Source organism: Anopheles moucheti, chromosome 2 (genome assembly GCF_943734755.1).
Source record: "Anopheles moucheti chromosome 2, idAnoMoucSN_F20_07, whole genome shotgun sequence".
Taxonomy (NCBI): domain Eukaryota; kingdom Metazoa; phylum Arthropoda; class Insecta; order Diptera; family Culicidae; genus Anopheles; species Anopheles moucheti.
This window is the reverse complement of record NC_069140.1, coordinates 87,568,947-87,641,035: the sequence shown is the minus strand read 5'-3', so window position 1 is coordinate 87,641,035 and position 72,089 is coordinate 87,568,947. Positions and strand designations below refer to the sequence as shown.

Here is a 72,089-nt window from a genome sequence, read left to right as displayed (position 1 = left end):
CGCTCGCCGTTACGAACTCGACGCTTTGTCACTCTTAGAGTACTGCTCAAAGCATAATATAATCGGTGTATTTCAACAACTTGTGTCTCAATTGTACATTGGGGAAAGAATTTCTACCGATCTTTGTAGTCAGTTGTTGCAAATAGCATCAGAAAACAAAGCACATGGCATTGTAGCATATTTCTTGGAAGAAAACAACATTCTTCTTCCCCAAATGAAATCTGTTGCTGAGCTCATCTCTGCCGTTAAGTCTTGTATCAATCGCAATCAAATCAGCTCATTCAAGGGCCTTTTTCATGCACTATGCCTTCGTATCAGCACTCATATGGTAGACGATACAGACATTGTCGTAGACGATTATGCTCCAGGTGATGACAGCATACTACCGTTGGATAAAAAACACTATCCAAAAACTTGTTGTGTACAAAGTTCCACGAACGTTGGAATATTCCTGCCTAAATATGATGAGAAAGATACCCTGCATGAAGGATACCTTATCGAAGCTCTTCTTGCTACAGCAGTGCATGAGGGAAACATGCCGATGGTCAAATACATTGTGCAGAAGACCAACATGGCCATCTCCAACAGAATCATTGTGATGGTGATGAGGTTGTTACCGAAGAAGGATGATGTTTGTCATGAGCAATCGATGGATGTATTCATGTATCTTCTCGAAAGAACGATCGATCTAGAGAGCATCGACGACGAAGGACGTAATCTCCTTCATATGACAGCTCAAAATGGATGTTTCTTCATGTTGCGCTGTTTGATCGTCAAAGGGTTTGATCCAACAGTGGCTAACACAAGAAACGGTTCGAACGTGTTTCACTATGTTGCGTTCAATCAGGATGAAGATCGCACTGATAAAATATTGGAATTCTTGTTGATTAAAGGCTACATGCATTGGTTCGATGATTTGGACCGTATGGTCGACTCAGATACGGATGCGCTAAATGCAAATACAAATCAAAACACACAAAGTAAGGAAATGCTCAACAAACAACAGTATGCTCTGCTAGCGTTGTACGTCATATTCAGTAAAGAGGACTTAGCTAAGCTGTTGTCCGACCCGGAACAGCAGGAAGCTATGCAATGCTTGCGGGAAGCAGGCCAGAGTAATGCGAAGACTAGTATTATTCAACAAGTTCGCGATGGCATTCCCAAGTTTGCTCAAGTAATATTTGCGGAGTATTATGCTGCCTGTTGGATATTCGACAATCAACAACGCATGCGAAGTGAAAGCTTCTTCCGATCGTGGACATTTTGGACTGGATACAGTGGAAGCAGTAAACAATACCGAACGCGGGATTTCCTAAATCGTTTAACAACGAAAGATAGTAAGAGGTGTGATCTTCACTTGGCTGTAATCAATCAATCAGCAGAACAAGTTCATGAGTTACTCTCCAAAGATCCTTCGGTTGTATTCGAGAAGAATGTCGTTGGTCGATTACCGCTTCACTTAGCAGCGACATATCCATCCGAAGAGATAGTAAATATGCTGACAGAAAAAATGTCTCGTCAGGTAGTAAATACAAAAGATGATATTTTCCAGTGGACCGCTTTGGACTATGCATTTGTAAATCGCTACCAAGATACAGTACAACACCTGCTAACTGTTGGAGCAGTGGTGGATGAGGACAACCTGCTCCAACAGATATTATCAAACAATTTACGGAGTTTAATATGGAGTGCACATTACTATGCAGACTTTTTAAACTCTCATGACCACTCCAGGGCGATTGCGAATCGACTACAAGTTCGATCAGTAGAATATTTGCTCTACCAAAAACAACTTGACGTGTTTTCTCGCCATAAGGAACTCCAATCTTTGACAGTCTTAGAGTTCTGCTCGAAGCATAATATGATCGGTATATTCAAACATCTTGTTTCCCATTTGAGCATTCGGGAAAGAATATCAACCGAACTTTCGAGCCAGTTGTTTCAAATAGCATTGGAGAACAAAGCACATGATATTAAAGCATATTTTGTGGATGAAAACAATTGGCTTCTTCTCCAAATGAAATCTGTTGCTGAGCTCATCTCTGCCGTTAAGTCTTGTATCAATCGCAATCAAATCAGCTCATTCAAGGGCCTTTTTCATGCACTGTGCCTTCGTATCAGCACTCATATGGTAGACGATACAGACATTGTCGTAGACGATTATACTCCAGGTGATGACAGCATACCACCGTTGGATAAAAAACACTATCCAAAAACTTGTTGTGTACAAAGTTCCACGAACGTTGGAATGCCGTTGCCTGAATATGATGAGAAAGATACCCTGCATGAAGGATACCTTATCGAAGCTCTTCTTGCTGCAGCAGTGCATGAGGGAAACATGCCGATGGTCAAATACATTGTGCAGAAGACCAACATGGCCATCTCCAACAGAATCATTGTGATGGTGATGAGGTTGTTACCGAAGAAAGGTAATGTTTGTCATGAGCAATCGATGGATGTATTCAAGTATCTTCTCGAAAGAACGATCGATCTAGAGAGCATCGACGACGAAGGCCGTAATCTCCTTCTTATGACGGCTCAAAATGGTTGTTTCTTCATGTTGCGTTGCCTGATTGCCAAGGGATTTGATCCAACAGTGGCTAACACAAGAAACGGATGGAACGTGTTTCACTATGTTGCGTTCAATCAGGATGAAGATCGCACTGATAAAATATTGGAATTCTTGTTGATTAAAGGCTACATGCATTGGTTCGATGATTTGGACCGTATGGTCGACTCAGATACGGATGCGCTAAATGCAAATACAAATCAAAACACACAAAGCACGAAAAAGCTCAACAAACAACAACTTGGTCTGTTAGCCATATACGCTATACACACTCTACATGGCTTAACGATTCCGTTGTCCTATGACGAACAACAAGAAGCTTTGCAATGCATACGAGAAGTCGCTCAGGGCAATGCGACGAGTGGAATCATACGAGAAGTTAAAGATGGTGTTCCTCAATTTACTCTTCGCATTTTCGCTTATTATTTTGCAGCTTCCTGGATATACGACAATAAACATCGCATGAGAAGTGCGAGCTTTTTCCGATCGTCGAACTTTTGGCACAGTGGCTATGAAGGGCGTCGAATTCTAGATTTTCTCAACCGTTTGATACTTAAAGACAGTGATCGAAGTGAAATTCACATAGCTGTCATCAATCAATCAGAAGAACAGGTTCGTGAGTTGCTTTCCAAGGATCCTTCGATTGCACTTGTGAAGGATGCCGTTGGTCGATATCCGCTTCACTTAGCAGTGATGTATCCATCAAAAGAGATTGTAAAATTACTTTCAGCCAAAATGCCTTTTGAGTTAAAAGAAACGAAAGATGAACTTTTTCAATGGACAGTTTCCGATTACGCAATGGCACTCCCTTGGTAGGATTAGACACTACAACTAATAGACGAATAAATGTACTTCAGGAGGAGTGTGTAACACTGTAGAAATCATAACAGAACGTAAAATGCACCACCCATGCTGCATTACAAATGCAAATCGTTTAAAAATTTAAATTTCGTAAATTCTCACTTAACCATCACCATGTTCCCTATGAATGATAGCCTTATCCGCCGCAGCTACAAAACAGCCGGGTGACAATAGCCACACGCCCGTGGATCAACCAGGCCGACCAGCAATCAATCAGCAGTGCGCTTCGCTCTTCGCAGCGAACGATTCAATTAAACATGCAAATGCAATAAATTGCAATCTCCAAAAATTGTGTAACCCTTCCCGCCCATCGTTCCCGTCGTTCGCAATTTTCCGCACGATTTTCCACACCACAGTGAAAAGCGATAACGAACGTGGATAGAAAATTTGCACTCGCCCATTGTGCCAGCTGGAACGGATGGGTACCGCTTTGGTTTTGCGAATGTTATTTTCCTAGCCATGGCTCGCTGCTTCGGTTTGTCCACACACTGCCACCAGTGCTACCATTTCTTGGTGTGTGTGTTTCGGGTTCGGAGGTGTCCGTACGATCCCGCACGGATGGAGTGACATTATTTTGCAGCTGCCAGCTTCGCTGTCCGCAATATTGATTGTTATTTGAAACACGTATTTTAATTACGAACAAACAGTTGACCCAATCGTGGAACCGTCGACCGTTTGCTGGCCGGGTGAGATTGGCATACGCATTTGCTGCTGCATCCGCCCAAACCTGCAACCCCTTTGCAACCCCTTCCCTCTCCCGCACCCTGCTGGGTACCGAAGGGATGGGGTGCAAATCGGTGAATGATGATGAAAGTGCACCCAATTGCCGTTATGCGCCCGGTTCGATTTTACGAACGCTCCCCGGTGGACATCTAATTTTCGACCGTTTGGCAGAGCTTTAGAAAACACACTCTATTTGCTACTGCTGCCCGGGTTAAAAAAGGGAATGTTAGAAGGGGATGTATGTGTGATGGGGTGAGCGATTGAGCCGACATTTTTGTAACGATCCGTGGACGAAAAATCGTTCGGCACAAAATCAAATCTCGTGGCACCATGTGGCACCCACTCGCACGCGACATGTGCGATTGAACGTATTAAAACATGATCCAACATTGGTTTACCATTCCAGTGCCATTACCGTCCGGTCGCACCCACACACTGTGTGTGTGTGTGTGTGTGTGTGTGTGTGTGTGTGTGTATGTTTGTGTGTATGCCAGAAGCACATTTTTTTATCCCTTGCACATTCCTGCGTCCTTCAACGGCGTAAATGCAACGAGCCCGTACCGATCGTCCACTGCCACTGCGACGCGCGAACCGAAAAGTAATCTGGAAATTTAATGACATTCCATTTTCACTGAAGTCAATTGAATGACCGCTCACGGTGGGATGAGGTGGGAAAACAGTTTACGTCACACCAGGACGAAGAAAAAACGACCACACAAACAGAACTCAATCCGGCACCATTGAGCGGCGCGTAAAACATTCCAGCTGCTATTCGGAGCTATTGATGTGCGGAGCACGCTAATGTCTGTTTTTGGGGTGCAGTCAGCCGGTTGAGCGTCCTAATTAATAAGTCCGCGATTAGTTTGCCGAACAATTGCCGGGTTGAATGGTTCCTTTCCGGTAAATTGTATCACCTGATACAATGCCGCAATGCGTGTGGCTGTGTGTGTGTGTGTGTGTGTGTGTGTGTATGCGAGATTGCCATTTTTAAACAATATAGGTCAACCATCCGGAATGCCATTCGCGCTCATGTATCCGTTACGGGAATGTATTAGATTCTTTTTCTTTTGGCTATTTTCCACACAAAGCTTACTGCTTCAATCCATTCATGCAAACAAAACTAATTTAGTAGCGAATTTATTGCACAACTCAATGGGGATTAATTAACTTTACGCCAATGCCAATTATGCACGGAAATTTGATCATGTTGGTATAACAGAGGTGGCGATGTGTATCACCTTTCGGTCTAGCACTATATACTTTCATGGTTGTGTATAGGAATAAATTGGCAGAATAAAAAAGACACATTTTTCAAATTATTTTATTCAGGTCCTATTTTTTAAATTAAAAGTATGACAAAATTTAAAAAACCAAATATATACAACTTAAATCGCTTCTTTGAAAATAAGAATTTACGAAGGGAAAGAAATATTTATGAAAAAAAAACAAACGTTGCAACTGCAGACTGGAACTTATAAAACTAAAACAGTTAAAACAAACAGTTGACCCAATCGTGGAACCGTCGACCGTTTGCTGGCCGGGTGAGATTGGCATACGCATTTGCTGCTGCATCCGCTCAAACCTGCAACCCCTTTGCAACCCCTTCCCTCTCCCGCACCCTGCTGGGTACCGAAGGGATGGGGTGCAAATCGGTGAATGATGATGAAAGTGCACCCAATTGCCGTTATGCGCCCGGTTCGATTTTACGAACGCTCCCCGGTGGACATCTAATTTTCGACCGTTTGGCAGAGCTTTAGAAAACACACTCTATTTGCTACTGCTGCCCGGGTTAAAAAAGGGAATGTTAGAAGGGGATGTATGTGTGATGGGGTGAGCGATTGAGCCGACATTTTTGTAACGATCCGTGGACGAAAAATCGTTCGGCACAAAATCAAATCTCGTGGCACCATGTGGCACCCACTCGCACGCGACATGTGCGATTGAACGTATTAAAACATGATCCAACATTGGTTTACCATTCCAGTGCCATTACCGTCCGGTCGCACCCACACACTGTGTGTGTGTGTGTGTGTGTGTGTATGTTTGTGTGTATGCCAGAAGCACATTTTTTTATCCCTTGCACATTCCTGCGTCCTTCAACGGCGTAAATGCAACGAGCCCGTACCGATCGTCCACTGCCACTGCGACGCGCGAACCGAAAAGTAATCTGGAAATTTAATGACATTCCATTTTCACTGAAGTCAATTGAATGACCGCTCACGGTGGGATGAGGTGGGAAAACAGTTTACGTCACACCAGGACGAAGAAAAAACGACCACACAAACAGAACTCAATCCGGCACCATTGAGCGGCGCGTAAAACATTCCAGCTGCTATTCGGAGCTATTGATGTGCGGAGCACGCTAATGTCTGTTTTTGGGGTGCAGTCAGCCGGTTGAGCGTCCTAATTAATAAGTCCGCGATTAGTTTGCCGAACAATTGCCGGGTTGAATGGTTCCTTTCCGGTAAATTGTATCACCTGATACAATGCCGCAATGCGTGTGGCTGTGTGTGTGTGTGTGTGTGTGTGTGTGTATGCGAGATTGCCATTTTTAAACAATATAGGTCAACCATCCGGAATGCCATTCGCGCTCATGTATCCGTTACGGGAATGTATTAGATTCTTTTTCTTTTGGCTATTTTCCACACAAAGCTTACTGCTTCAATCCATTCATGCAAACAAAACTAATTTAGTAGCGAATTTATTGCACAACTCAATGGGGATTAATTAACTTTACGCCAATGCCAATTATGCACGGAAATTTGATCATGTTGGTATAACAGAGGTGGCGATGTGTATCACCTTTCGGTCTAGCACTATATACTTTCATGGTTGTGTATAGGAATAAATTGGCAGAATAAAAAAGACACATTTTTCAAATTATTTTATTCAGGTCCTATTTTTTAAATTAAAAGTATGACAAAATTTAAAAAACCAAATATATACAACTTAAATCGCTTCTTTGAAAATAAGAATTTACGAAGGGAAAGAAATATTTATGAAAAAAAAACAAACGTTGCAACTGCAGACTGGAACTTATAAAACTAAAACAGTTAAAACAAACAGTTGACCCAATCGTGGAACCGTCGACCGTTTGCTGGCCGGGTGAGATTGGCATACGCATTTGCTGCTGCATCCGCTCAAACCTGCAACCCCTTTGCAACCCCTTCCCTCTCCCGCACCCTGCTAGGTACCGAAGGGATGGGGTGCAAATCGGTGAATGATGATGAAAGTGCACCCAATTGCCGTTATGCGCCCGGTTCGATTTTACGAACGCTCCCCGGTGGACATCTAATTTTCGACCGTTTGCCAGAGCTTTAGAAAACACACTCTATTTGCTACTGCTGCCCGGGTTAAAAAGTAGATAAGTGATAAATAAAAGTAGATAAATAAAGGCAGGTACATACAAAATAAGAATAGAATAAAATAAAAAATAGCAATTAATTATTCAAGAGGATAAGAACATTGACAAACAGCTCATTCTACTGCAAATTGTCAAAATAGTGTTAAATTTAGTTAAATAATCAAATATATACAACAAACTATAAAAAAGAACAAAGGAACGAAAAGGATATTTGCTTTGACGCGTTAAAAATATTTAAAAAAAAACCATTCAACCGTTCAGTAAAGAACTGTAAAGTATCTTTGTACGTAACCTTACCAAAATCTGGTTGGTTGGACCAAGAGCTACAAAAATTAACACTTAGACAACTGTTGAGTGAATTATTGCGCTATAGCGGAACTGGTCTAACCGTTATTGAACTCGTCGACCAGCGAGCGTAAATAGTCGCATACCAATGTATTTGTATTTGTTAGAAATAAAGTGAAGAGGAATTGTGGTCGTTACACCAAGTAAGAAACACGCGGTTTTGACCATGAAGTTGAGAAACCCGGTGATTTACCCTACAACAACTTTCATAATTATTCACTTCACAAATATGTATGGTCGCCAAAATAATAAACGTACCGCAGTGGAAAACCCATGATGACAAAACAATAAAGTCCTGTGCGCAATTGTAGTATATACGATCAGATATTCGACAGTTAGTTGTCTGAAGAATTGAACATCAAAATAAATTCCACTACATCTGTTAGCAACGCTTGATTGTTCGCGAGCTTTTCGTCTGAAATCATGAGAAAATCATGAATTCGTCAGCTGAACCATGAGAAAATTTTATCATTTATCGTTTAATTGATGATCAATCCATCATTGCTATACAACGGACATGATTAATATGATAATTGCAAGATATTGTTTTTTCTAAAACGAAATTTAAAGCTTGTTGCATTGTTAAACGTAATACTGGATTTACATAAATGAATTGTTCAAATTACAACCGGTTTTCTTTTATCATTTTGACATTAGTTTTTAACGAAGGAAGGTTTTTTAATTCATTTAATTAATGGTACATATTTACAGTGCAATTTCTATTTCATTGAACAGATTCATATTAAAGCACTGCTTTTCCAATGTTTGTCTCGCATCTTCATACACGATGCAATTATTAATTATTGTTTTGAATTAATAATAATTTCACCAAAAACAAAATGTTGACAAACAGTTGAGTTATAATTGAAGGCAAATTTTCGCATCAAAACTACGCCGCACAGCTAATTCCGTCCTCTAACAAGATGTTGATTGTGTGCCAAGTGCAATTTCCATACCAGCATTGGTAAGGCGCTTCCATCGAAATTGCGCACCGCACTGGAACCATATCATTACCCTGGCTTAAAAGTCCATTTGCACTCCTTAACGTGCACCTTTTTCGCATACCGTGGCGTTATGAGGCAAAATAAAAACGGAAAAAAAGAAGTTGACAATACACTCCACAGGCGACGGTACAACAGACAGCCAACCAACCAATTCGCAATGCACGCAACAGCAAAAAAAAATCAAAACAACCCGTTACAACTTCAAACCCCACAAGTGGCACTTGGAAAAATGTGCCCTAAAGCCATCAACTACTTACCACAAAAACCCGACCCAGCGCGGCTGTAAGTATCCCGGACGCCGTGCAGTGGCAAGGACAGCAGGAACGGAGTGGTACAGAAATTTACACGCTTCGGCGAAACCTTTAACGAACTCACGTTTCCTTTCCCGTTCGCTTTGTCAACCGGAACCGGAATGAATGCTGTTTGCGTTCAAAAACTACCGCAAAACGTTCAATGTAACTACACTACCAGCGCACAAAGGTTTCTCAGCCCAGCGCCACGAAACTACCCGCTCGCTCCATTGTGGGGTGTCACTACCGGAGGAATGTGCAGCATCAACGACATAGGCATCACAATGTCCCGCTTTTTTTTTTTGTTCACCCTGTTGGGAAACGATGCAACATTCAACCCCAAACTTCCTGTGTTGCCGAAACACCGAAACCAACAACTGACCGCAACACCTCGACGAACCAATCCGGAACCGAAAACCGCACCGGCCAACCAAGTGTTGATTTTCCTCACCCGTTAAATTACAATTTATTTGCGAACGGGGAAAGACCGAAATTATCATACATAATGAAATATGGTAATGACTTTTCTAAATGACGACGGCAGTCTTCACTTTCGGTCCTTGCTGTCCATCGACATTACCGAGAAAGACAAAGGACGCTCACGGATAACCATCCGGCAGTTTTAAAATAAATCGCTCACCCCATTTATGATCGCTTCCCGTGTGGGAGGGGGGCGAGCATTGATTTCCCTGCGTTCCGGCAGTTTACGCTTATTACGCCGCATCTTTAACACAAAGCATTATTGTGCAATTTAATCTACCGCTTGAGCCATACAATCAAACATTCACCAAAACGGGACTTAACTGACCACATGCAGTATTTTTCAACCGCTCTCGTTCACACATACGGACAAAATGTTTTGTACGTCCGTCGAAAGGTAAAAATGTTTAATTTCCCAACAATGCCACCCATCATACGTTACTTCTGCTGCGTGTTTCTCGCCCACGAACAACAGTAAAACACAAAAAAACAACCCATTTAGAATGGAGTTTGACAGCGTAAATTACGCTTTTGGTTCATAAAATTAAAACGACTCACACTGTAACATCACGGTGCCATGCCCTGCGATGAATCATTGCCGATTCTAACATTCTGACCGGTGCACAGTAGGTGCAGCGCTGGACAAATAAGTGTAGCTTTTATTATTTTTTGTGACAAAAAAAAAGGAAAAATATCCGAAAAGACAATGTTGTTGTTGTACATTCAGGTACGTAACCGAACGTTCGAGGTCGTTTTAAAAACTGCGCTTTCTTCGGTTACACTGGTTGATGATGAAATACGCGCTAGGATACTGGCAGCTGAAGCTGAAGAAACTACTCACAATGCTCCAGTCACGACTCAAGTACTCAAGTACTCAAGTACGCCTCTGAGACATTCAAACTCACTGTTCACAACCGACAAAACACTCTTAAAAACCGTTCCAGTGGGTGATGCTCAGAAGAATTTTTGGCCCCCTCATGTGTGAAAGGACAATGGAGGATACGTATATATCGTACAGCGAATTAGACTCGTCAGGATTCGGTGCTCTGATCTTGTTATTAAAATGACACCGGACAACACAGACCTTTAAGGTCATCCACATGGACAAAGGAGGCGTGATAGGTCCAAACTAGGATGGAATGATGAGATTGATGTTGATGACCCATCCACGCAAAAAAGGTCGGCAGATTGGTTAATAACTGCACTCGTTCGTAAGCAGTATAGAGGACTTCTGCTGCAGATCAAGAAAGTGCAGTAGACGTAGTGTGGTAAGTACGATCCAGATATGGACTCATAGATACCACCTTCGTATTATACATATAGGAACGGGTATTAACAAAAAATGCAAGTACTTTCATTCCATTTGCATCCAACATCGGACAGTTCCCGGAACAGACTGACGCTATCCTCGCTAGCTCCTCCTGACAACCGTGTTGCCAGCTCTCGCCTCAACTGTCACCAACCACAGGGTGATTCATTCCCTACATACATAAACAACATGCAAGGCACATAATTAAAAGGAAGAATTTAGGTTAGAAAAAAACTGTTCAAACTGTTCTTTTAAAGTTTCCGTTGTGGTCATACCTGGAATTCTTTCCTCTAATGGCGAATATGCAGAAAATACGTACAACTAGGGAAGAAATGCAAATTATGTGGAAACATTTTATGTGTTTTATTTCATTCTTATTTATTCTTCGAATGATTGTGATGGAACTTTGAATTTGTTTTAGTACACTGGTTGTCTTTTGGTTTACAAAATTTATAATAAATAATGCCATTTGTTAATAATGCTTTTTTTTTCACCCAAAATATCCACCATCTGTTCCATTGTGCGATGCGGAATGGGATTTGTTTTTTACCAATTTTGCTTCTATTTTTTCAAGTGTTCCCCATGTCCCTATGTTAAGCTTCCCATACAGGCCTTTGGGCATTTCATACCCCTAGTTGTCTTTTCATTTGCTTCTTGTTTTGCTTTATCTCCCTTGACAAAAAGAGGGATATTTAAGGGTGCCCTCGAATGATTTAACTCTCCAGCGGACGACATTGTAATCAAGCTTGTTTTGTGGTATGTGCAAATGATATTTTCAACACTGCGTACGATTCGTTCTGCAGATTCGAAACGAGCTGGAGGGTTTGGTCTCCCTCTTTTTATTTTTATTCGTCTGTGTCCCTTCACAACTCATCATTCGAACGGATCGCGTAACGGTGTGGGGAGTGCCGAATCAGGTAGTACGAGATCGGAGTTTGTGATACGCGGATGGCCAGGACCGCGGGTGGTCCTTTTCCGCGTCCAGTGTATATGGGTGTGTGTTTGCTAATTACGGTGCACGGTAGGCACATTGTCCATCATGTTGAATTATGCGCATCTCCCACTTTGTCGTACGATAACCGTTCCGTGTGCCTTTTGCGGTAAGGTAAAATGGACTTTCATTGACCCATTCATTGCAATTGAAAAGAAGTATTTATTACTGCAGATGTTCGTAAACATATTAGCATTATGGTACCATTTTCGAGCATGGAGCATCACATTTTAATTTTCAATTAATGAAACCATTTCCATGCGGGCATCATATTGTGAAGCTATTTATTTAAAAAAAATAGTTGCTACATATCACACTCAAATAATAAGCAACCGTAAATGGAATTTTCTGTTTGAATTGAAAATTATTCCCCCGCCCATTCACATCCGAAATGCCGACCCATTCCCACAACGATCATTGTGATGCATTCGCATCCACATGGCCACCGGCCAATAAAAACAAAAAAAAAACCGATAAATTTGTGGTTCAATCACGTTTCGGCCCGGTCCGGCAACTGCCAGTGCCGCAGACATTTCTGCGATAATGAAGCTACATCAGTCTTCTGTTATTGTATTTCGCCCGTTCCCGTGCGCAATCATGCGCCTCCACCGAATGTGGCCCTGTGCGCCAACACACACCGAACTTCAGGGCAGGTGCCGCGAAGCCGCGGCAAAAAGGGAAAGTGACAAACAAATTCGATTATCGGCTGGCAACGTCCGATCGTGCGGGGCCTGATTATGTGCCCACAATTCCCAACGGTTGCCAGGAAGTGGCGTTTGCATCGGGAAACACGCATCTTACTCGGTTGCATCCGTTGTCCCACTAGCGACACTGCTATGGCTTGATAAATGATGCAATAAATTTAAGCCTCACGCTTTCGTCGATCCGATACGCTCCCACACTGCTGCAGCGGTGCATCAATGTGTTTCCCCCTTTTTTTGTGTGTACATTTTCGCGGAACTCCAAACCAGTTTGCCGCATCTGTCCATTTGTTTTCAAAAATTAAAAGAGGATCACCTGGCAAAACACTCCACTCCGGCCGGTGGGTTGATCGAATTGTCGTGTACGACACTACAGATACAAGTGCCAGTAAGTGCCATAATCTGCCGTGGCATTAATTGGTTTTATTTGCTGCTATTTGCGCCACCGATGATGATCTTTTTTTTTTCTCTCTCTATTTCACCACCAGCGGACAGTGCTCATTGGCAGACCGGTCCGTTACATCAAACCCCAGACCGATAGCTAGATGCGGATTAAGTGGGCTTGGGCACAAAAATGAGATGGGCTCTTCACACGGCGCATAAAGGGGGGGGGCTCGGCGTAGTACATATTATCGATGCGCACCATTTAATGGGTATGTGTGGGCGCATTTTTCCAAACCGGCCAGTACTCATGTGAGACCCCCTGTTTCGGGTTGCATTTGGATTATCCATTATCTATTCCGAATTGGCATGTTAAATTATGCATAGCCTCATTTTGGTGCCACAACAAATTTCATTTGATGCTCGCACTGTACACAAATACACACAAAAGTTTTTTCTGTCAAGCGGTACTGAATAATTCATACCAATGTAAACTGCAACACACCGCCGCACCTCTGTGCCATTACGGGCGCGGGTGTGCGGACTAATAATGCAAACCGATTCCCATCCATCTAACCATCATTATAACGAACGGTTTAGCAAACACTTTTACGTGAAGTACCAGGCGCCTCCATCATTAATTGCGTATTACGATCTCGATCTGCATAATACAACACTATTGTAATACGCAACATGACAGTTTGTTATAAATCTCGTGTGACACAAATATAGATCACTGTTTGTACAAACATTTATTAAAGCAAGTATATTTTATTTTCAAACGACTAAGAAACCAACCCAATCGAATGTTTTATGTTGCCCTTGTGTAGAGTCATTTGTATTATGAGTCAACTTTTAAATAAATAAATAAGCTTTATAGATTCATCTCGCCGAAAGAATCTCCATCTCCAGAGTTCCATTTCTACACAATTTTCAGTTTCATAAATCTTCAAAAGTTCACTGGTATTAAAGCGCAAAGTTAACAAACACCTATTGTTCTTCATTTCTGAACATATCCTCCTAAGAACCTCCTAAGATAAATCATTACAGAGTAATGTTGCATTGTTACCATTGGTTGTCAAAATTCCCCAGGAAGAGTTGAGTAATATTCAACGGTCGATAAAGTTAAGATAAGGAACGAGAATGTAATTTTTTAGTTTCACGATCAACTCAAACTTGAAAAATGGGAATAAATAAAAATGGAAAGCTAAAAGAATTTCTTAGTGTGTATTGCTACGTGATCTTTAGGAAATAATGAATTTCCCTAGTACAGAATCGAGCTATATGCTACGATGAATCGGAATCAAAATCACTCAAAACTAGTCGCCACTCGACCACAATCTGATACAGTTTGCGAGCAAACCCGCATCGATTGTGCTGCTAGCAGTTCCAACAAACTGCTCCCACGGTAATGCACTAACATATCAGTGCCACATATCGACCGGCCCAGCAACAAGCGACACGACGCATAAATTCAAATTACCTCCGAGGATGGATTTCGTCTCGGCATAAGTGCCAACCACGCCATATTATCTCGATGCCCCGTTGGCCCAACACCGGCAGTGCACAACCGACTGTGCCCGGTGCCAATAATTGTAATTATTTTCCAATTGGTGACATTATTAACATTCCAAAATCACTGAACTGACACGATTGCCGCCCACCGATACTGTCATCGCTGCGATAGTGGACGCACCGATAACCGGCACACGAGGGGTCGATTCGATAGCCAACGCTAGCAGCCATTGTGCCCTTGTCCGGGGCGTGCCGAATGACGACGTGATACCCATCGTATGGACATTCTTTTTATTGCAATTATTATTACCGCTCATCGAATCCGCTCGGCCAATGCATTGGTGCACCTCCCCCGAGTAGCCTCCACCATGGGACCCAATCGCTGGCAAACGTCCAATAACTTGTGTGCACTTGTTCCGTAGCATAAATTGTAAAACCCATGTCCATCGTTCCAGGCGCACCCGATCGGATATGTGTGGGCCACGGCATGCTTCCCATGTAGCGTGACCGCAAACTTTCGGTCGAATTAACAACACCAGTATGGGCACCGCGCAGTCGAAGCCACGCACGCCCTTGGCGCAATAAACTGGTGAGGCCCGTTCCTTCGCAGTTGCGTAAACTTTCGGGCCGGATGATGTGTTACGGCACGCTCCAAGTGCACCCGCATGAGTGCGAGCAAATATCATAAAGCTGAAAGTGCACCGCGTGGTGTAACGCACATAATCTTTAACCGCACTAACCGATAACTAACCCAACCCGGTCGAAGGATGGGTTTGCGCTTGGGAGAGTGTTTAAATTTGGAGCGTGAGTGTCAAGAATTTAAAGCGTTTGTGCAATGAAGTTGAAGCTTTTTTTTAATAATAATGGAACATTTAAGGAAATTTTGTTTTTCTTTTAATACAAAATTTGATAATTAACCTTTGTTTAGTAAAGTAATAATAATAATAATAATAATAATAATAATAATAATAATAATAATAATAATAATAATAATAATAATAATAATAATAATAATAATAATAATAATAATAATAATAATAATAATAATAATAATAATAATAATAATAAATAATCATCTTCACCCTCATCATAATCATCATAATCATAAAAAGTAATAACGCCTCAGTCGAAGAAGATTATTTTTAAATTTGAGTGAATCTGACTTATACTCTAATATAGAAATGAGTTTTAAAATGAATGAACTGCTTTGATTCTAAACATCATCAAGATTCATTAAACTTCTCTCTCCTTCCTTTCTTTAACATTCCCTCTCGCTCTTCTAATTCTTTTACACATATCTCCGGAATCAAGAAACTCTGAAGAAGACAGAGTCTCTGAAGGTTCACAAATCTCTAGGAAATAATTGTTTGCTACTTTCTATATTGTTATTTTCTGCAATAATACTTTTAAAACAACAATAACCAAACCGACAGTTCTAACAAGCTTCGGGTACCAGTTTCAAGGTCGTTGCCTACTCGATACTCAATTCGAAGCATTGGACCTACTTAGCCTACTATAGAATTTTAAGAGGCTGCTTGTTGCAATTGTCAATACGTGGGGAATTGAAAACAATACTAACGAAGATCTTCTGATGGGGCACATGGAAACCCCTGACAACTCCTGAATAACTCTGTCATTTGTACAAATTTGTTTGTTCGGTAAAAATTGCACATGTAGAGAACATTTTGGTGATGAATCGTCATAATTTTGTTAAGCTTTTAAAAGGCGATTTATGGCTTCATTAAATCTTCTCTGAAAATTCATATGAATGGCTTTTCTCAAACGATTCATCAAGCACTATACTATAAATTATGTATTTTGACAAATAAAATGATACAATCAAACTATCAAACTACCAAAACAATCTAACAATTTTCAAAAATCTTCTCTAAACAGTAGAGAGTTCGATGGAGGTGAAATTCTACTTGCGAACTTTCGACGCCCTTGACGACGAATTCTTTCACACTGCATACAGGTCTTGAAACCCGATATTGAGAAAAAAAACCAAATGCGAAGAATTCACTTTAAAATATCATAACCGTGAAGTCGCAACTTTTGTGATTCAGACAGCCAGACAAACAGAAGAAGCTATCTTAAACGCAGTTTTGTAGCCAAAGCGACATATGGGATACGTTCATAAAACTAACAGCAACATAACTCGCATAATTAACATTCATTTGTAGATGTAACACCAGCACATAAAAAACGAATGCGTCAATAGTTAAATTAATATAAATAAATCAGTAATTTGCTTTTCCAACAACATAATTGTTTCGAATGTCTCTTAACTCATTTAGAGAGCGTAAAATTGTCATCGTATGGCATGGTTTCAACAAGCATCCCATTTGCGATACAATTATATCCACCCCATGAGCGGCTTTCTTTCAAAAGGATAAAAAAACACTCATCAATCATACATTTATTTAAGCATAAATAGCCCTCGCGAGAATGCGGTTTTAACTTTCACGGCGTTAACCAGCCCGAGCCACATAATCTCCCAAGTTACGAGCAACAGGAGCGACCAAATATTTGATAAATATGATATTTAATGATACTTCAATAATTGATTTATTGAACCCCCGTTCCAATTAAAGTTTTAATGAGTGCCAATCGCTCAAATACATTGGCTATAAATGAATTAAATGGAGCCCACTTCTCCGCGCCATCGTTTCGCGCGCTTCACAGCCAAACCCACCAAACCCAGGGTGCCAATCAGAGTCGTCCCCAGTGGAGTGGGAAATAAATCGCCCTCGATCAAGTACTTCAGTCGCAGGAACGATGAGCGACCGATTGAAATATGATCCAATTTCGAACCGATCGAACGTAACGAACGCATTATTTAACCAACAGTCCGGCCCACGCTCGGCATTCCACGTTCGGTTTAAGTTCGATGTGACTTTGTTTATTCATCATAATTTGTCCAACCGAATGTTTGCCAAATATTGCGATTGATTTTTATTGCGCAATCAAATTGCATAACTTCATACAAAAACAAAATTGTTCTTACGCATGAGAAAGCGAAAAATCATTGTTTTGGACGTGTTAATTGGCAAACAGGAGAAATAAACACATGCGTCAAAAAACATTATAAAAACGCTCGTCTGCATGCTGCCTGATACATTTATTATTTTTTTATCCAAAATTAAAATGAAACAAAAAGCAAAAAGGTGGAGCGAATAGTGACGCCATTTCAAGCAAATAAAATTGCATAAACAATGCAACAACAAATATTCTCTGAGAAAGCTCATACAAAAATCACGCGACAGAAAGAATCAAATTTCCTCGAACCAAAATACAAAAAGGAGAACAAATAAAATAACGAAGTGGAAAAAAATGATACACAATCAAGCATTTGTAAAATATAGTTGAACTGCAAGAACTAAATAGTAGACAATGAAAGATAAAAATAGAAAACAGAACTACAACCGATAATTTCATGTAAAACACCAGATTTCAAGAAACAACCTTTACGAATTATAAAAACACACACATTAACATGATTACATAGGATACTAGCAACTGAAAATGAAAACAAATTTTGAAACACATTGCCAACACACACAAAACACCAGCAAAATGCGCAAAAAGCTTTTAATCAAATACTAAAAATAAGATTATGAAAGACCCAACAATACATACAACTGATGAAACGTGTAAAGTGGTATTACGAACTATAATAAAATAGGAAATGAAAATTTATAATCACAATTTTATCAAAAAAACCGAGAAGCAAAATCATTTAATGTTTCGATAAAAATAAAATGCGCATTTAAACCATGCACAGAAAAAAAAACAAGACGTATAAACACATGCACATGCGATACGGCACACACTAACAAAAGTGGCATTTAAAAACAATCCGCTCGATGTTGGTCGATGAACATCAAACAAAAACGCAAACTTATCCATTGCCGCACACCGGGAAAGCACTGATATTTATACAATAAATCATTCGGATGAAAATCGCGCCCCGAAAAGCAGCGAACGCCACAAATGGTGCTTCCAAAGCAAAAGCAACGACAAAAAAAAACCGGCAAGGGATCAACACATTCAAAAGAATCCAGTCGGATTTCATGTTCGCGCACGTGCTCGTCTGTGTTGCAATCCAACATTCAAACAGCAAGATTTGCGGTCGAAAGCCAACTCTCGGCTAGGCATCGGATCGGGATGGTACAATGAAAGCAGGACAAAAACACACTCTCACACACACACAGCAAATACAAAAACGAGTCCAACAACTGTCCTCCCACACTCCTCCCTTTTCCCCTTTACCCACACCCCCCCGGATGGACCGGATCATGACGACTTATGACGACCGAAAGCCAACATTTCGCTGTCAACGGATGGTCGACAATAATATCCTGGTCCACGGTGCCAGAAGCTCCCAATATCCTGTCAGCGACACCATCCATCCTTCCCGCGTAGAGCCTCCTGCACATCGGCGTTCGGAAAAAAAACATCGCGACTCAGCGCAACGATCATCCTGTCAACGGGACAGGCCGGAGCGGGTCCCGGATAAGCGTAAATAAATAAACAGGGTGAAAATGAGTAAATGAGTCAATGATGGCACATGACACGAGAAGGTACAAGGGAGCGAAAGACGGGCAGCAATAACAACTACGGAAGGAGAATAATAAAGAAACAAAAAAAAGACGAACCAGTTTATCCCAGCATCCTGCACGAGCTATTGTTATTTTTAATTTATGCTCCCGCACACGTGAACACGCGCGCACGGTGCGGTGGTGCACGTTTTTCATGCCGATGCTGCTCCTGCGAGCCCCATGTTTGCTGTGTTCAGTTGTTTGTAGCAAATGTGACACCAAAAGCTTGGATTATTACTTCACGGAAAGGGAGTAGCGGGACCGGGCAGTGATGCAGAGCAGTGCATCAGCACCATGCACCGCTTCCGTCCGTTATCCTTATTGAGCATTTTCCAACCCCACCCCAAAAAAAAACACGGGTGGAGAGAACATTACTGTCAGGATCGCCGATGGCTCATTTCACTATATCATTTTTGCGAGAAAATTGTTTTATGGCTTTTTATTACCTGCTTACGTGCTGTCATTCCGGAATAATTAGCACCGCAATTGGTGCGGGCTTTCCGGCACCACACGCACACCCACCCCCTCGCTGCACTTCCGGCTTTTTCCGGTGCAAAAAAAAACGACCAATTCCGGCCCGGTTTTTGTTCCATTTGTCCTTTTTTTTTCTTTTGCGGCTCGGATTTGTTTTTTGTTTTCTTCTTCGTCTAGCTATTCGATTCCATTGCATTCGCTCGTCTAAAATCGGTACGGTGAAATAATTAGTAGCTTTAAAATGAACTCCCACGCGCTACTTCCTGTACGCTGGGGGGTGGGGCGCGATAAATTATTCTTCCGCTTTTCCACATCTGCTGCACATCGCTGCACGCGAAAACCCATTCGCGCACACGCCGTGTATGCGCGCACAAAATGAGCCGAACGGCACAAATTAATTGTCGTTTTATTAAAAAAGTGTATTGTTTTGAATGAAGTGAAAAATAAAAAAAAGATAAAGGGCCATTCATAAAAAAAAACGGTGCAATATTGCATGAATGGGACCGCCACACTGGAATGTCGATAGAATCATTTTAATGCAATGCACGTTCACTGCTTCTATTTATTGTTGTAGCCTTTCATGATTAATGACACGCAGGTAATGAGCTGTTACATTCATATTATTTAATGTGTGCTTAATGTTGCACACAACACCAGTGGTCGGCAAATTGTATAATATTATAGGCTCTAAAAAACCGCAAACAGCGAATATAATATACCCTACATTAAGGATGAAACCCTATCTATTAAATATTCTATGGATCTCATCATTCTTACACAATTAACTTATTATACTCATGTAGTCAAATATTGATTTTCATTATCCAATATTAAAGTTCAAAGTTTTAGTTCTTACCTGATACCTAAAATCTTGTCATAAGCCATATACCTCAGTAACCAAGACGATTGTAATTTACATAGAAGACACATTAGTTCTCACTATTCTCAACGAACTTTCGTCGAATCGCGTGCCACGTGATTGAATCCTACCTGCTATAGCAGATCCAGTCTCAATAAAACGCAGTTGACACGATGTAAAAGACATACAGACGAACAAGTCCTTGTCAATTTGAAGGGGAGAATTAGTCCACCCTTGAGAATCAGTCCACTAGGTACTTGCAAATTTTAGACTAGGCAGAACTTTTTGGTCACAATTCAGAGCTTTAAGCCTTCACTGATCATTAAAGTCTTTGCAACACGTTATAGAAAATCTAGCATATGAAACACTCTGGATAGCTTTTTTTCGTAATCAGCAGGAAATCTTTGGTTCCTAATCGCTACCAGGCAGCAATTCCAGCAATAGTTTGCATCATGCATCAGCTAAAGCAACACCAACCGTAATGTAGTTTTCGATAGTCTATGAGGTTAGAAATTCGGTAGAAAATTCTTCAAGGTCTTCGGCATGGAGCAACTTTCTTCAATCACTGTTGACGATGAGGAAGATAGCGAAAAATAGGCGGTCTAGGATGCTGCCTCGATGCAAAGATTCTATTAGGTCCGCAAATAAATAACAACGGCCGTTTTTAAATCGATGGGGCCACTGTGGACTGTGGCGCGATTTTGACGTTTACAAACGTCAAAAACCAAGTTCGGGAATGACAGATTAGTGTTTATTTCGTGCGAGTAAATGTTCCTAGTTCTTGAAAATGTCTGATTTTGAGCCGGATAAGCGCCATATGCGGGAGGTGTTGCTGTTTTTGTTTCGAGCGAAGAAAACGGCAGCCGAAGCGCATCGAGAGCTTTCGAGTGTTGTTACGGCGATGCTGCTCTAAGCAAAACAAGGTGTCGGGATTGGTTCCTTAGCAATTGGTTGCTTCAATAGCTGGAGCGTCACCAGAGCAACGATCCATTTGCTCTCTAAATTTAACATCCCGGTAGTGAATGAACAACAGAGCAAAACAAATCAATCCCAGGATGCAGAGAACAATGAACTCATTTGTGCAAATTATTAAAATCCCGTAGTGATAATATGTCTAATAGGTCACCTTACAATTATTTATGGGACAGGAGTATTTTTGCTTTTTAGATAGACTTCAAGATAGTAGTGAATGTATTTTAACTTTTAGAAAACTTATCAATCATTTATTAACATGTCACAACTCATCATAAAATTACAACATTAAAAAAACACATCTTTACCCTCCTTGAATTCACCTTTTAAAGTCAAGCGAATCCCCGTAATCCCACACCTATTGAACCGTTTGTCAATTCCGGTGCAAATTTCTCCTTAAGTTAATCACTTTTCCACCCTTGCCGTCGACCATTGCCCGGGAAGCTGGCCGGTGTCACCAAACCGCAAACATTGTACGCAATTGATAAACTGTACGCTTGTGACAACCCACCACTACCGCCATGTGGACGGCCCTTGAGTGCAACGGGCGCGGACAGTCATTTAGTCGAAACATTTAGCTTCACTACATAAATCATGAAATGACGAGAAAATTCAATTATCCCAACCCCGCCACCTTCAACACCACAGCAGCAGCCATCCAGAATTTTCACGGCTTGGCGGTAGGAGAACATTTCGCTCAAACGCCTTCAACGCACGAGTGATAAGACGGGGCGAGTCACAGTCCGGCCGGCATTAAGGCGGGAGGCTGGTTTGGTCGAAAACAAAACAACTCAATTTATCGTAAATAATTGATGATATATTCGTTCGCTCTTTGTCGTCCGAGCTGTCTCGCCCCGTGGCGTGCATTGGTCGTTCTGTTGGGCCGGTGTCTTCCGGTTGTCTTACTGTGTGGTTCTCCAAATTGGTTACCGCGGCCTTCGGAAAGCCTCTTGGTCGACTTCCACACACATCCGAACGGAATTGGGTGTTCCGATCGAAACCGGCACCATGTCGTGGATGATTTAACAATAAATTGAAATTAATCTATCTTAATAAAGCCTTGGACCCTGCTGCCTTGGACGGGGCGAGTGATGTTTCACCTCGCTTGCTGGGGTTGCTCGGCTGCCCCGTGCTGTAGCAAAACCGCGAAGTGCAGTGTGCAATGTTTTACTCTGTTCCCTTTTCCCGTTTAGCGAAGGGTGTGTTACGGTGCCATTTGTTGACAATTTCTCATCGCTACCCGGCGACTGTCCGTGTCGTTCGTGTTAAAACTTCCTTCCAGCACACAAGGCCGGGAAACGTGATGGAACAAGGTAGGTTGAAATGAGCGTACCACCATCGCTGCCGCCACCATCATCATCATAATCCTTATCGTCATCATCATCGTCGTAAGCGTTTGTGTTCCGTTCCCCCTTTTTTTTTGCTCCGAATGCCTTGTTTCAGCTGTAAATATTTTATGCAAACGCACCGACAAACAACCTTCGGCTCGACTTCATGGCCAAGATGAAGGTGGAGCCGCTTACCGTAACGTTCTGCTTCCACTTCCCAGCTATAGCACACAAACACAGCGCTACCAGAGTGTGTGCGGATGCTTTGAATTTCCACCGAGAAGCTGTTTTTCTGCCGATGAGCATCGGACTCAGTCCCGTTCTGCCTGTACTCTTAAAGAGTAACAAAAAAAAGGTGAACAACAACAACGTTTAGGTAACGGCACGCCAAGCAAGAAGGAACAATTTGCCGTGTGATGAGAAAATGGGTTCATACCGCGCGCAAAGAAATGGGTTTTGGTAATTTTTGCTACAGGTTTCCCGACATTGCCCGCTCCCGGGTGGGTAATGAGTGCCTTCGCTTACCATCCAATCACGTCCGCACGAGTTAGCGTGCTTCCACACCAAGTGCTCCATTGTACCGCACAATAAAAAAAAGCGTACCGAAAAGAAATCTATATGTAAATTTACTAATAATCGTAAAAAATTATTTTACACAAACAAACGCTAACCATGCCGATCGGCTACCGAACATTGGCAGCAGCAGCCTGTTCCACGTGGGTACGCTTCTGTTCGATCTCTAACATTTCTAACTGATGCCGGATTTTCAACGGCACGAAAAACAAGGTTTACAGGGAAATAAATTCCACGTAAATTGGGCTCAATAATGCTCAAATGAAGAGCGAGCACGTGGCTTTTTTTTCTAGGCCACCTGTTTTTTTCAAACTGCTAGCCAAACGAATTAAGCGAAGCGGTTGCTACGATTAGGAGCTGGAAGGAAGAAACGAACAAAAAACAAACCCCGTCGATTTCAATCCTCGCCCGGCCAAAGATGTACCTTGCATAATTTAGACGAAGTGTTTTATTATTAACGACGGACGATAGACACGATCGTTTTACGCTTACGTTGCTACTTCCCGCTGGCCGGTGCCCGTAAATGGTAGCATGTTATTTTTCCCAACATGAAACACACTCACCATTGTTCGGTGGAAAGCTTCTAAACGGGCTCGTAATCATTACGTCACTGATCGTCGCTCTACAATATCTATTACAGGCTGAGTGTTACAAGGGCCATTCTAGTTTTTACTGGAAACAGTCATCCATTTTCAGCGGGAGTACTCTGGGGTTTCCTGGAATTATGGAATTAGCAACAGAAAGTTGCTTAATTTGTTCGCCCATAGTACAGCGACGGTCAGAATAGTCCGGCAATCATGGTTGACGAGACTACCGGATATTCCAAAACTTCCTATTCCTTACATAAAATTACCAGCAATTACAAGAATGCGATAATTATCTTTAGCGCTAGAAGAACCGGTATTAGGGTGCGTGCAGCTCTATTAAAAAGAATGATACTTTGTCTGACAAACAAAACGTTGTTGAAAATTAAAAAAAAAAGTCTGTAGCGAAAAGTACTACTTATTAACTTTATTTAAAACAACTCAGTTGTAACTTCTCAAGACAGGCAACAGATTAAACGAGTTGTTGCTTGCTGGTTGGTCCAATGAGTACTGACTCCATCATTTTAACCAGTCTAGATCTTTCTGCAGAGCTGTCAGAATAACCAAGTAACAGATGCCAGCTGGTTGCTCGGATGACAAAGATTTTAAATTGCTGCTACATGAGTCCCATCCTAGACTAGGGTTGCTGTTAACGAATATTTCTTCGGGAAAGTGACCCTGACTTGCTGCTACAAATCAAAAAGGTCGAATTATGCTGTCAGAATCTGTCCGGAAACTAAAGCAAATCAATGAACTCTCGTATTTGTCATTGTGGCAAAATCTCTCTTTCAGCCGTTCACTCCAAATCCCTGAATTCGTGGATAAAGTGGACATCGTTGGACTTAGAGATGAGCGAAAAGAGTCGACTCTCTCATTCAGAGTGATTATTTCAGAAGAACGAACGAATCGATTCTCCACGACTCTTCAGAGAGTCGAACATAATTTTCGTTTTGCACTGCCAACGATTCTCTTCTATTCTTCGCTAGTAAGGAGAGAACGACAGTAACTGCGTCTTTATTGGACGCTTCTGACACCTTCGTTCTCTTTATGAGATTAAATCATTGGAAGTCGACTCTTCATATCCATCACTCACTTTTCTCTCGAGTTTATTAGTATTAGAGTAGACACTCGGATTGCATCGACTGAAATACTGTTTTAAATTGAAAGAATAACCGAGAGTCGACTGTTTGTACCCATCGCTTTCTTTTTTCTGTTTAAAAAGACTGTTAGCCTGCTTACTCTAATACATGTTCGTAGGTGATAGTCATATATGATATGAAATCATATGAAGATTAGGCATGAAGTGTAAGATGTTGAAAGGTTGGTTTTTTGTTTATAAACCAAAATAAATTAAATGATTAGAAAGTTAAGATGATGCGAAACCGTAACAAGAAATAATATTGTTTGTTCTACAAACACAGCATTGCATTTTTGGTGTAACTTAATCAAGTAAGGTTTGATATTTCACTACGTTTACAAACTCTTCAAAGAGTCGACTCAATAGAGAGATCGAAACATTAAGATTCATTCTTCCAGAAGAGTCGAAAACCACATCTCTACATTGGCCGTACTCGTGTCAGTCGCTCTGACACGCGAAGTCTTAAGAATAGAATTTGATAATCAAGGTTGAAGATGCGTCATCTGTTGACAGGAGCATCTGTCTGTAATAGAGTCTACCTGTGAAGCAGATTATTAGTAGATGAGGACAATTTGAAAGTAGTTTAGAAATTTTTCTACTTTGCGCACGATGGTAACTTTAGATATACGCCTAGAGCAGCGAAATATGGTAATTCCACATCTGACTCTCGGGGTTCGATCGCCGAGCAAGCTTTCCAATCGGGTTGCGGGTAGAAAACAACAATACGGATTCAAATCATTCAAAAGGTCTCATTACCCAAATCTTGATATTCCTTAAAGTTACAAAAAATCACATAAAACGTACGTAAAAATGGATTTAATTTCTACACTGTTTAAATCTTTCATACATACTGCCCACCTTTCGTGTCGTTTTATCATCCCTATTCCCCTTCCTATCAACCTCTATCTGCAAATTCATTTTCTACCCTCGTTGCGAACTCTGTTATTATCACTTGTAATACCACTATTACTCAGGACTTCACTGCCACACCACCACACCCGTGTGCCAACGAATAAATTTGCTCCAAATGAACAAACGAACAGTTTTCCCCCAACCGACACAACCGCAGGGGAACCCCCAAACCGGGGCACTGAATGCTGTTGGCACGGGTACGCCGAGCTAAGCGAAAAAGAAAAACGCGCTAGTAACGAACGAATGAAAGTAGATAAATTAAAATTGTACAACTCCCTCGGTCCGTGCATCAATTCGTGCCTGGTTTGGAACAAGGGGACCAGACTAAGACGCACCAGACCAGGTCCAGCAGCCGTCCTGCTGGGCCGGCTGGGCACAGGGAAAACTTTTCCCAGATTAGCATCTTGATGCTCGTGCAGAGCAGGACTACACGCGCAAGACTGGACCACCGAGGTCCTGGGGTTCACACTTCGATCCCGATGGCCGCGGTGCGTTTCTCCCTTTCGTGCCGCAGCGTGTCAAAAAACACTTTCACAAGCTAAAATGCTACTTTTTAACTTCCTCACTTAAAAGAGCCACGGTTCTACGTTTATCATCCAGCGAAAAGCTGAATTGTTTCTGTAAAGCGCTCTTCCCACCGCTAGACCCAAGGGGTGTAAAGTGCCTCCCGAAGGAACTTCCCAGCACCCGGGGTTCGATTTCCGGCGTGCGGGCGGGCAGGGCCGTAAGTATGGCGCGTAAATTTTATCTACAACTAGAATTTATTCGCATAATTTTTCTTCTGCTTTATCGGCCATGTTTCCACCAAGATGGATGGAGCGTGAGCGGCGCGGTTGGAAAACCCCAAAAAGAGATTCATCGGTTGCGGGCGTAAAGAAAGCGAACGGAAAGCGACACAAACCAAGAGTGCGTCGAGAAGTGAGAAAAATGTCCGATTTTACAACTGATCTGACTGGTGTAATCCCATTGGACGGGTAGCGCTTGTTAAGCAGCAAGTGATGAAATTTATTGCAGTGAAACGAGATTAAATGTACGCACGGTCGGTGCGGCTGCGAAGACCAGAACCGTTTGCATGCTGATAATGGGGATTTATGCTAAGTTTAGCAACCATGCAAATGTCGGGTTTTAATTGAGCGAAATAATTTTCCAGACTTTGGAAGAAATCTTTCCAAAGGGGTACAGGCAAGCAGCAGACAGGCAGATCTTAAAGCTACTGCAAACATGAAATATTTCACAATTTCGTTTTAATTGCTCCGAAACATTCGTTCATTGCAAGAAAAGAAAAGCTGTTTGAGCTGTTTTGCCACACCATTCAACAAACCGATTAAGATAGTTTTTATTAGCAACGAACATGCACGAGCAATCGTTTAGACTTTAAACGTCTCGCAGCATCATCCTCGAATAAACCATACCAACAAAGCTGTTTTCATAATGGTATCAGCTCATCGACTTTAGCTCGTTCTTGTTCATACATCGCCCGTTAAGATTCGAATAGTGGCAATTATTATACCACCAGGCACCTTCACTCAAGACGGCACAATTTTCACCCGATCTTTGTTCATTGCCCCGATCGACAGTCGAAAACTTCATACCCTTTTGGCTGGAAATTTACACTTTTTCAGTGTTATCATTTGGATCTCCCTTCACGTGATTGGAGCAATCCACCGGCTGCGAGAGTATTTGACTCGTCGGAGTTTGCAACACCGTAAGATTCTGGCCTAACGTTTCGCTGGGCTGATTCAAGGCCCCCAACAATCCATCGTAAAAGGCCGTCTGATGAGAAAGCTTCTGTTCAAATGATTCTCGATCCTCCTTCATAGCGAACTCCAGCTCGATCAGCTTGTACTGTAGATATTCCAACTTATCAGAGAGCACGATTATTTATTCACGATTCTGTAACGTTTTCTGCTTTACCTTCAACCACCTGTTACCGAAAGCAAAACTAACGCAACTAATACGAAGCTTTTGCGAATTCGGTTAAACATGACTGAGCTGCTTGCTAATCTAAAAACCAAACCTCAACCTTCTCTTCTCACACAGTGCTAGAACGATTGATCCTTCTTCCTTTTATAGCAACACGTGGTTATAGCAACACATTACCTTCGTTTTATAGCAACTCGTGGTTAGATGATCGTTTTAGAGCAGCGTAAGTTTAAGACAAACAATTTGTAAGAAAAAAAAGATCAAATGTCAAGATTCTGCGTCGCTGACCTCGTGGCATTAGACCACACATGTCAAACAGACTTGCTACCCTCAAGGACTTTCGATCTTATCTGCGGAAGTAGCAGAATCCAGTACAAATGAAGCGAAAATCTGGTGTCCAAATCCACGGCTACGAGCCTAAATAATCAATACTTAAACGCGCACGACAGAAATCCTCGTCCGAAGTACCTCGTCCGGAGAATCCTTTACTTAGATTGACGAACCTTCAGTCTTGACAATATTATTATTAGATGGGTGTCCTCCAAGATATCTTCGTGGTAATTCAGCGAGTCCCTCTGTAGTATACTATTAGGCGAAGTTAGGGATGCGATCGTCGGTCGTTGCTTCAGACGTAGGTCACTGCACTTTCGTACGAGTTCGATTAATACTACTATCTCATTTCCGAAATTACACACCTTACCGTTCGATTTTGGTTTGACGATTCGGGGATTAACGGTTAGTATTTCCGTGTGTACATCCGTAAAGGGTTTTTTTAATTCAATTTACGTACTCAAATTTTAGCTTAAGTTCGCGTCGTCGCAAGATTTCACGATCACGGTCGTCATGTGGTATACTATTAGGCGAAGTTAGGGAATTTCGTTTATAGTGTATGACTTTTTATTATTTGTTTATATATTTAATTTCTGCATACTGTCGGGCAGAGTTTCCCCTTACGCGGATATAAATTCTGATGCCCTCCGTTAATCATAAACCGCTATTTATACCAAAATCCTACCTATCTAGTCCTAGCTAACATTACGTATTCCTAATTTTCTTATGCTAACTATTCTAATGGCTATCCCTATTGTTACGAACGCGAAAAGAGTTCATGAAGGAACACGCTAGCAGCCAAAAGGGGAATAAACATAACAATCAAGAAATCCGCGAAATCGGTCGAAATACAAAGTATGCGAACAAAATTCATAAATGAGCATGCCAGCGCTCAAAGGGGGAACAAAAACATAACAATTGAAAGATACGTGAGGTCATAAGTAAACAACGTCCGGAGACCCGTTCGAAAAGCGTATAAACAATAAGATCCCTCACCGTTGATACTGTAAACAAATACAATCGACTATACGACAATTATCGCAAATAAGCAGACGCAATACGACTGTCCACGGGCGTGTACACCCGACACCAATAGATTTGCCAGCATAAGAAGAATAATTCGATCCTTCAAATACAATATATGCTAACGTAAGGAGAACGATTCTATCGTTCATCTCGCTTTCTCTTTCAACTCCTAAGACAGATTGTTAGTATATAAGCAGGAGAAATTGTTAATAAACGAGACTTGTACTTTAAACCTCAACCGGTGCTTTTCGAGTCGCTGGGTTGGCAATCGAGTTGTACGGAGGTCCACATTAGGAACTTATTCTGATTTATCAGAACAAAAGCCTAACTGTCCGACCCGAACAATTCCGAGCGCCCTCACTTCTACGGTTTTCCGTCTAGCAAGGTCCACCGTTAGAAACTAGCTCCGGAATTCCAGAGCCAAGCCTAACGTCCGATTTGGCTACGACGGTCCGAAACTAGCGCGAGAGTTTCATGGTAGACCAATCTTCGCGTAGTCTACCTACGGCGGCGGACCAAGCAGTCCGAACTTTGTTCCCGCAGCAACACCTATCTTTATGTAACCTATCCTATTCTATCTGCGTTCCATTCTTCAAACAGATAGGTCATTTAAAGCTTTCATGACTCCTGCGCACTGTTCATGGCAATATAATCCTATGACCGGATTAGTATACTCAATCAAAATCCTTGAACTTTCAAGTTGTTAGTGTCCTAGCATTTCAGGTACAATAGAGACATAAAGATTACATTTGATTACATTTTACAGATTACATAGCATTGTCATCTTAAATTTCTTGTACATCAATTGGCTAGAGCTCTCACACGTGGGACCTACCCCAATTGCTAATGGTGAGTTTTAATTGTATTTTAATTTCTTAAAGGTCGAACCCATGAAGAACAGCAAACATACGCATCAGCTACCGATGATAATCCAGCTAAATGTATTGCACTAACAGCATCCAGCAAACAAAACGATAAGAAACTGCGTAAAAAAAGCGTCTCAATCTTCTGATGCAAGTTGGATGACCGATTTGTCCACAAGAAAAAATCCCCCGGCGACCATGATGCCCCTCGTCGTGGACACCGTTTGGGCAGATTTGTGAAAGGATGCAATCGCTTTAAGCCTCCAACAGTCCGTGCGGTGCCGGGTTTGTAAGCTTGTCAGCCGACTTGTTATCTCATATGCCCCGGAGCAACATGTTGTCTTTTTTTTTTTGTGTGCCCTCCATGAGCGCTCTATCGCATCAGCAACGGAAGCGATCATCTCCGTTCGGGGTTCTTACGGTGTTCCCATTCCCATTGCTCCACATGGTGGGCGCATCTTGATGCACCGAGCGAATGGTTACTTACACGCATCCGTTAAGGTGCCGTATGTGACTGGATGTAGCGAATAAAAAGCGCACACCCAAACGCAAAGAAAAACTCTTTCCGGCCATCCAAAGACAGCAATACGGTACGCACCTACGGCAAGCAACAACACGTAGCCAAATGTTGGTGAGATTGGGCCCCGGCCTGCTACGGAAAGCCGCACACCGTGTGCAGAAAACGTGCTGCAAACTTCAAAAGCTCAAGATAAGCGTCAGACCGATATCGGACAGCCAGCATCAGTGTGCCCTACATCAACTCGATCGGGCTTGATGCGTGTGGGCCGCAATCGGTTTCACAACCACCTCGCTGTGTGTGTGTGTGCACGGAAGAGACCAAAAAGAGAACGTGGATTTGGTCTCTAATCCCGACAGACAACCGTGCAGCTTCAATATCGCCCATCAGCAATAGGTCCCATCCCAGGTCTGCCTTGTCACTGCCACTTGTCAACACATTTATCGGACCCAAGCAATCTTCCGCTTCCCAACTTCATGGGAACTTCATGAAGAAGTGCATCTTAATCCTTCCCGTTTTGTTTTTTGTTTTCATTCTCCGTGTTGGATCGGCCGTCTTGGCAATGCTTGTAGCTGGATGTATTGGATTGGGATGTTACATTTGTTTACGCAAGACTTAACGTACTATACCTTACAGAAATTGAAGACATGTACAAATTGCTGCTCAAAGTCTTTCCGGAGTTTGTTTCAATTATGTTCCTAAATTATTCTTAACGTAAAACCGCTTGTTTCATTATGTATCAATATACTAATTTTAATTTTAAATTTGTACTATCTTTGAAGAACAAGAGTTTAATTAGAATGTGTAGTCGTTTATTAGATTTCCCACTAAATAAGATTAATGTTTCACCCGGCAAATGGCGCTTCAAAATTTCTTCGAAGCTATTACATTCACAAACACAGCTTATCTCGCACATTTCTTTTGATGATGAAACGAAAGGCGATGCACGGTTGCAAGACGAAACAAACAAAACCCCACATGCATAACTTATTCATTCGTTGACTGGCAAAAAAAAAGGGCATGATGCTGCGGATGCTTGCTAATGCTACTTGGCCAAGTGTACCAACATCTTTCCCCGCCGACCGCGTGAAGGCTACACGAGCATCCGTTGTTGTGGTTTCGGTAGAAAATTAAATGATTGCTCCGTGCCCAACACCTTTGCAGACGCTTCGCATTCGCATGGCTTATGGTTGGCTTAAGACGCCACCTTTCTTGCAAGAAGGTTGGCCGGAAAGGATTTCCCCCATTGCCATCTTGGCCATCTCCTTCCTTCCAGCACACGTACGCAAACCGTCCTCGGTTCGGGGTGTGAGCAGCAAAACCCTTTCATTAAGGATTTCCGTTTCCCATTTTCGGTGCTTGACTACTGATTACACCCTTCAGGTTGTGCCGAAAGGGTCAAGTGTGCCATTTGACGGTGGGAAGAAAAACCCCCGGGCACGGGTTTTAATGCCAAAGCATGCATCCACTCTAAGTCAATCCCCGTCCGGTTCGGTCTCCCTGCAGCCGGTACCGTAATCCCACACAACTGCGATAGAATGTGCTAAAGAGTTCGGAATGAGCTGGTGACCGGTGGAAAAGAAAACTCCCCCCCCCCTCCCCCCCCCTTATTCACAACCCTTATCCGTATCCCTTTCAGTACCATCCCGTGACCACAACGAGGACAACCACCACCCCCGGGTGGTTTCGACCGATTGGAAAAAAGGGGCTCTTAAAGGAAAGATAATTTTCTCTTAAGCATTTCTATTATTTTCCCCCAAAAACTCACTTAATCGACTCGGAAAGCCAAACACCGTAGCCGCCTCGCTCCCTCGCTACGTCGCCAAGCACGGGCCCATTCAGCCAGAAACCATATGGAGAGGATAGTGTTACAGCGTCATCAAACCCGAGCTCGGTTGCTGGATACTGCGGACACGACAAGAATTTAATCCGATTTGCTCCGATTCCAATCGCACCAGGCAGTATATGCCGGGTAGGATTGGGTGGGAATTTCTTCGGTACAGAACCATGAGTTCCCGGGCAACCGATGAAATGTGTACGATTTAATTTACTTCCTTCTCCATTGAGCACTGACACTGGCAGCCACATTTGGTCTTCGGCATGGAAGGGTAACTGTAGCTGTACGAAACAAAAGATAATTATTTTGGCAGTAGAGTACTCTCGCTAAACGAGATATGAACAAATAGCTGAAAGACTGTGGAGATATTTGCTGAAGAAATATAACAATATAAGAAATTGACCTATTTGACAGACAAAATAAAATCACCGTCTTGGTTAATCTTGCACAATTTAAGAGAAAGATTTGTGTAAACCAACCCGAAAAGCTTAAGGTTTTTCTGATTGCAACCGGTGCTTGACAGAAAGTTGTTGCTTCTTTCCAAGTGAAAAGTCGTTCAGAGAATTTTAAAACATAATGACATCTTTTGTCATTGGGCATTCTAGAGATTTGAGAAATTATCAACACATTTCACTAGAAACCCTTTAAAACTGCTCACTACAATGCTCATCAACTATACGAATAATTGGTCCGCCAGAAGTCCTTGCTGTGGGTGATCGGTTTGGACGGGAATTTTTCCGAGCACCGCCGCTGCATAATCTTAAGTGAATCAAAAACATATCACAAAATGAAACATTAAATCCTAATGGTGATAGTCGAAAGAAAGAATTTCACAAACATCTCATTTACTACAACCAACGCTAGAGCAAAATAAATTCCATTCCATCCAAATAAACCAAATCAATAAAAATGTGGAATTTGGAAAATGTGGATGGCCGAACATCGATATGTGATTTGAGAAATTCTCAACCACTGTTCTCCTTAGTGTCTTATGCAGAATCTACAATGCTAATGCTAGAATGAGGTTCCCCGACAGTAGCAACTAGTACTAATTCACGATAATTCGAGACTTAAGCGAAATAATTAGAAATTACGCGGTCACATTAAGGCGAACTATTGCTAAAGCGATCGCATCTTGCAACAGTTTACAGTTGATAAAGGAGTGCAGGCAGTCCCCGAGATACGCGGTTCCTCTTATACGCGGATTCGGAGATACGCGTTTTTTGGAAATTTGACAGATGAGCTAGTTTATAGCATAAAATCTAAGCAAAAACGGTCGAAAATACCATTTTTTGTCACAAAAAAAAACATATTTTTAACTTAATTTAATGTAATTTTTCTAAAACTCGCCTAATTCGCTGAGTATATTTAGTGCAGAGAAGGAAGTCGACTCTGGGACGTTGAAGTATAAACAAACTTGCATCAAAATTCGAGCTACGCGAATTTTTCCCGAGTTATAGCAGTCCGCTATAATAGCGTATCTCGGGGACTGTCTGTACTTTGAATTTTCACAAAAAATGTGCTAGATTTGTTACATGGTACTATTTAAAGTTTTTTCATTAAAAAACTGTAACTCGAGAATGTTGAAATCGGTTGCCTAACATCTCACATTGTGTGAGATCCTGCCATCCCTCAGCAGGTCGAATAATTTTACTCCAATTACTCCATCATATAATGCAAGCGAAGGTAATTAAGTTATATAAGAAATACAAATTTAAAAACTCATAGTCTCTGTTGTGCATTGCATCGCGGTCTCTCTGTAATGAAGTAACGCGTGCAGTTTCGGCAAACAATACAAAAGCAAAAACTACACTCACCTTCGGGTTCATTGATATTCCTGGTGTATTGTCGTAACGGACCGCAATTATGGTTCCCTTGAAATTGAAAGAAATCGGAAATGTCCGGGTTGGGACACCATCTTCCCAATATTGTCACCATCGTTTGAAACACTGCCCAGGGGTGCAAACGATGTCGATCGGATGCTGATCGTACTTAAAAATTCACTGCACACATAGGTTCAATCAAACATTGCCGAATTTTGTTGGACAGTGACCGTTTCTTCTTTGATTGCGCTTTGCGACGAACATTTTCATTTCACATTGATTTGCATTACTGGACCGGATGGATGCCTGGAAACAATAGAATTAGCCGTAAGCAATTTGAGCAAACGTAGCAAGCATATCTTGGCAAAAGAACTGCCCAAACAACGTCTGTGCAGCCCGTTTAGACCTAAGGTCTGGCTTTAACAAGCAATAATAATGTCATGTCGCACCGGGATTGTTTGTTTGCTCTGTTTCTACTGCAACCAGTGAACCAAACGCATCAAACTCTCAATATATTGGCCAGCGCAAAACAAAGAAAAAGTAAAACCCATTGTCATGAGATGACCAGCAGACCACGGTAATCCCTGGGGGAGCAGGGCTGTGGGCAAATGTCCGAACGCCTCCCCCGAAGTCAGCCAAATGTGGAAGCCATCGAAATGAAAGGATTTGGAATGCTTTTTCCAACTCGAGCCTGATACAAAACGGGTATCCAAAGAGGAGATCAAGGAGGTTTACAGACAACTGAATTGCGCTGCCCAGGGTAATAGTCAAGGGCACAGACACGTGGGGAACTGCACGGAACGAGATGGTTCGGATCATTGCATTGCTGTCCGTTGGTAGAACGGCAATGAAAAAAAAAACGCAAGAATATCTTTCAAATGGCTCAAGCAGTAGATTTGGACTGCACAAGAAAGAAAAGCTCGAATGTCAAATGGTAAAGAAAAGCGTACAGAAGTGCAAACAGAACAATGCTAGAAACACCGGTAATGATCTAACGCCACCACCCACCACCGGAGGAATGCTTGGAGCGGGACAATACTATTTGCACGGAAAGGACGACAAGCTGATTTCTTTTTGGCCAGTGTGCGACCTTTGGTGTGTGTTGATACATCTTCACCGATGGGAGTACACACCACCTGTGCACCCCTTGGAGACATTTTTTGTGGCCATGATGCGGAGCGCCATGTGCGAGAGCTGGAAGGGTTTGCAGACCGTGCTTACGTTCCCGTATCCGTTTGATGGAGTACGTGGTTCCGTTGGATTGTTTGAGACTTTTAATATATATATATATTTTTTTGTTTTATATCTGTATCCTACCCCACTCTGCAGAAGGGCATCGTTTTATGTGACCCCGTTTCGGCATCTATTGACATTTATCGTCAATGTCACTTGTTTGAGTTTGCCCGGTGGACCGACGGGTCAACGGGAGCTTATTTGTACATGCAGCATCCGTTTTGGATGGATTGGTTCGCACTTGGAGAACAAAGAAACCAAGCGCATTTGAACGAACTGTGAAACGATTCTAGTGACTATTCAAGCTAAAGATCCTAGTAGCTCGAGTAGTATTTTCGCACGAGAAGGTGCATTTAGCTAAGTTTCTCTCTTTCGTTCCATTACTCTGCGAGTGTTATCTATGACTTACTTTATGTTTTTTTTTACGTGTTTTCCTTTTCTGATTTGATTTTCATGTAGACATCAAACAGTCGCTTTAGTTCTAGCGTATACTTGCGCTATTCTTCTGGGAAAGTTTAATTTTTGTGTGGCACTTTTTACTATTGCTCCCGGAGACAGTCCAGTGATGAGTGATTCGAAACATGAGACGACTCTCTCAAGAGATTTACGAATCTCCAATATTTGATGTTTAGATATTCAATGCTTTTGTTTGTACAGGCAGTCCCCGAGATACGCGGATCCTCTTATACGCGGATTCGGAGATACGCGGTTTTTGGAAATTTGACAACTGAGCTAGTTTATAGCACGAAATTTAAGCAAAATGGTGAAAAATTGGTCGAAAATATCTTTTATGTCACATAAAACATTTGTTTTTAGCTTATTTTAATGTAACCTTTCTAAAAATCGCCTGATCCGTTGCATAAATCTAATGCAGAGAAGGAAGTCGACTCTGTGACTTTGAGGTATAAACGAAATTGCACCAGGATTCGACTTACGCGGATTTTTTCCGGGTTATAGCAGTCCGCTATAATAGCGTATCTCGGGGACTGCCTGTATTTTAGAAACTACTCTGGCTTATGAATTCCTGATAGTCTGCTTTATAGCTTTAAGAAAAGAGGTTAACTTCAACAATCCTAACCAATAGAAGGTTGAAGTTGACCAGTAGTTGAGGTTTAGTATCTAGTTTACTAGTTTAGTGATACGTATGAAATATCTGGAGATTCTGCAACATTCAGAATTTAACAACAGTGATTCAGAGTCAATCATTCGGTTAAGTAATCTAGCTTCCTGGGTCTTGGGAAACAACCTCTATGTACTAAAAGACCACCTGATAGAAGCTAGTTGTCCAAGTGACAAAATTAGCAACTTTCTGTAACGCACCGACCACCATTGTTCGTATCCTATTACTATGTGCCATCATCTTACATGACTAACTTTTCGCAAAAGTCACACTCACACAGAACAGTACCATAATTGAATCGGACCACAGCACAGTTTGCGTTTGCAAAAGTTGTGCAACAAATTTGATCTATTGTTGGCCGTTCGCTATGCACGGCAACCTGACAATTGTTGGTTTTTGCCCGACACACGTATCACGTGACAGAAACAGAAATCATACCGGACTGCACAGGCCCGATACTGACGAAAACGTGTCCTCGCTTTGAGCTCTCTCTCCCTGCTGCTTCGAACAGCTTGATCGTACTTGGATGCACTTTAGATGAGATCACGATTCACCACCAGCAAGAAGTGGTTGAATAGCTAAGCAAGACAGCATCTTTTCTTTGCCGCGTTGGCAATGATTGCAATGGACGCAACGTACCCCCGGACGGTGCTGGAATTGCTAAAACTGCATAAGCTTTCCTTCAACCGTAAGCCACCACCAGCAACGGACAAGGTTGATGGATGATGTCGTAGCAGTCGCCAGGACGCTTGGCGAAAAGGCTCTCCATCAAGGCTCACCACCGTGTTGGCAAGGTGAGTGAAATGCTGTGCGAATTCCCTTTTATTTCTACCTTTCAACCGGATGGATGTTGCGGACGGTACGGTACGTGGCTGTGGCACGGGGAGGGAGGGGTTTTTCGAGAAGTGCATTTGAACCTTCAATGTTCGGTTTGGATGTGCCGGATAGAAGCATTCAAACGATGCACCGAAAGTGCAACAAGCGTAGCGAAGGAAGGTGTGATGGAATCACTAAAAAGAAGGAGGTCGGAATAAAATCCGAGCTGTGCGAGCTCCCCGTAAGGCGGTGATCTTCCAGCGGCGCTTACGCTGCTGTGTGATACGTACGCGTCTTTCATTGTTGGGCGTGTGTGTGCCTTAGTGTGTGCCGCTCAATGGGGTTATTGTTGGATAAGAAGATTGTAGCCGGTGCGATGGTGTCTTTGTTCGGCTAAGCTGCTTTCTGCAATGCATTTCTTCGTCGCAGTCATGTGCTGATACTTATCGATAAACTTGTTCCGCAATCAAACTTTACCGGACCCCTTTCGGTTTAGAAGCAGCAGCATGGTGCCGTTTTAGAGCATGCTTTCAGCTGTGTTGTGTAGGATTATGGTAAGTACGAAATTGACACCAAACAGTTTAGTGTATCATCCGGATTGCTATTATCAGTGACGTACTTTTATTTTGTCCTCACCTACGGTTTGATGAATTTCAAGCTGTTTGTTTGTTTTTTTTCACTATTTTATAGTAAGGTGGATCAAAACACATGTTGTGAAAGTAACGTACAATGCAAATAAGGTTTAAAAATACAAATCAAGAAAATACTTAAAAGTACGAAAATACTAAATTAAATCTATGAAGTTTTCTATAATATTTATCATGCTATAATATTTTAGCTATAAACATTACTATGAGTGTACTTACCTAGTATGCACGTTTGGTGTTATAGGCCAAAAAGTAACTAAAATAAGATAAAAAAAAACACCAAAACTAGATTAAAAACCAAGAGGTATACGATAGTGTTGAGAGTGAAGCTCAGAGGCCTTTGGGGCAAGATTTGGTAAATTGAGCCAAGACGTTTCTATTCCATCGAATTGACAATACCGCGTATACCAGAGCAACCATCTATCGTTTTGTCTGCCTGTTGACTACCATAAAAGCTCCTGAAGATATTCTTCCCGCCCTGCACAGCGGTAGTCACAGGTGAAACTATACGGAACGATGTACGCTTCCTTACATACTCATAGCAATGTAATGCCCCAACCATGATTCGGACCGGATTTAGCACCACGCCAAGTGTACCACACGATGCCGAAGGCTGTGAAGAGTGAAAGTTAAAAACTGATGGAAATTTTATTTTTCGCCTGGATAGTCGAGTGATAGTACTAAATGTGTAGTGATCGACCGATTTGCATGGTACATTAGGTACATCAGCAGCGTGTAAATATTTCCCTTTCAGTCAAGCTTTTGGCAATGTTTATGTATGGAGCAGAGAAAAACAGGTCACTACAACGTAATCTGTGTGCGAAGATGAACACAATTTCGGTGTCGAGGAATATAAGATTTCATATGGCTTACATATAGGGAGGATCGCTGTGGCATGCAATAATGAACGAAATAAAGATATTCGTTCTGCTCATACCACACAACCGCCAGAGCGAACTTTAAACGCCTTCATTGTATTACTCTAAACGCAAACTCTGCAACAAACGTAGAACAACGATAAAAAATTTGTTTCCGGCCCATTCCCACTTCCACCGAGCGAACCGTGGCACAGACGGCCGGGTCCGGATTTCGGGCATCAAACGAATGGCACACAGCTTCCATTTTCACTTCGCCGCACTGATACTCACGAATGAATTGCGGTTTTCCCGTTCGCTGTCTGGAAAGTTTTGCGCTGCGTCAAATCAGCCTTATGACGTGAAATCAGTCGCTACAGCTGGAGTAATTATTCGGTGACTGGCATCGCCAACTTGTAGCCGCACTTTGTCGCACTTCTCGCCGCGGGAGGTTTGGGTACCTTCGTACTATACTGAATGTGTAAGGTAAGGTGACATTTGCTACCGCATCAGAATTTCACTAATTGTCCCCCGGTGTCGTCATTTCAATTAAAGCGTTATTCGAATGCTATTGAATTCTTGACAATGAGACGGAGTAAGAGATTTACCAGACAACACAACGATGGCAAGCATGGAATGTCAATTTCGTTGGTTGAATTAAGCCCCCCCCCCCCCCCCCCCCCCCCCCCGAAAGGAAGTGTGTGTGTGTGTGTTTGTGTTTATAGCAACAATGTCGATTATTGGAGAAAATCCGCTCGAAATACTCACCGTCCTCTTCTTCTTTATCTGCCATTTTTCCATTTATTCTACCATTTCTGGCATTCTTTGACTTTGTATAACGATAGCGGGATAGTCACAATTCTGCGTACGAGGGATTGATCCGGATGGGTGTTTGAACAGGTCCTGTCGTATGAAGACTGACGCCGCTGACTCTCGGTTCAAAGTTGTTGCAAATCAATTTTACATTCTACGTCCCCAACAAAATTCTATGGATGAATCCAGGTGATGAAGATACTTCAACCTGGATACAATGGCCACTTCACTGGACTGAGCAACTAACAGCTAAAGTTTGCAGCCACATTAGACGACTTTTAACTACGAAGATTCGAGGAAAAAATTGTCGATTATAGTGTATGAGATGGAAGTTAAAGAATCGTACACGGGCTCTGACGCTGGAAAGCATTCTGGAGGTTTTTGGTCTAACAGACAGGCGGCACCCCATAAAGTCTTGATGCTCCGGCCATACGGTAGAAAGAAGCTTGCTGAGGCGTGACCCAGTTGATCGTCTCAACCGGTAGTAGTAGTAGTAATAGTATCGTCTACTCACTGCACCGTTTTGTGAGCATTCTCGTCAACCATTCATCAAAAACGGTGGCATAATTTACGATGCGGTTGAAAAATCCCTCCTCGCAAGGTAAACATAATTAGACGCGATGAGTTTTTTTTCCAAGCGCTGTAAATTCCGTGTCCCGATACGTATCCGGTAATATCCCTTACTGGTGCTACTTCTAGCCCTGGTAGTGGTCAAACTGACCGACCAGTCGGGTCGGTGTCATCGTGGTTGGTGATAAGATTTTAATTTATGACCGTTCGACCCGTGCCCCGTTGCAGGAAATAGGGGAACCCACGCCATTTAGAGCCTTCTGTCGAGCGATTTGGGCGGGTGGGCCGTCCCTGTTGAATCTGCTGCTCGGTAAAAAGCCAAAGTCCAACAGACCGATGCGCCATGTTCGTATGAAAACAATGGCATGAACGATGACGGCTTGACGGGGCCGGGTTGGAGACCAACGGTGGCCCTAGGCTTCGGAACGGAAACGGAAGAGATTTTGCACATTTGTCAAAAGGATGCAACGAATCGGAATGATGATGATGACGATGCAATGGCGCAACCTGAAGGCCGGTGTATCGGTCACACAAATCGCAATCAGTAAGGTGGGCGAATGCGACCGGGCATGAGTGACGTAGGCGAGTTGATAAATTACTGCAGACCAAGTGAGACCGCAATTAATTATAGCCAACCGGTGTCAAGTTCCGTGGTCGAGAAGGGAACCCCGAATGCTTCGGCCTTTCCCACTCGGCGAAAAAGGGCATGTGATGTGAGAACGTTAAAGTATCCCGTTGAAGGGATGCCCTTAGCAAGCTGAAACCCTCTTGGAGGGACTCCTATACCAACCATACTTCCGGGGGCATTACTCATCGGAGGCGCTAAACGATGACAACGTTTGAATGATCACAAAATGTGTTTGTGGAACGGTGTTGAAGAAGCTGTGAAGATTCTATTGAACCCATGCTGTATTGGGTTTGGATGCAAGCTTTCCCCTAGCTATCGTTTCTGAAGGAACTCCGTTTGCTGTTTGTTATACCTTCTGAGGCCTTCTGCATTGAACAACGTAGTTCCTTGTAGTTATTAATTTGAACCTGCCTATTTTAAATCAACCAAACTGTATACGCATCAAACATAGGACAACAGATAATTTTATTTCATGTATTAATGTTAGCGTTGTATGAATAGCTCAATATAAATGAGATACCTAGCTATTAAGAGACTAGTAAATAAACTAGCTTTTTGCTCAAATCATCCTAAATTCATCCCCTTACTTCTGACCATGGTTATTGTTAGAAAAAACAAGCCTTCTTAAGAGCACAAGTATTGTTTCGATTATGATTTCATATACAAGTATCTTAAGATTCTGGGATTGGTTGATTGTCATTAGTGATAATAGTTTAATTATGGATAGGTTGTGATAGTTGAAATAAAATGAAATAATGATATGCCATTTTAAAAGGAAGCATACAAGAAAATATAATAAAATAATTATGAAAATTACCAACCTTCCATACGGAAGGATGGGCATCTAATATCGCGATGCATCCAGTTGTACGGCATACCGCCTATCACAAATATACCGTGCCATATGTGCATCCAATTTCTGTACTGCAGCTGAGGATAGGTTAATCTGTACGAAAGAAAACATCGTTCGGCTGAATTCAAGTACGATCTCAACGCGGATACTCTTCCTGATATTGTTTTAATCCTTCCAAGACTGCTAGAGATATTCTCATCTTCTTCTTTTAGGCAACTGTAGTCATCCAGATCCAGCTCACATGCATCGCATCGACAGATAAAGTGGTATGTCCTCTTCATGCAATACAATCTAGCAGACGTACGGCGGCATTCGTTTGCGTTTAAGCTAGAAGCAAATTGGAAATAGGCAATGGAATATCTATCCCCTCTGTAGGCATACTTACTCGTAAGAATCGAAGAGTTGCTCTCCTGCTGCTATTGGGTTGATGGCTATAACGGCACAGCGTCCATCTTCGAGAGCAATGCGAAACACGTTCGGTACACAAGAATGATTGAGCATACTTAACAATGGCCAAAGTGCCCTGCCATGCCTTTTCAAGGTGATCTCAAAACTATTGGAATCCAAACTGGTTAAGGAAATGCTGTTGACTTGTGCAACTTGCCAATGGCGCAGAATTAAATCAAACAACAGCCGGGTTTTTTCAGCGCTCGTTGCGCACATCGCTCCCAGCTCGGTGCGTTCCAACATTAGCTGATGTATGATGGAGGCTATGAAAACATGCAGACATAGCTCTTTACGACTACGGAGTGCTTGATTGGTTGACAGCACATGTACCGTGTTGTATACATCTTTTGGCGTAGCTGTTGTCCAATCCATCGTAAACGCGTTCACCTTCGATTCGTCCAGACGGTCCAGGTGCTCCTTCATCGCATCCAAATCGTGATCAAACAGGGCAATGGCCGTTGCAACAGTTCGTAATCCTGCCATACCAAAACGCGTATCACCCGCAATTTGCCATAATTCATGAAGGATTCCACATTCATACCGATGGTACTGTTGGTGCGCTTTACTCAAACATTCCTCCGAGCAGTACATTGTGAAGGAACAGCCTTCACACGGAATGAGAGTCAGTAGGTTACTATCGTGACAATTGGCACATCGCAAATATCGGAAGTCTTCGTGCAGCATGGTTGCGAATGGTTTCTCGATGATCACGACATCTCCAGCTTTCAACTTCCGATTAGTCACCACATGGCGTCCGTACTCTGCATTACGACGCACCTCCAAACATTCCACCATTTGGGGTATCTTCGGATGACAGTTGTAGCTTAGTTTAAGCTCTTCTGCCTGTTCGCCAGGGATAACCGTGGCCGAGTTTGGTTTCAACAAACCCTCCTTCGCCATTGCTTCGCGTCTGTTCAGCTTTTCCACAAGTCGCTCCGGGCAGTTTGACTCCCGTGCCAGACGAATATTCTCCAAACAATCCGCGTATCGCTCAAGCTGAAGGCACACCAATGACCGATTAGCGTACGCTATCGCTCTCTCCTCTGAATATTTTTCAGCGCACACGATGCTTTCGTTGTAATATGTAAGAACTAAGAAGTAGTTTTCAAAACGTGTCGGATGGAAGAAATCGTTTCCTTTCTTACGCAACGCAATGGCTTTCGCGTTATTTTTCACATCGGCGCTCAAATGAAATAGGGAGCGATACGGAAAATGGTGCATAAAGCTCTTAATTTTACCAATGATAAACTCAACTAATTCATCGTTAGCTAATTGCCTTTTTCCTTCCGGTATTATACTTGACTTTATCGTCGTCTCCCACAATTCATCAAACAATTCAACTGCTGTACGCTGGTTTGGGTTGTACGTTCGAGACATTTCGATGGTTTCTTTCAACGCAAGACGTCTAGAACAGAAACTCATCATGTAAATTTTCTTTAGTTTATGATTTTTACTGTACTTACCTTCCTGGAAATACCGGTAATACCGAAATACAGACTCAATCCACGTGCTTAACCTGAGGTAGACAGGAGAGCAAACGCCGTTTGGAAGCTAACGTAATCGAACAGGAATGAACATGTATGCCGCCAATGCGAGATACGTCAGGCTGGTACATGTTGATCGTTTTGACATCTAAATGTCATACAAAAATGGTGGGAAAAGTTGAACGTACGCATGTCATTTTCGGTGAAGTTCCACTCACTTAGTTTGGTAAAAAAAATTGTTTGATTTTGTGTAAACTTTTAATGCACATTCGATTGTGGTGCATGATATCAATTATTAATTATTTACCTGTATATAATTACAGATACGAACTGTTCCATAAGCAGAATCGAAATAATTGTTGTTACCCTATTCCCAATGAAAGTGTAGATGTCTCATGCAAACTTGAAAAGTATCGAACGCTTTCGTAAGTTGAGCCAAGAATAGTTTGCGTAGAACGATAGTACAGGCAGATCACTGGTTGACCGATAGTGCAATTCAAAATCTTCACAAAAATGTCATCACAGATGGTGTAATCTCAGCGGCCAAGTGCTACCATAAACAATACCGACCGATCCATTTTCATTTGCTACTTCCAATCAGTGATCGAGCAGCTTATAAAATACTATCCTTCCCAACCGAGGCAAAACTATTCCCATCAGTCCTGAGTTCGGGTTTTTTTTACGTAGCCTTGATCTAAAGCTCGCACGGTACGAACGGCGAACGGATGATGGTACACGGTATACAATATGCGATAAACAATATCTAAACCATACCCGCTCCGTGGTGTACCATGTTTCGCGTTATGCATTGTACACATAAAACCATTTTTCAATTTCAACCCAGATGACTTCGAATTCTCTTATCGTCGCCAGAATCTGAGATGCAAGCAAGTAATGGTCACAGGTGTCACGACCAGCTCGTGCCCTCAGGAAAGAGGCGAAACGCCTAAGTTCGGTCTAAACTTAGTTTCAAACTTGAATCTCCCTTTGTTCAATTGTCCCTAGTCATGAAAGGTGACGAGAGAATATGAACTTTGGGTTTAAGAACAGAATGTAGCCAAACTGTACCTTGGACACTCGAGAATTTGGTGCCCGGCGAATACCCCGTAAGATAGCAATCGTTCCTTTCACGACACATTCCTGGCAACAGATGTCCTTCTACGTAAGACGAATGCATCGAAGTATATAGAAGCAAGGCGAAGCACCATTATTCTGCATTAAGCTCATTGTAAGAGAGTTTCTGGTACAAACCGTACGGTATGGGATATGGGTGAATTAAACCTGCAGGTACCACCAAGACTCAGCTGAGATAATCGTAAAGCTTGAAGCTAACTGATCAGCACCGAAATAACTAAAGTGCTCACACATTACCCGTCGCTCTTTCAGTTACAGCTTTCTATATGGCTCACTTGTTGGACGTGAAAATGATGCCATTCACTAAACCTTGCTCAGGTGATGTCTCAGCAAATCTTAGGACCGATCTCTTCAGGTAATCGATTCGACTCACCTTCTTTATCCATTTCTCAGGTGGAAAGTTCTAGTGGTGAAGTACTTCCCCAATATTCGGATAAGTTGTGACTTCACGATCCTGGTTCCAAGAGCAGTGATTGGTCTGCTTTCATTCATTGGCTTTTTTGCCAGTGGCTGTATATTCAGTCCTGCATACTGTGCTAGATTGTTCCGACCTGCGATTAAGCACAGATCTTGTTTTGTAAGGACTGCAGTTGTCTATATTAGGGGTCAATCAGTCACTGCAAAAGCCATACTGCCCGTCCGAAAGACCTGTCCAGCCGACTTGAGGAATTTCATAAGGTAACTACTAAACATCTTCCCTAAGTGTCTGATAAATAAGCTAAGAACTATACGAAGATCGCAATAATTTCATATAAGGCGAATGACTCCACCAACTAAATCTGCACGGATCGAACTTGAAATATTGCGAATATTGTGTTATGTAGCTATAGGGAAGTGCTCGATAGCAGTAAACAGCGAACTGCTCGACAGCAGGATCCAATAACTGCTCGATGCAGCACTCAATCGAATCACCCAACGCATGGGTGTAAACCGAGCGCATAAGAGAATTGTCCTTATGCGCCAAGAAGCAACTAGGATTAATAAAAGCTCTCTTACAATCTGAACGCCGAACGAGTAAGTCGATTTCCCGCAACTCATCCGAACCGCCTCAGCGTGTAGTAAATTCTGTGCAAGTGCTAACCCCCAAACTGGTGACCCCGACGATTTAAAAAAAAATCCATTTTCGCGAAGTGACCTTGTACCGTGCTACCGTGTAATTGTACCCGCGATAACGATGACTGCCAACGAAACTTCCTCCGACGTCATCTCGAAAATCAGCTTTCCCGATTTCGACGTAAATGATGGTGACACTTGGTTTCGTTGGCCGGGAAGCAGCCTGGACAAACAGACATTTAACACCGTCATCGTGGCCCTCGGCAACCGAGCCAAATATATGTACACCGCCATCGCTAAGTGCAACCGAAGCGAAACCACCGATCGTTACCAACCGATGAAGACCGCAGTCCACTAACCCTGAACAACACAAGGAACATGCCGCTTATAAACAAAGTATACTACAAAAAAATGATTATAGGAAACAAGCGAAGCGACAGTACAAGATTGGTTTGGAATGAAGAGACGAACACCGCGTACACTTAGTGTAAAGAAGGTTTGGCAAATGTGGCAATCGTTGCGCATCCTGCACCAAACACCAAGCTGGCTTTAAATGTCAATGGTTCCCCCCCCTCTCCCCTCCCCCCTTGTCTAAAAAAAAGCGAGTACTTACAATAGATCACGTTCCTAACGAACAGAACAAAATCGCTTACATGTTAAGCAGGGTCGCTGCGTTTAACACTGATGCGATAGATTGAGCTGACATGAGCGCATGGTGCAGCTGCAGCGCACAGACACTGAAACACAACACTGAAACCGACGCGGTAAAAAGGTACCCGGAACGAAAACAACACTATTCTGCGACACATCTACACGAAATATTGCACAACACATCACATCCGGGAGTACGAGCAACCACACACTTGATTGGCGAAAGATTCGTTTGGCCTTCTATACGAAAAGATTGCTAACACCAAAACAAATGCCGTATGCCGTATGGCCGTATGCCAAAAAACAAAAATCACTCAACACAACCATTCTTCGATACAACACATCACTGTACCAGGTTTTACCACGTGCACCTGGACTTAATAGGTCCACTTCCACCATCTGAAGGAAACCCACTTTTGTCTCACGATGATAGACAAATTCACTCGTTATTAAACGCATGTTCGATTTATCAGGGATAGACCATTTAAGAACAACACCTAACGGACAAATAGAAAGCGAGCACCGGCAATTAAATTCCGCAACATTGTGCCACAACCGCGCGAAATGGACTGACGCACTACCGATCGTATTGTTACGATTGAGATCAACGATCAAGAGAGATAATGTAATACAAATGATGAGCAAGATAAGGTCAACACAAACACAGCACGATACAAAAGCAAGTCGTACTTACAAGCAGGATTAGGATCATGCACGCATGTGTGGCTGCGTATCGATGCCGTTCGCCCCACACTCTCCCAGGAACACACTCCAGGCGCAAGAAGATTCTCTCCCGATAAGCACTACGACAGTGCCTGACGAAAAAAGGTACACCACCCGATATGGTCGCGTGACCACAATACCGGAACGATATTGTTACTAAAGGGGGGAAGGATGCAGGGAACAGCTCGATAGCAGGAATCAGCGAACTGCTCGACGCAGCACTCAATCGAATCACCCGACGCATGGGTGTAAACCGAGCGCATAAGGGAATTGTGCTTATGCGCCAAGAGCTACTAGGACTAGGAACTACTAAGCAACTAGGATTAATAAAAGCTTTCTTACAATCTGAACGCCGAACGTGTAAGTCGATTTCCCGCAACTCATCCGAACCGCCTCCGCGTGTAGTAAATTCTGTGCAGGTGCTAACCCCCATATAGCCTTCGAAACGTTGTATAGAATATTTCGGAATATTTCTTTTGCGTGCTTGTGTTAGGATAGAGTATAATTTTCATATTCTGAACTTTCTGTATTCTTTTTTATTCAGTGCAGAATGGCTTTTACTACACAATAATTAATAATAAATCAATTGACTCCAGATCATCGCAATGTAGTACAAAAAGAAAAAAAGAGTTTCTCCATACTCTTTGGATGTCGATGTGACCCCTCTACACAATTTGAAAGCTTTCTTTCATCCTGGAACATTATCTGATAGCTTTCACACTTTCCACCGGAAAACTTTCGCTCCTGTAAACTTCCACATCTTTTCCACTCAACTACCACTTCTTTGTATAGTTCTTTCCCAAAACGTGTTTCCTTATGTAGCCAGCCAGTGCAACGTACACCGGGCCCGAATTCGATTAGGCGAACTCAAAGTGTTGAAAAGTTAGATTTCCTTTCCTGGTTTTTCGGCTCCCACCTTCTGTGAAATTGTCTTGGTGCTTCAGGACAAAAGAAATCCAGTATTCGAATAGGAAAATCGTAAACTCCCTGCAGCCACCATGCTACAACCCACATCGCACATCGCTTCCAAAATTGAGTGTCTAGCTTTTCCCACCTAATTTTCCAACCAATTTGTTCCAACCCGTACACACCACAACAAAAACACGAAAACAACGGCAGGGGCCACCTTTTTCCATACTATACAGTCACCTTTGCTTCTTCCGGACCGACCGCGTGACCGTGCACCCGCTGAAGACCGATTCAATTATCAAACCGCAATCGAAAATAAAGTATCTTAATTTACTGTTTCCAATCTTTTGTTTGTTACCGTCACCGTTGGTCCTTCGTGTCCGCCAGATTCGCAACTAGCTCACGGTGCAGCTTTCCTTAGAATCTTCAGATCCGTCCCACCGGAACAGCAATCGGAAATACTTCCAAATCGACTGCTGGAATAGCTTTTCGAAGGGTTATTTTGTGTTCGTCTGGCAAACGAAAGAATGGTCAACGGCACCGAATGGCCAATGGCTGTCGTTCCGAATGAACGAACCAAATGAGCCGTCCACATGTCGTCGGGTTTTCTCATCTGTACGTAATTGTGAGCAAAGCGCGCGTGGTTCGCAGAAAGGTTCCGCAAACATTGGGAACACATTAGTTGCAAGCACGGTGTATCTTGTTTGCATCCAATAGAAACCCCTTTTGCGGCATAGGGCTAAGCTAGCATTAAGCTAAATTAAAATATAAACAAACAAACCATGGTAGGTAAGCATTCTCGATTAGGACATTCTATTGGTGGAGTAATTCGTTGCACAGTTTGAACAACCGTCATTTTACCAAAACCACCGTACACAAATTACGTGAATGTAAATACAAAATAATGTAAAAAATAACTTTCTTAGGTAAAAGACTAGATATAAAGTTGTTAAAAACCAAACAATAAACCAATAATTAATTAAACAATTAGTTTCAACAACAACGGCTTCTTTGATTAATAATTTTCTTTCATATACGCCTAAAAGTATGCAACCTGGTGCACGAACATGTGGTGGAACTTTCTACTGTTCAAAACAATTTTCTAACAATTGTTTTTTTCTAAATTGTGTGTCAATTGAATTCTTTAGGCTTTAAAATTGTCTGCACACCGTCACCATCTTAAACTTGTTGTATTTCATCGCCAAAAGCCGCTCATACTAAAACAGCCTATTGCATACATTTAGGCGATATATCCTCTACGCAACATGCACAGCACAAGTAGTTTAAGCAAAAGCTTGTTTAGTGAACACGATGTCATTCAACACAGTAATCGACTCACAAAAGGATCCTCAGAGTAGTGGTGGATCAATACCCTTGAAACCCCTTAAGCGAATTCATAAATCTAAATCACATTTACTCATCACTAAAAAATACATTTAAGTCTTTGGTGATCTTAAGTGTGCGTGAGTTAGCGAAACTTAGCGGGCGGGGTTCGGTGAAAGGATGTCTGTGATGTGTGTGTCGAGTTGGCAGGATAGTCGGTGGTTGGTGAAGTCGTGGCATAAGGAATCCAGCATAAGGCTATTTCCGGTATTGTGAGGAGTTGGGCAATGAGTTAGATGTGTGGGTCTCGAACAACGCCGTGTTCTAGCGCAGCTAGTACACTGACGCTGTCGGTGAAGATTACGTTGGGCTTATCACTGCGAAGACTTTCGTCGGTGGCGATAAGCATGGCTATTGGCTGACTGCGGATATAGAGGAACGACATCGAACGCTGATCGTCCGGATGACGATCATGTGTTGTTTTAGGACTGTCACCGTTGAAGGGATGCACTATCAGGTACGGACGCTCGATCGGCCGGACAATACAACATTGGTTTGGGACTGATACCGTTGAACAGTTTTGATAACTATACCTATGATTCCGTGTTGTTCCGATAGCTCGTGCTATGCATTCCATTCTTAGGCTGATACGAATTTAGTGATAGTCTGAAACTCTGCATACATCGAAAGTTATGCTATTGCGGGCTCAAGAAAATCTTCAGTAAGCAAAATTAGATTCGGTTTCACTAATCAAATCAAATGAAAGATACGGTAGGGTTTCAGAAGTTGAGAAGCACAAAAAATCTCTACTCACAACAAGACTTAAACGCAGCTCAACTTTTCAAAAAGGAAGAAAAAACCAAATGGTAATAGTAAGTACAAAATCTCGTCTAATTGACTCCCTTCGTGGCCAACCTTGACGCTGGCCATCCCTTTGCCGCCATCCGTTCCGCTACCATTCACGGTCAAACTTTAACCGCCTCGGTGCAAAGTTATCGTCGTCTTGCTGGCTTCCAAAATAAAAAAAAGTCACAGCACCATATTAATCATTGCAGGTAATTAGAGACTTTGCCCCAGTCACCTCAGCCCGTTGCAGCGCCCCGTTGAATGTGAGAATTTCCCATTCGCCGGGTTTGTACCGGGATATAATTCCAATTTTTATTCCCTTTCTCGAAAGCTTACGCGTTCTTCCTTTCCGGCAATACGTATCTGCATTTTTGCGCTATAGATGCCACCTGGTCCTCCTGGTGCGCTGAATTTCTGCGTGCCCGAATTTCGAAAAACTCATTTCAATATTTTAATTAGTATTTCCACTCATCCAGTTGGGGAAGACGAGCATGACAGGGAACTAGTAAAAAAAACACCCAAAAGGATAAGATAATGAATATTGTTTGTATTCTTTTTCGTCGTTTGAGGCTTGATTGTTGAAGAGAGAAAAGTTACCCTGCTTTTAAATGAATATACACATTCCATTTGTATGCATGAGTTGTGTGGGTCGTAATACTACGGATTATTATGTTCAATTACGAAATTAAACGCACCAGCAACCCTGAGAGCTTTGTCTTGATCAATAAAACTAGGTCGTGATCATGTCCGATTCCACAACTTTGGTGTGGTAAGCTAATGCAATCATTCAGGTTATTGTTGGATACGTTACGCAGCGAGGCACTCACGCTCTCCGGGAGAGTGATCTCTCGTCGATTGATGTGGACGAGTGCCGTTATCTCGGGATGGACCGAGATCGTTATCTCGGTCCCGATCGCGAGGATAAAGCAGTCGAGTTTGCGTCACGAGCAGGAACAGCTGGATCCTCCGATAGTGTAAAATAATGTAATACGTAATAAAACATAAAAGTGGCGACGAGGATGGGATTTAGTTAAATCCCGAAATTTTAACGATTCTTGTGATCTTAGGAACATTTGCGCTTATTTATTTGTTTTCGTTTTTAAACGTTTTTGTGTGATCCAAGAAACATTTGTGTTTTATTTATTCTGATTCCATTTTAACGTGTTTGTACGTGTGCGTGTGTTAAAAAAAAAAATTGGTTCACCACGTCGAAAACGTCGGAGGATGGAAATTGGTGATACGAACAGTACTGACGCATTTGCGGACGCCGACCCGCGTCGGTTGTCCCAAAATCGTATCAACGGTGCAGCGATCCAGCCTAACGCGCAAGGCGTTTTCGTACCGCAAGATACGGCGTTCCAAGCCCAGCGAGACGGACCGTCGGGTCAACGTACGGCGTACATCCAGCAGCCATCGCAACCACCAGCAGCATCGCCATCGCAGTTCGGCGCGTCCCCAGCCATGATGACCAGCCCGGACAACGCAACAATTGTGCAAATGCTGAATTTAATTCAGCAACAAATGGCCCAGCAGCAACAATTTGTTAACGAATTTTTGCATCAGCGGTTGCTACATCAAAACGTCGCACCACCCAGTCTGCATCCAGAACAAATAATCGATTCGCTTTCTCGTCACATTGCAGAATTCCGATACGAGAAAGAGGCAGGAATCACATTTAAACAATGGTACGCGAGGTATGCTGATCTATTTCAGAACGACGCCGCGCGAATCGATGCCCCTGCCAAGGTTCGATTGATGTTGCGGAAACTGGGAACGGCCGAGCACGATCGGTTCCTGTCCTTCATCCTGCCCCATCGTCCGTCTGACTTCTCGTTTGAGGAAACAGTGGAGAAACTGTCAGCGCTTTTCGACGACCAGGAAACTCTGCTCAGCAAGCGTTTTAAATGCCTCCAGATAACCAAGAAGCGGACGGAGGACCACTTGGTCTACGCATGTCGTATCAACAAATCTTCGGTGGATTTTGAGCTTGGCAAGCTCACCGAAGAGGATTTCAAGTGTTTGTTGTTCGTGTGTGGCCTGAGGGACGAGGGCGAAGCTGACCTTAGAACGCGACTTCTGGCCCGTATTGAGGATCGAACCTGTACTTCCCTTCAGCAGCTGTCCACCGAGTGTCACCGGTTGGTGAATTTAAAGAGAGACAGCGCAATGATTGAAGGTCCTTTGCCGGAACGTGTTTTAGCCGTCAATACAAAAGGGGACCGCCAACAACGGCAGCATTCTTCCGGCACAGCTGTTCCGAAAAATCCGTGTTGGCTGTGCGGAGACCGTCATTGGATGCGAGAGTGTGCTTACCGCACCCACCGATGTGAAACGTGCTCGCGTATCGGGCATAAAGAGGGTCATTGCAAAACAGCAGCTCGACGCAAGCCACAAAAGCGTTTCACCAAGTACAGACGAATGAAAATGCTCTCAGTAAACGTCCATAATGTGCAGCAACGACGTAAATTCGTGCCTGTGGTGATAAATGGCACGCCGGTCCGATTGCAGCTTGATACGGCATCAGACATCACAGTGATCGACCGGAAAACCTGGCAGCGCATTGGTAGTCCTAAGTTAGCACCTTCATCGATAGTAGCTCACACAGCATCGGGTGCTAACCTGACACTGGACGGGAATTTTATGGGTAGCGTCAGTATGGCCGACCAAACCAAGCGAGTTCAGATTTCAGTCACTCCTGTACGCCTGCTTCTTCTAGGACTGGATCTGATTGACGCCTTTTCATTGTGGTCAACTCCCATTGATAAATTCTGTTCCCAGCTGAAGACATCAGACGGCGCGCAGCGGTCATGGCAAAATAGATTTCCCCAGCTTTTTGGAGAGACGGGGCTGTGTACAAAGGCGAATGTTTCTTTTACGTTGAAGGAAAATTATCGTCCGGTTTTTCGCCCCAAACGACCAGTTGCTTACGCAGTACGAGAAGCGGTGGATCGAGAACTGGATCGTTTACAAACCCTTGGGGTTATTACTCCTGTTAAGGCATCTGATTGGGCTGCGCCGATAGTAGTTGTCAAAAAAGCTAATGGGTCGATCCGAATATGTGGCGATTATTCCACGGGTCTAAACGACGCCCTAGAGCCAAATGGTTACCCGTTACCATTACCGGAAGATATATTTTCGAAGCTTTCCAACTGCAAATACTTCAGCAAAATTGATCTATCAGATGCGTTCCTCCAAATCGAGATCGACCCGCAATACCGTTCACTATTAACCATTAACACGCATCGCGGTCTATATCTTTACAATCGCCTGCCACCGGGTATAAAGATCGCACCAGCCGCATTCCAAATGGTAATAGATAAAATGCTAGCTGGTCTGAGGAATGTGTCAGGTTATCTAGATGACATCATTGTTGGTGGTACATCGCAAGAGGAGCACGATGCGATCTTAACAGATACGCTTGCGCGGATCCAGGACTACGGATTCACTATTCGGGCTGACAAGTGTGCTTTCCGTATGCCCCAGATCACCTACTTGGGGCACGTAATAGATAGCCACGGACTGCGCCCTGATCCAGCAAAAGTTGCGCTTATACGGAATCTGCCAGAGCCAACAGACGTTACAGGCGTTAGGTCTTTTCTAGGAGCCATTAATTTCTACGGTCGTTTTATGCCTAACATGCGCAAACTGAGATACCCATTGGATCAGCTCCTGAAGGCTAATGCTTCATTTAAATGGACGCCAGAATGCAAACGCGTTTTCCGTGAGTTCAAATCTCTATTAGCTTCAGATCTACAGCTAGCTCACTATGACCCAAAGCAAAAGATCGTTGTTTCGGCAGACGCATCTTCAATCGGCCTAGGTGCGACAATTAGTCATGTGTATCCTGGAGGGTTGCAACGGGTGATTCAGCACGTTTCTCGAGCCCTCACCGAAACAGAAAGCCGATACAGTCAAATTGATCGAGAGGGTCTGGCCATAATATTCGCAGTAAAAAAGTTTCATAAACTGATTTTCGGAAGACATTTTACCCTGCAAACGGATCATCGTCCTCTGCTCCATATATTCGGCTCTAAGAAGGGCATACCAACGTTTACGGCTAACCGTCTCCAGCGATTTGCGTTAACCCTCCTCGCCTATGATTTTAGTATCGAGTACGTGCGCACCGAAGATTTCGGTAATGCGGATCTACTGTCACGTTTGATAAACACGCACACCAAGCCAGAAGAAGATTGCGTGATCGCGAGCTTAGAAGCAGACGTTAAATCGATCTTGGTAAACGCACTAGAGACAATACCTGTTAATCATGTGGAGCTAACAAAGGAAACAGCGAAGGATCCGTTGCTACAGAAGGTCGAATATTACGTTCGCAGCGGATGGCCCAAAAATACAGCATTTACAGGCGAACTGGCCAGATTCCACGCTAGAAAAGATGGTTTATCAATCGTAGACGGATGTCTTCTTTTCAGCGAGAGGGTGGTAATACCCAGATCACTGCAACAACGATGCCTTCAGCAAGTGCATAACGGACACCCAGGGATCGTCAGAATGAAAGCCTTATCCCGCAGCTATTTCTATTGGCCTTCTCTGGATGCAGATATTGCGGACTGGGTAAAAACATGTGATGCATGCCAAGCTGTTGCCAAATCACCACCCCACTCAGATCCCGTTTCTTGGCCGAAAGCTTCGGCACCATGGCAGAGAATACATGTAGACTATGCTGGCCCGCTTGATGGAGCATATTTTCTCGTGGTAGTGGATGCATTCTCCCGCTGGCCTGAAGTAATACGAACGAATAGCATCACAGCTGAGGCAACAATCAACATTCTGCGTTCGATATTCGCTCGTTTTGGAGTTCCTAACACGCTTGTTTCAGACAATGGAACGCAGTTCGTTGGCATGGATTTTAAGGAATTTTGCATCCAAAACGGCATCGACCATATCACTACAGCGCCTTATCATCCCCAATCTAATGGGCAGGCTGAAAGATTTGTCGATACATTCAAGCGTGCTGTTAGGAAAATATCGGCAAATGGCACACCGATCCACGAAGCATTGGACACATTTTTACTCGCTTACAGAAGCACGCCAAATTATGTGTTGGGCCCTTCAAAGTCACCAGCGGATCTAATGCTAAACCGGCCGATTCGAACAACATTAGATCTCCTACGCCCGAAGCAAACAAGCTCTACAAAATGTGCTGTAACGAACAACCTGAAACAGTTCCGTACGTCTGATCCAGTCTACGCCAAACGGTATACACGGAATGGATGGATCTGGGTAGCTGGCACAATTGTTAAACGTATCGGGGCTGTCATGTATACCGTCAGGATGTTGGATAAGAGGCTTATAAGATGTCACGTGAACCAGTTGCGTGATCGCCGTGAACGTCAGCAACATCATCACGATCCTGTGAGATCGGTTAACACCAATTTACCTCTTGATATAATTTTAGATACGCCACCTAACAGCGCTCGTGAGTTACCGCCTGACCCTCAACGGCGGACACCTGCATCGGTCAGCAATCCCGATGCCCTCTCAAACGTGCCAAACAGCGCTCCTGGCTTACCGTCTGACCGTCAACTGCAGACTTCAGCATCCGTCATCAATCCGGATGCCGCGCCAGCTGTGGCGCCTTCGCCTCGTACCTGCCCTCCGAATCCGGCAATCTTTGTGCAGCCTTCAAGACAGGAACCACGCCGGTCTTCTAGACATAGAAGGCCGCCCAGTAGGTTCGATGTTTATCGACGTTTTTAAAGAAGGGGAGATGTTGGATACGTTACGCAGCGAGGCACTCACGCTCTCCGGGAGAGTGATCTCTCGTCGGTTGATGTGGACGAGTGCCGTTATCTCGGGATGGACCGAGATCGTTATCTCGGTCCCGATCGCGAGGATAAAGCAGTCGAGTTTGCGTCACGAGCAGGAACAGCTGGATCCTCCGATAGTGTAAAATAATGTAATACGTAATAAAACATAAAAGTTATGTACAGGGTTGTGGTAATATTCTTCTAGCCAACTTACTCCTTCAGGTAATAGGTTCTAAGGCTCGACTTTGCGTATTTCACATCGTCGAGTATCTTCTTAGTATAATATAGTATCTCTATTGTTACGTACGCGACCATAGCTATTATTTTTATTAACATCGCGTGTACTAATAACGTTGTAATCATGTGTAAATGAGCAATAAAAATATGTAACAAATACCAATGTAAACTAATGTACACTAACGTATAACAAATCCTTACCGCAAGGATGTTACTAATACCATCATATGTATTAGTACCCAAAGGTGTAGTAGTAGTATTTTATACATCAAAGGAAGATTTTTCTTTTTGTAATAAACGACATTCGACTGCTACCAACGAAAATAAATTGGTCTCCCTTTTTCATTTCGCATATTCGGATCGAAAAAAATCTTCTAACCCTCAACAACCCCTTCTGCGGCAAAGGCTCCACAAATTATTTGGAAGAGAGCGGGAACTAGCGGGAAGGTAAATGATCGGTGTCTGATCGGATAGGAAAGATTCCAGTTATCCGCACGGTATGCAGCGCAACGGTTCTAGCCTTCGCGGAGCCAGCAACCCGTAACGTTTATAAATATTATGATAGATTATAAACTAAAAGAATAGTTTTATTCAATCCGAAAATCTTTATCATCTATCCGACCCTACGTATGAGAGATACTCTTGAAGATATGAATAAGAATGTGGTGTGGACACGCTACACTCAAACATTCCTCCGAGCAGTACATTGTCAAGATACCCCAAATAGCCAGATTTGCTTAAGCAGCCAATTTGGCAACGCTAAAGATCGATCTTTAAGTAGGTCGTTTGCAGTAGATAATCAGCCTTGAAGTTTCGCGAACTTTTAAGCAACCTTTAAGCAGCCCTCGGCCAAAACGTCAAAAAATGTGAATGCCTGACTACACGGTGGAGCTGTTCATATTTATGACTTTATGTTTCTTTTTTCTTATTTATTACTTATCATTTTATGAGATTCGAACCTAGGGGTTTTCAGAGACAGCAGAACAACCACTTTACTAATTCGGCCATTTAGTTTTATTACGTCACACCCTACAAAATGCATATATGAATGATATCAATCTGAATGAAAAAAAATTAACATTTTCGTGTACATTGCTTTTTATGTTTTGTCTAGTTAGGTATCAATTGTTATTTCGGATTTTTATTAAATTATTGCAAAATAATTGTATATATATTTTTATGTATCGTTGACTTTTTATTACACAATAACACAAAACAAACGAATGCCACTTATTACCACTTTCAATCGGCGGGTGCTACGAACTTTGCCGTAGTTTGTGAGCCTTAATCACAGAAGAGTATGCGCTACGAACTATGTTGCAGGAGCAGATAACTCCGCGATCGCAAGGACTGTAACTGGAGTACATAAGGAGGACCCTCATCCTTAATCGTACGCATGAATCAGATGCGAATTGGAATCCAGCACGTTGATTTAATACACCTTTACGCGGATTAAAACCATTTTATTTTCACTTACAACTTCCCGAAACGGATGGCGTCGTTTGCGGAGCCGTCATTTGACAGTAGAGCTCTAGCAGCCCTCTAGCAGCGTTATGGTTCGATTTCAAACGTTTCAGGCTACTTGGGACAGCCCTCGCACGGAATGAGATTTAGTGAATTCCCAAGTAGCCTGAAACGTTTGAAATCGAACCATAACGCTGCTAGAGGGCTGCTTAGTGAAAAAGCGAACCGTGTGTGAACCTTGGGGTTGCTTAAACCGCACGCAGCGCCCGATGGAACTATTGAGTTCCAAAGTAGTCGGTTAAAGGTTCCCGACGGAACTATGCGGTTCTTTTGGAAGCACACGGTACTCGATGGAACTTTGTTTACAATTTGATAGCTCTACTGTCAAATGACGGCTCCGCAAACGACGCCATCCGTTTCGGGAAGTTGTAAGTGAAAATAAAATGGTTTTAATCCGCGTAAAGGTGTATTAAATCAAAGTGCTGGATTCCAATTCGCATCTGATTCATGCGTACGATTAACGATGAGGGTCCTCCTTATGTACTCCAGTCATCATATCCTTGCGATCGCGAGGTTATCTGCTCCTGAAACATAGTTCGTAGCGCATACACTTCTGTGATTAAGGCTCACAAACTACGGCAAAGTTCGTAGCACCCGCTTCGATTGAAACTGGTAATAAGTGGCATTCGTTTGTTTTGTGTTATTGTGTAATAAAAAGTCAACGATACATAAAAATATATATACAATTATTTTGCAATAATTTAATAAAAATCCGAAATATCAATTGATACCTAAATAGACAAAACATAAAAAGCAATGTACAAGAAAATGTTATTTTTTTTCATTCAGATTGGTATCATTCATATATGCATTTTGTAGGGTGTGACGTAATAAAACTAAATGGCCGAATTAATAAAGTAGTTGTTCTGCTGTCTCTGAAAACCCCTAGGTTCGAATCTCATAAAATGATAATTAATAAATAAGAAAAAAGAAACATAAAGCCACCCAAGCTCCAAACGTCACACGAAAGGGCGCCCGAAAATGCTCCCGCAGGGCGCCCGAAATTGGTGCCGTCGGGCGCCCGAATAACGATGGCTAAGGCAGGTTTTGACATTTGCAGTAGCCAAAAAATTGGCAACGCTGCCAAAAACAAAATTTTCAGCTCCATCCCTCCCCTCTCACCCTTCCGTCTTGGTTCTTTTTTTCTTCTATGCATCCCCCAATCATTTTACTGTCTATATTTCGAATCGAACTCGTATTGTATGTGTTTGAATCTCTAATGTGTTATGTATTTGTCTTTTACGTCTGTGTTGAATTGGGGGCTAATATAGGGCTATAAAAGCACCCATGATGGAGTCAAGCGAAATATGCACTGCTGTGTATGTCTTCGTCATGAATTTGCGCTAGATGCATCAAATTGATGGTGCAGTTAAAGGTCGGTATGTATTTTGGTTTCGTTGAAGCCTCGGCCTCAGCGAAAAGTGTTTCCTGAATTGAATGGCAGTATAAATAGTCTGTATTTAACATTCATTTTCAGACACTGATTCCAGTGGAACAGCATCATCATTACCGTCATGAGTTTGTCTCGTCTTGTTTTCGTGTGATCGTAGCGTAAACTATTGTAAATACATTAGAGGGGCAAATATAATGTAACAAGAGCTCTGCTTGCAACCAAACGTGCGATAATAATTTAACTTTCACGACAAAAATATCACATGCACATTCATAGGTCGGATGCGGTGATGAAAATTGTAACCTATTTTAACCACTGCGAGATGGCACTGGAGCTGTTGTGCGATGTAAAAGGATCATCTAAAGGTTAAGGACCCTCTTCTAGTACAAGATGGACCTGAATCATGGTAAAAAAGCACGTTCATTTCTTTCATTCCTTTGGTTCTGCCGGCAGCATGATCATGACGGTGGTACCGGTTGCACGAACATGACGATGATAAATGTGCGAATAACGCTTTTTTCGCTATGGTAGCAGATGCAGAAGACTCCTCATTGTTATTTTCTGCATGTAAACAACTGCATTTTATATAATTGCAGATAAAACTCGTTCGTTTCTGCAGCGGCTTCACTCGTGTTGTTTACGTGTGCTTCTTCTTCTTCTTCTTGATGACGGCGTGACACCCAATATGCTGCCCAAGGTACCAACATCAACAATAGCAATGCTCCCGAAGGTGGGCTAAAACTTGCAAAATGTTGAAAAATCGTCTGAATGTTAATAAAACGTGTTTGTAAAATTAGGTAAAATCTTCTTAAAGTCATATCAGATAAAATTGCTGACCATAATGCAGTAAAATGCCTTAAAAACACGTGCACTCTTCGACTCTGTAGCGTAAATCGAGAATGTTAGCCCGTCCGGCCGTCTTTTGCATGCTGGGCATTAATATGAACAGCTCCACCGTGTAGTCAGGCATTCACATTTTTTGACGTTTTGGCCGAGGGCTGCTTAAAGGTTGCTTAAAAGTTCGCGGAACTTTAAGGCTGATTATCTACTGCAAACGACCTATTTAAAGATCGATCTTTAGCGTTGCCAAATTGGCTGCTTAAGCAAATCTGGCTATTTGGGGAATATTCTCCAAACAATCCGCGTATCGCTCAAGCTGAAGGCACACCAATGACCGATTAGCGTACGCTATCGCTCTCTCCTCTGAACATTTTTCAGCGCACGCGATGCTTTCGTTGTAATATGTAAGAACTAAGAAGTAGTTTCCAGTACGTGTCGGATCGTAGAAATAGTTTCCTTGCTTACGCAAAGCAATGGCTTTCGCGTTATTTTTCACATCGGGGCTTAAACGCAGTTCAGAGCGATACGGAAAGTCGCTACGAGAAGACCCAACAATTCGTCTGATGAAATCGACCATTTGCTGGTCGGTTAATTGGTAATTCGATAATAACGATGAGATGAACAATTCCTGCCACAGTAGTTGGGAAAGTTCAAATACTTTTAGCTCCGAGAACTCTTGAGACATGTTGTAGCGTTGCAATAATATTCGTGCGAAACCTCTGGAATTGCAACTAAACATGAAAAACTCGACTGAATTAGAATTCCTACTGAACATACCGTTTGTCAAATGCAATATAAAGTTACCTTTCTCACTTGCTGTCGGTACAATTTGCACGATGTCAACGCTGTTACCTACCAAAGGGATCAAACAAGAATGATCACGTATGCCGAGGCTGCAGAATTTAGTAGCATAGCACGCATTGAATACAGCGGTAAGCCGATTATCCGTGCTCATCGGGACTCGACGGTTGCCGGATAATCGGATAACACGGACGATACATTCATTACCATTTTTTCCACCGGTCAATTCAAACGTAAGCGCACTCTCAAATGTTCCAAAAACCAAAAATTTTAATGTCCCAAAAATCAATGGTTTGGATCACGATGCTTTGAATTTCAGCCGTGCGACGTTTTTGCGACGTTTTCGCAACTGTCCCAATTGACCCAAACGTCAACGGTGTTGTCAAATGGCATCTGACGTTTTGTTTTGTGTCGCGTGCGGGTGTATGTGTGCGCTGGTAGTCCATCTAGGTATTGTGTCAGTGTGGTTGCGATACAAAATTATAAACTTTTGGAAAAAGGCCATTCTGGTATCCCTTCAACCCGTTACATCCGGCGGGTCTTCGTGCCGTACGGAAGTTACACTCATCAGCAACAAGTTTGCGGCACGTCGTTCGTGAGAAAGGTTATGTTACCTGTGATAGGTGCCAATCTTCTTCCTTAGCTGCACAGACTCCACTGGATACCCTGCGACCGTCTTGCCGACCGAGCAGAAAAACGCGCTGTATAGAATCGCACTCTAACAAACCGATAACCTGACAGACAGTGCCCGTGTATCGATCAGATATAATTGCCATCTAGCAAGGGAACCGAGAAAGAGTCCACCGACGCACAACGCACCCATGAAGTTGCAGCATTAATGACACGGGAGGTATAGCACTCGATCTCCCCTGTGCGTACCGCTTGCTAGATATTGGTTCCCCGTTCGAACGCCTTTACTTGGACCCGTTTGAGATCGGTGTGTTGCAATCAGAGTGGATGAGTGTTTCGCAATGGACACAGATCGGGCAACATCTTGCACGCCACCATTACCGGCGATCGAACGTTTACCAGTGCAATTGACTAAATATCAGCAGCACTCACCGTCGATAGGTAGAAATGCGCACGATAGAAAGCAATCACCTCCAGCAGCGAAATCATCCGGCATCGATCTGCACGACGGTGACACAGAAACGCGCAGCAGAGAGACGACGGCAAGCGAATTTGCTGGAAACAGCTTGCAAGATGAGAAGCGTTTGAAAAGTGCTAAGAAATCGAGTCGCGATTCAAGCGCATCGAAGGAACCGCTGAAAAGCAGTGAGTATGCTTTGACAGGCCGTTCGACCTGTTCCGGCGTAGCCATTTTACGCCATCTTAAAGGTGGCGAAATTTCACGCAAAATTTTATATTTTTCGTAAGCAGAGTCTATGATTACAAGACGGGGGGATGGAGATGATTTTCACCATCCTGAACATTGTAATATGAAACAAAACATCCTCACCTTTTCGTACCAGCATGCGTAATACGTTGGACTGATTGGAATATGTATGTTTGTTTGTTTGTTTTTTCACAGAGCATAGCACCGTCGATTCGGATTCTGCGGTGCAAACAAAAAAGAAAATGAAAGAAAAACAAGGCTCCCACGAGCATGACAACGGTAAGGAACGTCACAGTCGCCATCACCATCGGCGGAAAACGGACACCACCACTAACCACGCATCGGATGCACACAGTAACGAAGAAACAAACGACCTGCGTGGCGATGAGCGAAAGATAAAGAAGCTCAAAAAGCGAAGGTCTCGCTCTGCGGAAGGAAATGTTGCTCGCGAGCCCAAAAAGAAACATTCCCGCTCCAGGTCACACAGCCGTCGCTCTAGCATTAGCCGGCAGAGGGAGGATGCTGGCAGCAAACGGGATCAGCGCAGTATTAGTCAGCCGAGAGAGTCCGTACCACGAAGGGATGAACCACGCGAACGGTTTAACCATCATGGGCGTGATTTTGGGTATAACAATCGCCGAAACACGTTCCACAAACGGCGCTTCATGGATGGGAAGCGAAGAAATGGACCGTTCCGAGCCCGGTTGTCGGGGCCAGCACGAACGGGTGGGACACTGTCGGCCATGAAGTACACCAAGGTAAATCCGGTGATTAGCTGGCGGGAATGGTTAGTGCCGGTGGAAGAGCCAAAGGAAAAAAAGGTGAAATATTCACCCGTCACGAAGATACAACCGATCACGCCGGCGATAGCGGCTTTGCAGGAGTACGATGAAAGTGAAGGCGAAGCGTCGTCCTCCTCGCAAAGTGCACGTGGTCAGGGCAACGTGGACCGTGATAAGGATCGCAAAGCGATGGATATTGATACGCCAAAAAACATGAAAGCGTCCAATCGCGCTTCATCCGAGATGGAAAAGCTAACACAAAGGATCAAAAAGGAAAAGGTTTCAAATGACGAGCAGGAGGATATGGTGCGAGACACGTTCAAGGTGGATTGCAGCATTGTAAAGCAGGAACCGCTGACGGAGGAAGACGATGAGCATATACCGGCTCGGAAGCCGACCGTGGAGCACGAACCGGTCAGCATCAAACCGAAGTTTAGCTGCTCCTTTCTGGATGATCTGTCGAGCGGGAATCTCATGCTGCTGCCGGACCTTTCTCCCGATATCGCTAAGGAGCAGGACACATTCACGCATGTCGATCGAAACCGTAGGGCGGAAAGTGAATCACCCGATACGGATGATTACGCGTCGAACTGGGAAACGGAAGGACTCGGCATGAGTCCACCGAGAAGAACACCCACTCCGCTGTTGCGTCCGGCCGTGCCGTCTCCACGTACACCAGACTGCATCGTCAAAGAATCCAAACCGACCGTCGAGTTGGAGCTAGCAAACGGATCGCCTTCGCTGGGTGCCGAAGAAAAGCGCGCCCATCTTAAACCGCGCAGTATGCACGAGGAGATCATACCGTTGGACGATTTGCTAAACATGCAAAACCAGCTGAAATCGTACCAATCGAAGCTGGAGGCAATGCAAAAGTTGAAAGTGATGCGCAAGCGTACGGATTCGCCGGATGTGAACGTACCGGGACAAGCGAGTGAAAAGCTGGCGGATGAATACGATAGCTTCATGCAATCGCTCGGACATACGGGGTCGAGTGGCGATCGGGACGCGAATAAGGAAGCGAAAGGATCCAGCACAACCAGCTCGTCCAGCACTTCGAGCAGTTCATCGTCTGACTCCAGTTCCGATTCTTCCAGTTCGTCCGACTCATCAAACTCATCAAGCTCCAGCTCGGAATCCGATTCCGAGGCAGATACCGAGGATGAGAAGCGTTCGGGTGAAGAAACGAAATCGCAGGAACAAACCATTGCACCGGGCAATGACGAACCCGACGAATCGAACACACCTCCACATCGACCGAACCTAATCATACCGGACTATCTGTTGCCGAGCGTGGCCGACCAGACGCAAGCGTCCTGCACCAAAATTTACAGTATTCGGGACGATTCGGTGCCAACGGGCGCCAAACCGCTCGAGCTCGACCGCGACATGCCGATCAAATTGAAGTTGCCAACAAAGAACAGAATTTTACCGTCGTCCGGTGCATCGGCACTGCTCGGACACGAGGACGAAGACGATGCGAACCAGTCGAGTGCGCCCGGGCCGGCAACAGAGCAACAATCAAGCAAACAATCCACCCCCAAGGAGCAACGTACGAGCAAGGAGCTTGACAAACGATCGTCGCGCGAACGATCACACAATCGGAAGCGAAGCTCGTCTAGAAGGCGCTCGTCCCGTGAACGAGAGCCCAAGACGGGAACTGACAGCCCGCAACGAAAATCGCGCGATCTCGATAAACGTTCGTCGCGCAAGGACCGTTCGTTGCGACATTCGTCACGCAGTCCACACCGTCAGCGAACGCGCAGTCCACGCAACCGGAAGCGTTCGCCATCGCGCTCACGCTCACGGTCCCGTTCGCGATCACGGTATCGTAGCCTCAGCCCATCGCAGCGTCGTCCACCGAGTCCACGCGGTCGCAGTCCGCTAGAATCACGAGCAGTCCGGAATGCGAGCCGTTCACGGCGGCGCTACTCCGTCGACCGGGAATGGCCGTCGTCGAGACGTTCACGGTCCCCGTACAACGGCGGACACCGGCGGCCTCCATCACCCAAAGATGCTCCACCGATGATGGGACACGGTGAGAATCAGATCGACATCATCACCAGCACGGGCGTACCATCGCCGAATGTTCATTCGCCGGTGACGGGCTACAAGAAAAGCCTAGCCGATTCGACCATTAGCGATGCGGAATTGGAATGCCAAAAGCGAAAACATCTGATCACCGATCCGGCGTACAGTGGTGCAGCGTATTCAAAGTCAGGCTACGCTTATTACGCTGCTTCCGGTGAAATGCTGCTAGACCCGGGCAGTGATCGATCTGCTGGTACTGGACCTTCGTCCAAAGCGGAAGGTGGTGATGAATCCTCACCCAAGCGTATCTCACTGGACGATCGTATAAACAATATTGTCCTCGGCATGAACGGCACAATTGATGGGGCGCCGGGTGGAAAGCAACCTCCGCCCGGTAAGCACCACCCGCAGCATCTTCCTCAGCATATGCACCATCAGCATCACCACGGTTATGGTGAATATCCTCCCTCCCATGACATTTATCAACCGCCAGCATCCAGGCATCATCTGCCAGCGTCACATATGAACTACCCAGGGAGTTATGGAAATCAGGAGTACGGTGCGCCGCCGTACGGCTATGGACCACCCCGTGGTCCATCCGCTGCAACGGTCGGCAGTCCCTACTATGCTGGGAGCCGTGGACCTCCACCGTCCTGGGCACCTCGGAGCCATCCATATCAGGGTTATCCGATGGCGTTTGTTGGCCCTCCGCTTAACGCCATCCGGCCGGGCATGATACCTGGCGACATGTATCGACCACCGTTCTGTACACCCACCATACCGACCGTGTCGGCCGGCGCAAACACCGATGCAAACAGTTCCAAATCTCAGGTGAAACAAGTGGGCAATGTGCTGGAAATAGTTCCGTCCAGCACACCGCTTACATCCGCCTCAAAGTCATCCGATGGCAGCACCGTACTGAGTGATCCATCCGCCACTGCGGGCACGCAGGGTTCACAGGAGACGGCCCATCTAGCCCCGATAGCCGATAGCGAACAACAGCAGCAACAAACCGCCGCATCATCCGCGCTCGTGACACCGAAAATTTTTACTGCCGAAGAACTGCAGCAGCGCCACGACCGTCGCCAGGAGCTGAAGAACAAAATACGCACCGAGCGGGAGAAGAAGCGCGTCGAGAAGAATCAACGAAAGGAACGGTTGCTGCAGGAAATTAAGCGTCTGCTTGGACCAAAGCTGAACGCTGGCACATCATCCACGTCGACGGACGCATCCGCATCCGGTACGGGCGGTGATTCCGTTGATGTGGGTGCGATTGCTGGTGGTACCGGTGGTAGTGCCTCATCCGACGAAGAGTTCGAGACGATTCCGCAGGCTGATCTGATCGCATCGCTCAGTCGCTCGTACGATAAAAGTATTCTCAAAACGGCCAAACCGAACGTTACCGGAGGGTAAGTGTTTGTTATTGTTTGCTAGTGAGATTGTTATTGCTGTGTGCTTTGCGGTGCCTAATATGCTCTTCCTTTTCCACACACAGCGCTTCAATTTCGACGAAAAAGACGGTTCTATTTGCGGATGGTGTAGCGCCCGGTGACGAATCGTCCTCATCCGGCGAAGAAACGAAGGAACGGTCCCCGAACAAACTGTCGACCGCGAAGCAGCGGAAAAAGATGCGCCGTCTGCGTACGCTCAAGATCTCCGGCAAGAAGCGACTGATCGATAGACTGAAACAACCGGTAGGTGGATCGTGTGTGTGCTTAATGGAAAGATGTACGCGAAGAAGCTCGGAAAATGGATCATTTTTGATGTTTTTTGTTCGAATGTTCGGATTAAACATTGACCATATGTTTGTATTCCGAACGATTCGTTTGTATTCCGGCAAACAGTTCTCACAGCTTTTGGCAGCTAAATTAAATTACTGCCATATCCCTTCTATTGTAAAACCCTGTAATTTTAATTCCTGACACCTAGAATAGAGACAAAGTACTGTAATAAAACGTTTCTTTCACTTTTCGCTGCAGGAACTCGACGAGGAAGCGGAAGACATTGATCCCGAGCTAGAGAATCTGCCGATACCACCAGCACCGCCCGGTTCACCACCACCCGAGCTGCAGCAACCGCGCTGTCTCAATCCTCCGGTCGTACGTATGATCGATTTCCGCGAAGGTGGCTTCCACGGTATCGGTCTTACGCTGCCGGGCATGGTTCCGCCGGCAATGCATCTGCCCGGTGCAAACGGTGCTGGGGGAGTTGTGCCCGGGATGCCACCACTGCCAGTACCACCCGTGTCAATGCCGGTATCGGGTCCTGTTTCGCTTCCCGCTATGTCTGCCGGCTATCGGCATACAAATCTACCGCCGCACCATCTGTTGCCTTCGCATCTTGGTGCACAACGGCCGGCCTCACCACACCTACACCATCACGCCCATGCACCGCCACCACCGCACCATCTCTATCATCATCCGCACGGTCCGGTTATGGTGCCGCCACCGCATCTTGCCGTGTACCCAACCGGACAACCGCTGCCATCGTCGGCACTCATCACGATCAGTGCGAACAAAAAGCGACCGACCAGCGGCACTGGAAATGGTGTGCATCCAATCGAATCAATCGTATCGACCACACCAACACCGATAGCGAGCACGGCCGGTGGTGGCAGTGCAATGTACGACGGAACACCGCCGGCGTGATCGTAACCACCACCCGCAAAGTTAAACTGTGTGCCGAAGCACAGTTGCTTCGGTGCTGGCACGCATGTATTTTCTTTTGCAACACACGAAATGCGTTTTTAACTTTAACTTCAAAACACATACACTCGTTTGTGGTAACACATCCCGTTTTTAGTCGTGTATGGGTTTCGTTTTAGATACGTTTTAATTATGTATATTGTACCCCGTCACCTTTTAGTCAACCCGCATTGCGCGCCTAGGAACTGGGCGCGAATCGCTGAAACGGAAGCCCCAGAACCCTGGAGTAAAAATATATAGTTTAATTGGTAGAATAATTTAGCGCAACATGTTTACTCCGCAAGGCAGGGACGCTGGCAATGGTCAACGAACAACCGAACAGCCAGTAGTATACGCCGAGATCGAAGCGTGTTTCTGAGAAGAAAGCAAACCACATCATGCGCTGAGAGGTTTTTCGTTTTTCTTCTTTCCGTATTGCTAACACACGGCACACCGTGGTTTGTCGAGTTTGCCTGTGCTGTAGATGACGTCAAAGAATTAGTTAAACATGTGTACGAATGTGGTAGATTCATTGCTAGTTCGATAAGAAATGCAGAATACTGTATATAAGTCAAATTCGACTCTGGTGTAGACATTTGGTGTATCCGAAGAAGCAAGAAGGGAATGGAATATGAAGGTGCTAACCTTCCCATCCAATTAAATGGGTTTGTGCGAGTTAAAACAGGTAAGTGATACTTTGTTCAAGCAAACGTAAATAAGCACAAGGTGGGAATGTCGACCATTCGAAAATCAGTAGGTATTGAAGCAATAACACTGGGCTCTTTTATGCGTAGTTCTATTTACGAAATCTGCGCTCCGACGGCTGAACAATGACCGCGGATCTTTCCAACTTCAATGCTGCGCGGATTAAATAGACATCCTTAGAGTTCTACTGTAATGTTATTCTTCAAGGATTTCGAGTTGAGTGTTCAATGTACCGAAGACTGGACAATGCGTTCTCGTAAGCTCTATAGTCTTATTTAACGATGATCTCTAGATGAGAAGGATATTAATAATTTGGCTCTAGCTTATGTACTGTGGAAGATGACCAAGAAGAGTCCTTCTCTAGACAAAGCACAGTAGACCGTCATTTGTTAACCATGGCAAACCGTTGCTATGGTTACAATTCATTGAATTGACAGCCTTTCTGATCGTTTGTTGGAGTATCACCCAACCAATCACAATCACCCATACAAGAGACCACTATTTCCATGCAACGGTGATCCCGGATCGCTAGGGATCAAGAAATTCCATACAATCGAACCGATTTCAGATTTCGTATACCAGGAGAGCATCCTTCTAGCAGGTAACATCTATTCCACTCCGACCTCCATATAGCTGTTCCGCTTGCGCATGTTGTCATTGAGCGTGAGAGCAGATCGTGTAATAGTGTGAGAGTAAGCGATAGTGATGGGCAAATCACCAGGGATCACAATCCCCATACAAAAATTAACAGCGCCCATCAACAGTGATCCACCTCCAACTTCTCATCGCTAATCGTTATACCAATAGGAAAGAGTGTCCAAACTACTAGCACTGATGAATAGACCCTGTCAACTGAATGTTCTCAACTGTGGTGTAAAGACAAAATTCGCATAATACATTCGTTAACTAATTTTCCCATGTGGTAAAAGAATGATTCCTTTATTATGTTTTCCATACATCATCACAAACGCAACTCGCAATTTCAACGGAAAATATCATAATTTTATATATTTTACAAAATAATACAAATTGCTCTCTCTCTCTCTCTCTCTCTCTCTCTCTCTCTCTCTCTCTCTCTCTCTCTCTTTCTCTCTCTCTCTCTCTCTAGTAGAGACTCGTCGTACGCACCCGAGCTATTGTCCTGCGTTGGAATTTAAAACGTTTCATCGATTACCTTTGCTTAACTGCCTTGCAGAGTACGCGGATCATCAATTAAAACAAACCAGTTTGGATCGGACACATGAATTCCAAAAGTGATATGATGTTTACACGGGACCGAATAATTCCTTTCCCATACGCGTGTGGGAACGCTGTGGGAAAATGAAAACACTTCCCCATATATGCTTACTTTTTCGCTTTCGATTCGATTTAAAACCCTGAAACAATTCGATGGTCGGTAGCACGCCATTTCCCTAGAACATACTGAACGAACTGGTACAAAAAACGAAAACTGCCTAACTTAATCTTAGCTAACGATGTACATCGTAACATGGCGGCTACCTTATTCCCCCTCGAATTCGTACTATTCGTAGTATCCCCCAATTGGTAGTTTATCTAAAATGGTTGTATTGTATTGTGTTTCCTGTTTGTTTTTTACACATTTCATTAACTACTCTATTTCGTTACTGTTGCTCTATTTTTAAATCGATCGATCTTGTTTTGTTTGTTTCACTTTCACTACGCTAACTAAATGAGCTTCGGTTTGCTATAAGAAAATGATGTTACTAGTATTTGTTGGACATCGTTTTGTTTGTTTGATTTTTTTGTTTCTCTAACTCTTACCAGTAGTCTTTGCGCAATGTTTATAACGTTTTTTTTCCTTTAATTAGTGTTACCTAGTGGCGCTGCGTACGAGATATTGTTCTTCTAAAGCCGATCATTCCCCCATCCATTTTTAGCAGTTTACTTTAATTTCCTATGCATGTGTTTACCGGGTTTTAAAATATCCCTTTCCTTTTTTGCATTTGTTTTGTTCTTCTAAAACGACGTACGAAAATTGGAGGGTTCTAAACATGTTCTATAATAGTTTTCGCTAAATTCTTTTGATTGTTGTGTTTTTTGTATTTGTTTTTATTTATTTTATTCGTTTATTTAGACATTAGTGTAGTTTTTGATTTGCGTTTTGCACGTTCTTTTTTTTTTGGTACAAAATTTTGAGCATTTTTGAACGAAGCCCGCAACTTGTGAATCGGAAAATGGAATCTATTAGCCGTAGTACTTTTTAATTGGTTTGAAAATTGAAAAAGGTGTAAGAAAACAGTGTGTGTGTGTGTGTCTATTAAATGCAAGCGCTTTTCCCCCTAGGTGCAGTAATGTAAAGAGTTTTTTTTTAATTTAACGAATTGCAGTGGCTTTGTATAGACGATAGTCTGCATTAGGTTGTTTGCTGAGTGTGGCCTAGTGCGAAATTGGGTTAAAAAAAAGGGTTTGAATTTTCACCACATATCACAAAAAAAACTCCTATCGTCTGTACAAAATCTATTTACAGCAAAGAAGAAAAAACTACATTGGCAAATTGGGAAGGAATTTTCTTTTCTCTAGGGAAGTGTTTTATTGTTTTACTATTGGCGTAAAGGGTTTGTCGAACGGAAAGCTGATACGAAACAAGAATAAATAAACAATGTAATAAGCAACCCTCAGGGGGTGCTTAGCATGACCCAAGGTGCGCACCCCACACCGCTAAGGGCGATATGTGTATTCAAATCTTCCATGGCATACAATCATCCGCATCATCGTCGTTGTGTTTTTTCTGCTTACTAATCTCACGAAAATCCTGACATTAAAGCTTGAAGCACTTGCCAAAACAAGAGCTAAACTTATCGACCTACGATCGTTACGGGAGTTCGGGTTCCCTGAAGAGCCAAACGTGAAGCCCTTTGCTTTCTCATGTCATCCATTCAGTGTTTTGTTTCCTCCCTCTTTTTCTCTCTCTCTCTCTCTCTCTCTCTCTCTCTCTCTCTCTTTCTCTCTCTCTCTCTCTCTACATACATACACACCTTTTATGGGGCGGTGTTTTGTGTTTTTGTTTACACCTGTTTTTTTACAGATAACATCTATAGTAACATATGACATATACTATATATTTATATATATATATATATATATTTACGTGTATAATTATATCACTCATTATTTGCTTCCTCGGACCCACATTCGAACTCCCTTCGGCACACTCTGTACACACGTTTCTGGCATTTGGATAAGTCAATCCTTCCTTTCTTCTACCCAATTCCTCTCGCGTCTCAAAAACCTTTGCAACCTGCGCAATACGCACCGAGAGCTCTAGCTGTTAATTGTTTCAATTTGTCAAACAGTCCTCTTCATTCTATCTAGCACGGTCTATCATTGTGTTACTAGGCATGTTTTTTTTTGTTGTAGATTTATTGTTGTATTGTTTTTTCTTCTTTAATAACTCTCCGACAATTCCAGCGATAGCTGTACGGCAAAAGAAACGGTACGGTTAAAAGCATAAAAGTTAAACACCAACGATTGTGTTTTCATCCACAAATCAACCGGCTCATTCATTCGGGGTAACTTATTCCGACTGAATAGCCCAACAGTTGTTCATGTGCGAACGCAAATCGACACACAGATAAA

At 43.4% G+C, this 72,089-nt stretch overlaps 4 protein-coding genes across 5 annotated transcripts in view; 2 read left to right on the top strand and 2 right to left on the bottom strand.

Annotated features, from left to right (window-relative positions):
• LOC128299845 (uncharacterized) overlaps positions 1 to 3,385 on the top strand; it is an 8,931-nt gene extending 5,546 nt beyond the window's left edge. The window contains exon 1 of the mRNA XM_053035966.1: positions 1 to 3,385. This exon is cut by the window's left edge and continues 5,546 nt beyond it. Coding sequence (XP_052891926.1) covers positions 1 to 3,385 — 3,385 coding nt within the window.
• A 24,197-nt stretch (positions 3,386 to 27,582) lies between these two features.
• On the bottom strand, positions 27,583 to 43,651 carry LOC128299836 (SET and MYND domain-containing protein 4-like). Its single transcript, XM_053035954.1, has 3 exons — positions 42,213 to 43,651; positions 41,977 to 42,154; positions 27,583 to 27,819 (listed from the first exon to the last, which is right to left on the bottom strand). Exons 1-3 carry the CDS (start codon positions 43,649 to 43,651, stop codon positions 27,583 to 27,585), a joined length of 1,854 nt encoding a protein of 617 aa, XP_052891914.1.
• A 17,873-nt stretch (positions 43,652 to 61,524) lies between these two features.
• Positions 61,525 to 68,356, top strand: LOC128296841 (serine/arginine repetitive matrix protein 2-like). The gene is made up of 4 exons (XM_053032342.1): positions 61,525 to 62,232; positions 62,489 to 66,512; positions 66,599 to 66,797; positions 67,083 to 68,356. The coding sequence occupies exons 1-4, from the start codon at positions 61,929 to 61,931 to the stop codon at positions 67,749 to 67,751; spliced, it is 5,196 nt and encodes a 1,731-aa protein (XP_052888302.1). The 5' UTR covers positions 61,525 to 61,928; the 3' UTR covers positions 67,752 to 68,356.
• A 1,786-nt stretch (positions 68,357 to 70,142) lies between these two features.
• The window catches only part of LOC128309498 (E3 ubiquitin-protein ligase SMURF2), a 39,368-nt gene continuing 37,421 nt past the window's right edge, over positions 70,143 to 72,089 (bottom strand). For both annotated transcript variants that reach the window (XM_053045905.1, XM_053045906.1), the window contains exon 13: positions 70,143 to 72,089. This exon is cut by the window's right edge and continues 522 nt beyond it. The gene's annotated coding sequence lies outside the window, so the exon portion shown is untranslated.

Excerpts from the sequence above, each read along its gene's own strand:
- LOC128299836 (XM_053035954.1), bottom strand. The coding sequence starts at position 43,651 with ATGTCTCGAACGTACAACCCAAACCAGCGTACAGCAGTTGAATTGTTT. Across the intron at positions 42,155-42,212 it reads CAACTCTTCGATTCTTACGA|CTTAAACGCAAACGAATGCC; the intron begins GTAAGTATGCCT and ends ATTTGCTTCTAG. Across the intron at positions 27,820-41,976 it reads TTAAAACAATATCAGGAAGA|TACAAGCTGATCGAGCTGGA; the intron begins GTATCCGCGTTG and ends GAATATCTACAG.
- LOC128296841 (XM_053032342.1), top strand. The coding sequence starts at position 61,929 with ATGGACACAGATCGGGCAACATCTTGCACGCCACCATTACCGGCGATC. Across the intron at positions 62,233-62,488 it reads GAAGGAACCGCTGAAAAGCA|AGCATAGCACCGTCGATTCG; the intron begins GTGAGTATGCTT and ends GTTTTTTCACAG. Across the intron at positions 66,513-66,598 it reads AAACCGAACGTTACCGGAGG|CGCTTCAATTTCGACGAAAA; the intron begins GTAAGTGTTTGT and ends TTCCACACACAG.